General features: G+C 41.1%; 1 protein-coding gene and 1 non-coding gene across 2 annotated transcripts; both read right to left on the bottom strand.

Moving 5' to 3' along the window:
- Positions 1 to 27,726: 27,726 nt before the first annotated feature.
- On the bottom strand, positions 27,727 to 27,829 carry LOC123824089. Its single transcript, XR_006786651.1, has one exon. It is a non-coding gene; the product is annotated as a U6 spliceosomal RNA (small nuclear RNA).
- Positions 27,830 to 32,100: 4,271 nt separating this feature from the next.
- Positions 32,101 to 51,304, bottom strand: LOC123824053 (myosin regulatory light chain interacting protein). The gene is made up of 7 exons (XM_045847173.1): positions 50,991 to 51,304; positions 49,663 to 49,853; positions 38,568 to 38,753; positions 37,104 to 37,301; positions 36,460 to 36,624; positions 35,205 to 35,625; positions 32,101 to 33,601 (listed from the first exon to the last, which is right to left on the bottom strand). The coding sequence occupies exons 1-7, from the start codon at positions 51,075 to 51,077 to the stop codon at positions 33,512 to 33,514; spliced, it is 1,338 nt and encodes a 445-aa protein (XP_045703129.1). The 5' UTR covers positions 51,078 to 51,304; the 3' UTR covers positions 32,101 to 33,511.
- Between the last annotated feature and the right edge of the window lie 20,785 nt (positions 51,305 to 72,089).

Genomic DNA, 72,089 nt, shown 5'->3' with positions numbered 1-72,089 from the left:
CCAATTTTATTATTAAAAACAAACGCTATAGTCAAACATACATGTGACAAGCTGTAACTGCCAGTAAGATGGCCACGTTGAATAAGTCATTCCACAGATATTTTCTGAGAGTCCACCATGTGCAAAGCACTCTGCTGGGATTTGCTGGCCAGGCTGCTGCGTTCTGCCTGTAGATGTAACAACCCCTCTGGATTTTATATCTTGCTTTCAGACAATCTTTTGCCTCCATAATTTCAATTTTCTAACTACATCTACTTGCTGTTTAGGGGGCTTATAACACTTGTTTCCCACTTAATGTAGACCTATAAGATTCAGTTTACTTTTCCATTTGGCCTTTAGTCCCAAATCCTGTGTGTTCAATTTATTGTTTGTGCATTTGTGTGTGAGTGTGTGTGTGTGTGTCAGAAAATGCCTTGCTCCTCTCTAACTCTGTACCCTTGCAGGGAGACACTTAGAACCTCTGAACCTTAAACTTTAGCAGAGACCAGGCATGAATCTAATGAGCTGCATTACAAGTTTTGAAGAAGAAAAGGGATAATTTAGGGAAACTAACATTTACTGAATGCTTGTTAAGCACTTTCTCCCATGTTGTTCCTTTGTTGTCAAAGCATCACAATAAAAAGAGCATGGACTTTGGAACTGGTAGGCTAGAGTTGGACTCCTGGTTAGGCTGCCTACTTACCTATTGACCTTGGACAAGTTACTTAATTATGGACATAAGATTCCTCAGCTAAAACATGGAATCCTTACAAAAGTCCAATTTTATATTGTTGTGTGAAGAATCAAGTACTTAAGAGGCATTCAATTTTGTTGTTATTTCATTTTTCTGATGCAGAAAACTAGACAACATTTTATAAACTCAAGATGTATTTTTTAAAGAATTTATTTATTTATTTATTTTTATACAGAGGGAAGGGAGAGAAGCATCAACGTGTGGTTGCCCCTCACATGCCCTCCACTGGGGACCTGCCCCACAACCCAGGCATGTGTCCTGATTGGGAATCGAACTGGCAACTCCCTACTTCTCAGGCTAGCACTCAGTCTGCAGAGCCATACCAGCCAGGGCTCTGTATGTATTTTTTTATAAAACCTATCCACAGTGCTAATGATATGACAAAAACAAAATTGTACATTTCAACCATTTCAGTAACTGGATTCTAATATATTTCTACTTTCTTGGAAATAAATGTAGGTTAATTCCTTTTTCTTGTGTTCGCTCGAGGGGTGCAACTTTATACATGCTCAAGATGAAATCACACTTTCAAAGATGTTTATCTGGGTCCCTTGGAAGAGATAACTCATTTTTCCTAGAGAAAATCAGGTATAGATATTCCAGTATAACCTATAAGATTCTGATGTTGCCATTTGTTTTATAAAAGGCTCATCAGCTTAGAAAAATTTGTTGAAGCTTTTCAAATTTCTATCTTAAATTGTCTTGAAAATGGTAATGATATATCAACCAGAGTTATTTTTTCTTTCTCTCTCATGTGTAATCTTGATTATCTACAAAAAGGTAAGCATGAGGTATGAAACCAGAACCGGCATAGGGCAAAATGGCCAACACTGCAGACACTTACCTTTGGGGGTTCACCAATCTTACCTTCCATTCCTTTCTCTGTGCTCTTACATAGTCCAGTCCTTTCTTGTCACCCTCTCGTTTTAAAATCCATGTCAACCTAGGGAATGCCTATCCTGAAGTTTTGTCTTTCCAACATTATCCCTTGACAAAGTCTATGAATTACTTTATTTCAGCTCTGCTTTACTTGGAAAAACTAAGACAGGCTAATTCATCTTATTCATTCAGGAAACAGTTTACTCTATTACCCCTTGGGAGAAGAGAAGGAAGGGAAGTTTGAAATCTAATATAATTGATATAGGCAGGATATGCTATCTGACAACAATCATATAGGGTATATATTTTAATTTCCTTATTTACAGATGAGAAACTTGATACTTTGAGAAGTAAAGTTGCCCAAAGTAGAAAAGGTCATAAATAATAGAGGTAGAATTTGATTCTAGGTTTTTAAGATTCCAGGGCATGTACAGTTCACTTCTGCACTGAGGGGTTTGCATTTCCCCTCAACTTCTTGATCAATTTCTTGGTAACAAAGGTCATGGAACCCTCAGCAGGACAGGAATTGCCCTCTTCAGAAGCCCACTCCCCTGAGCTAGCCAGGTCCTAGTAGAAGCCCCTTTCTTTCCCTTTATCTCCCATTCTAGTTCAAAAGATGCCCACCCACCCATTTTTTAAGAAGTAACACAATGAGGAAAGAATCTTTGGCCTGCTATTGTTTTCCTTTCACCCAAAATTTTTATCCTTGTGCAACCTACTTCAGAGAGAGAGTGGAGACCCTGGGTGTTGAGGAAGATGATGAGGAAGAGCAAAGTCTCCTGTGGGGCAGCATGGAAGCCTCCAGGCTAGAACCCTTGGAGAGAACTTAGTTAAGCCTGCTTCGAAGTGGGCAAAGCAAAAGGCTCTGCAAAGTACCCTGGAAAAATCTCCTTTTTACCTGATTCTTTAGGTTTTCAAGGCCAGACCTTGATTAAAGAGGAAGAAAAATAAACTCCTTACAGTTTAGAGAATTGAACTGATAATAGGTCTGTAATGAAATAGGAAACCTAGGGTATTTATACAACAGTCCTATTTTTTAAAAAACTGAATGAAACATCCTAATTTGTCCAGGCAAGTGTTCTGTCAGGTGATTGTCAGAGACTATGGACCAGGGATCTGAACCAAATCCCCAACGGGGAAACAACTCAGCATTTTTTCCCCAACAAGCTAGTCTATTGCATTTTAATGAAACCATTCGGAGATTGTGGGGCTAGGTGCCACAGGAAGGGGAAACAATAGAGGGGCATGGAGTTTTGAAGGAGCTTGTTGTGCCATTTTAGAATCAACATTGTGTGTTATTTGTGCTAAGATGTTGTGGAGTGACTGAAATGGACTCATAGAACAACATACTAAATATTTAAACTTTTCTTCTTCCTTTTTTTTTTTTGGTCCTTGTGGCTGAACTTATGACAAACAGGGTGGGGTGGAGTAAGTAAAATGGGTTATTTAAAAAAAATGCTGTTGTAAAAAAGAGTATACTTTGTACAGACAAATGCTGGTTGTTGTGAAACTCAAAGCTGGGTGTTTATAGTTAACACTCTGGAAAGTAAATAGGCAGTTTTGCTTGTGTTCTGGAATTTACTGCTACCCCTTCAACCCTCCAAACAAATTAGGGAGTGCTCTGCTAGACTGCCAGGCTATGTAGGAAGAAAGTTAAACACCCCCAGCACCACGGACGGTCACCTTTGGAAAGGAGATCACATTCCCTTTGATATGTGGTCCATGAGGGCTGGCTCAAGATCTTGACTTCCTCTCATTCACATTAAAAAAAGGAAAAAAGTGGTTGTGGTGACAGAGGCTGGTTACGGAGTAAAATGTTAAACAATATCAAGAAGACATAGACAACAACATCTAGACTGTAGAAAAATTCCAGATTGTCCAGACTGTGAGGAAATGGACCGGGTTTCTTTAAGAAAAATAAGTTGGCACCTGCCAGAGAGACAGAAAGAGAGACCTTTAAAAAGTAAAGAGACTTAAGAAACATGTGAACCAATACAATGTATGGATCTTATTTTGATCCAGATAAAAACAGAGTAAAAAAAAATAAATGAGTAAATAATACAAAGAAAAATATTTATGAGGCAATGGGAAAATTCGAACACTGACTGAATATTTGAACATAATGAAGGAATTACTATTGATCTATTAGATGCAATAACAGAATAGTAGTTATGTTTTTATAAGGAGTCCTAATCTTTTAGAGATATATATAAAATATTTTGAAGTGAAAAAAAATACTTCTAGGTGAGGTTAAAGTCTTGATTTGTTTCAGAATAATAAGGTGTTGGCATTCAGGGCGTGGATGCAAGTGTGTGTCCTGTGAGATTGGCCTTAAGGAGATAATGATTGAGGCTGAGGGTTCATTACACTGCTCTCTCTACTCTTGTATACATTTGAAATAGTCCATAATAAAGTGTTAAAGGGAAAAACCCACTGGATCATGCTGTGATCTGTGGAACGCCAGAGCTACCTACCCTCTCTGCAGGTCTGACAGCATTGGCAAGCACACATCCCCAAGATGAGAGAACCTACCCCTTTAAAAATCATTTTTGTGCAATTCAAACAAACTTACCATCTTCCACCAAAATCAAACTACAAATGGTCTTTTTTTTTTCATTTAATGCGTAGAAAATATGGTAGGAAGGAACTGAATGGAATCTGAATGCATATAAAAGGGAACTAAACCATGCAAGGACTTTCTATAGCTAAGGTTAAGATTCCAAGTGAACTGAGAGAGCAGCCAGCCTGGGGCAGCCTGTTACACCCCAGGGCCCACAGCCGTCTCAACAATGGCCACTGTTTATGACATCCAGACCCTGGTGATGTTTGTGTCTTTTGACTTGTGCACCTTGTCATGTCACAAAGCGCAGGATAGTTTTGCTTCCTGGTTGAAGTAATTAATTCCTTTGCCATGGATTTTGTTGCAGATTTCTTAAACAAGCTCTACATCCTTAAATGGCTTTCTAGAACAAAACAAAAATGCCCTTCATGTCTTTGAAATGTATCTGAGGAACTGATCTTGTAAAGAGGAAGAGTCGGGAAATGCCCACAATGAAAAGCTGAGACAGAGGTAACCTTCCAAAAGTAACCTATTATGATGCCTGTATATTAAAACAATGTAGTACTGCACATGAACAGACAGACAGACCAATGCGAGAGAACAGAAAATACTGAAGTAGGTCTAATTGCATGTGTAAATGCAGGATGCAATAAAGGTAGCATCTCAAATCAGAGAGGAAGAGCTGGGTTTTTATTAGTGGCGCTTAGATAATTCATTACCTGCATGGAAAAAGTTATATCTTTTTCACACTGCATACCTAGATATTGTTCAAATGAAACAATGATCTAAAGGTAAAAAAGGAAACTATGCAGGTACTAGAAGTAAATATGAATTAATTTCTTCATAGCTGAGGAGTGGGAAAAATTTCCTTTATAGTGATCCAGAATCCAGAGCAACTAAAAATATAAATTTGCATAGTAGAAACATACCTTTAGTAAAGTAAAATGGAAAAGGACAAGCTGGGGGGGATATAGCAGCTTAAATCAAAAAGCATTATCAATGTCCTCTAGCCAAAGACCACCAAGCACACAGCAGCAGCGGAACAAAATAGCATTAAAGGGACTTTCAGCAAAGGAGACTACTCACCATGGGGTGCCATAGTGGGTCAGGAAGAGGCTGTCGAAAAGGACTTATAGAGGTTGGGGTTTGGTTAGGCAACTCTGGGCAGGGTTCAAGGGGCTTTACTCTGGATTGGATGCTGTCAGGAAAAAAGGAGCAAATCTATTACTGAATATCTTAACAAACCTTAAGAGAGAAATGAATCCAGACCAAAGCCTAATTGGTAAAGGAGCAGCAGGATAGAAGGAGATATGATATTTTTGTGGCGTTACAAGTGAGATGTATGGAAAAGCCCACATTGTGGGAAATTCTATAGGAAAAGTAACCTAGTTTCCTCAGCAAATAAATTATAAAAGGCAGGGATTAGAGGAGAGAATAGAGAAAGAGGACAATTTTAAAGATTAAAAAATATGTAGAAAGTGTATCAAATCAATAGCAATGTGTAGACCTTATATGAATCCTGATTAAAACTGTAAAAAATTATTTTGATAAGATGTTTGGAAATTTAAACACTGCATATTGGCTAGCATTAGTAAATGATCAATATATTTAAGTATGATAATGGTATTGCAGCAATGTTTTTTAAAGTTCTCATCTTAAGAAGATACATACTGAAATACTGATGGACAAATAATACAATGGGGGTACAGAAGCTATACCATCTACAACTATGTCATAGACAAAACAAGATGGGCCTTGAGCTGATCACTGTTGAAGCTGGTTGGTAAATACAAAAGCTTACTATACTATTATTCTTCCTGCATTTGTATATATCTGAAATTTTCCTCAATAAAAAGTTAGAATAAGATTTAAGGCAAAATAAACAATCTTTATCGTGGGTATATAAATATTCATTGCATTATTTTGTTTTTCATAAATTGTTTGTAATTTTTAAAAAAGCATTTGTAAAAGAAACCACAATGAAAATAACTGTGGGGATACTTACATTGAGGAAGGGCTCTAGAGCTATAAAATCTTATTTTTTAAAAAAAAGACAGAAGACTACAGGTGAATAAGCAAGACATTAGAATCTGCACTCGGTGGTGGGCATATGGGTATCTGCTTATTATTTTCTGTACTTTTTGTTTGTTAAAATTATCCATAATTTAAATAACAGCTATGCATTTGTTTATTTATTGTAAAGTGTCTGTGTAGTGCCAGGTCAAACTTACCCTCTGAAGAAGCTGCTTGTGGCCAGTCACAGAGGCCGCAAATAGACCTTGTACCTGGAGATTTTGCATCAGTGAGAAGAGGGCAGAAAGGGCAAGGACATGGCTAAGAGAAGAGGGCACTTTCACATATCAGTTCTGCCACATGCTTTCCCATAATCTGCAGCTTCTCCCAGAATGCTAAGGCTTCCAAGTTGTCAATAAATGAAGAAACGTGTCAAAGAGATACCTCAGGGTCAAGTATTTTCTTTACTCCCACAGTGGGTGCCTAAGGCACTCCCCTCGGCCACATTCTCTGATGGTCAACACCCATGACCTTGACCTAGAAACTACACTCTCAGAGCTGGCCCCGCTCCTCTGGGTCAAGCAAGTTCCAGCACTGTGAGGTTCATTCAACTCTTGATTGGCTAAAGTTCTTAAACAGTTTACTTAAACTTTTCCAATTTGTTTGACTAACTCCAGAAATTACCTTAAATTTAGATCTAGGAAACTGCAGAAGAGTGTATTTTGAGGAAATACAAAGAATATAGTTAAAATTTTTTGCTCCAAGTGGTAAGACCAACCATACTTCCCATTTTGATAAACAAAATTTGAGATAAGACTTTGGGATTGCTGATTGGTGGGGACAGGTGAGAATTAGGATAATTCACCCTGGAAACTGGAAGGGTAAACTGTTAATGTGGGGTGGGGGATGGGGGCAAGACAGCTGGGGAAGCCTAGACCCATACCAGGATCTAGGTTCTCGTTACAGATCAAGATAGGATTTGAGAGCACGACAGGAAGATTTAGCAAAGCACAGTGAATTTAAGTGATAGACACGCTAGAGAAGTGAGTGTGGGGACCTCAGAAAATGAGATGCCCCAATGGGATCTGGATGGAAGGTTTTTTATTAAGCATGGATGGGGGTGGGCGGGGTGACAGAGTAGTCCTCAGCTTCTGACACTGGTGAGGAGACTGACTACAGGGGTCGTTGTCCCTCCTCTCCAAATCATGATTTCATTTTTTGCCCCCACCAGCCATCATGGCAATTCCAAAATGCAAATTTTTAATAAAGATAATATAATGGCCCTGTTGGTCACTTTTAGATCAGTATGGCTGCTGAATCTTGTTGAAACCGGTTCTGTTTGTCTTAGTTACAGGATATTGGAGAGGGCGAAGTGGCAACAGGTGGTCAGTGAAGATCACATCTGTGATGTTCTGGCCAAAATGGAAACGGTGGGGTAGAGCTTGAGGTCTTTGTTCCCTATTCTCACTTGTCTGCTTCACTGTGACATCAGGCTTTGCCAAACAAGGCTAGACTCGGTAGGAAAGATTCTGCATGGACACTGGCGTGTGCACCCTGAGGCCATTAAAATTGTGGCATTGCTCTGAATCCGGCAGATTGCAGGGAGGACTCATCAGATACTTTCATCTCATCTGGCTTTGTTGAGTCTCTGGAGAGCCATACATAATGAATTTGTTTGGAAAAGAGGGGCAGGGTTAAAAACGATACATTGTTGACCACTTTCTGTTGTAAATACTCTTTAGTACTAATATACTTTTGAAATAAACATTTCTAAAAAAGACCAATTAACAGGCTGAATTTCTAAGTGTAAAAAAAATTGTCTTAGAATAAGACCAAGTATACTTAATAAGCACTCATTTATTTATTCATTCATTCATTCATCTATTGGGTTAGCCAAAAAATCCATTTAGTTTTTTCTGTAAAATAAAAGGCATATTTTTCATTTTCACCAGTAACTTTATTGATTTGGATATTTTGAGTATGTCAACTATCTCCTGCTATTGGCTTCTGGTAGTTAGAGGCCGGGGTGCTGCTAAACATCTTCCAATGCATAAGACAGCCCCCCAGCAAAGAATTATTTGGCTAAAATTTCAATCGTACCAAGAAAATTCAAAAACTATTTTTGACACATTTGATCAGTCACAGCACCTTCTTCATACACTGCAGAAATCTTTCATGGTGTTTCAGTTGCGTTTTTACCTTTTCTTGAAATAATAAAGCATGGTATGCCAAAAATGTTGCACATTTTCTTCCATCTTCAATATTAAAATGGCTGCACAAAAATTCACCAATTTTGATGTATTTTTAAATGCATAGTTGTCACAATACAATCTAATAAAACTGTTTCTAATGAAGTTAAAGACAACTAAGCACTCTGAGAGCCATCGTCCAGAAAAAACATAAAGGACTTTTTGGCCAACCCAAGATTAAATATGTTGTAGCACTTACTATGTTCCTAATAGTACCATCAGGCTCTGAGGTTACCCAGAGGACACAATGGTCACCTACATGGAAAGACACTGGGTAACAATGTGCTAAATTTTACTTCAATTAAGTTAAATTAAAAACCAGTTGTAATTTAAGCATTTATATGATTACAGGCAGTCACTTATCTGGGTTGTTTTCCAAAGGCCAAATCTGACTCAGTGAGCCTTTGATTACTGAGACAAGACGGAGGCAGCAGCAACATGAAACATGTCTTCAAAACAAAGCTCACCAAAGAAACTATTACACAGGAGGTTTAGCTCAGGAAAAAGCAACAGAGAAATAGCTCAGGGTACAAAGCTCTTTATCTCAGTATCCAAAGTGCAGTGGTTTAACATTTTAAAAGGCTGTTCCAGGGAACATTTCTCCCTGAAAGTTTCTTTCATATGTTTATAGTCAGGAAGTGTAATAAAGCCACGAATATCTTTCACTCTTGAGAGGATTTTTTCTGCCTTTACTTAGGGTATTACATTAAAATAGCATTTTACTGATCATCGAGCCTGAAGACAGGATTACATGTGAGTATGGGTCTTCTATTTGAAAATGTGAGTTGTTAACCAGAAGATGAGACTTTTAACCAGGCAGCCGCCACTGTTGTGAGAACTGCAACTTTTGACCATCAAGTTCCCCAAGGTAAGTGAGCACCAGAGGAGAGTAAATGTCAGGACCGTGGCCTTCTTCCCTGGCACTGACATTTTAGTGGTGGTGTGAATCCAGAGCTTGACTCTTTCTGCTTTAACAGAAGAATGAGCAGTTAGTAAAATCTGATAAGGTCCCACCCACTAAGGTTCAAGTTGGTCATCAGGATGTTTCTTTTTCCAGGACTTTAAAAGTACCCATTCTCCAAGGTCAAATTGTTATACCAGGATATCTGTGGGGCACTTCAAGTTGAAAGTAAACTTATGAATAGCAGTTAAAGTTAATCCCAAGGATTGTGCATGCCTCACAGTGTCTAATTCTTTAATCTTTAGGTTATCGACATTTCTAAGATTTTATATAAAGCATCAGAAGGGACTCCTATATCATTTATCATTAAGGACTTAATTGAATCCTGCTTCTGGGGACTACTCACATCTGAAGCAAAGCAATAGGCAATAACTTATTCCACTTCAGATTAGTCTCTTGGCAAAGCTGAGCAATGGTCTTCTTTAAGGTGTGGTTGATCTCCATTTTTTCCAGTAGACTGTGGTCTCCAGGAAGTGTGAAGCTTCCTCTGCGTTCCTAAGAGCTGGGAAACTTCCTTGGTCACCTTGGCAATAAAGGCACTGCCTTTGTCACTTTGAGTAGAGGAAGGCCATCCAAGCCTGGGAGTCATTTCTTTTAATAAGGCTTTTATAACTGCTGAAGTCTTCTCTGACCTGCAAGGGAATGCTTTGACCTACCCTCTTAGAGTACCCACAGAGACTAGCAGGCATCAGTAACCTCCAGTTGTTTTCGTCATCACAGTGAAATCAATTTGCCAACCTTCTCCAGGCCTAATCCTTGGCTCTGGACCCTCCTGTCTCTGGGTGAGGTCCTGTTTTAGGGTTATTTCTGGCATAGATAAAGCATTTTTTAACTAACTTTTGAACACTTCTTTGACTATCTGGCCCAGTTGTATATTTCTGCATCCATTGTATTGTCGCATCCCATCCATAATGGGTGCTCTGGTGGATAAAAGCTGACTATTTCCTCCATCAGCTGTTTTGGGATCAGTATGATCCCATCTGTTGCTAATCCATCTGTATTTTTGGTCAGTAGAATACCCCCATTCTTCTACTCTTTCTAAATCTTCTAAGGAATATTCATGCTGGGCTACCTTTAAGTCAATGTCGGGAATAAGGGCTGTTACCAGGGATACTGGAATTTTAGTTCAGACCACCAGTTTGACAGCTTGATCTGCTTCATGATTTCCTGGGAGATTAAGCCATTGGTCATCTGATGACCTGGGCAGTGTATCACGATGGCAACCTCCTTAGGTTCCATAGCTGCCTTTCAGGGACCTGATGCCTCCTGAGAACATTTAATTTCTTTTCCTCCTGATGTAAAAAGTCTTCTTTTTCTCCAAATAGCTCCATGTACTACTGTAAATGCATATTTGGAATCTGTGTAGCTGTTGACTCTCTTACCTTTTCCCAAACATAAGACTTGGGGCAAGGCCAATAATTTGACCTTCTGGACTGAAGTACATGTCGGTAGGGCCTCAGCTTTCGAGGTTTCCTGAAGAGTGACCACGGCATATCCTGCTTTTTCCAATTTCCCGTGTCCATGAAGCTGCTTCCATCGGCGGACATCTGGAGATCAGGATTCTTTGGCAGCAAGTCAATCGGGTCTGTTTGGCTAGAAGACACTTGTTCAGTTATTTGGATACAATCATGTTTCGGTCCCTCTGCCTCAGAGGGAAGCAAGGAGGCTGGATTTAGAGTTAAAATATTCTTGAAAATGACATTAAGACTGTCTGAAAGGAGAGCCTGGTATTTTCCCAGCTGACCAGAGGTCAGCCAGTATCCTCCCTTTTGCTCTGGTGAGGGCAACGCAGTGCAGAGTACGTACGGTGGTGGGCACTCCCAGGGGCAATTCTCAGCCTCATGCTGTGGTCCTCAGACAAACTGGCCTTCCCTGAGCCACCATGACCAGCTATGGTGAGGAGTTGTCCACTGGCCTTTTACTATTTCCTAGATTCTGGGTCAAGAGCCATTCCTTGTCCTTCATGTACAAACACATCAGACAGTCAAGCAGCTTTCTTAAGTCTGGGAGGCTTAGGGCTGGGGCTGTCAGTAATTTTTCCTTAATAGCCCAGAAGGCCTTTTGGCATTCCCCAGTCCAGATCAAAGGCTCTTGATCTGCTCCATTTAGTTTTTCAATTAAACTAAAGTTTGGAATCCAGATCCTACAAAATCCAGCCTTTCCAAGAAATGCCTTTAGCTGTGGACGGGTGGTGGGCGTTGCTGCCCTCTCTAGAGCTTCTCTCCTGCCTGGGAGCAAGTTCCTTTGTCCTTGAGATGAGTCAAATTCCCAATATTTCTCAGAGGGCTTGGATATTTGGGCTTTCTTTTGGGAAGCTTTACAGCCTCATTCAGCCAGGAAGTTCAAGGTTAGAATGGTATTTTTGACGGAAGCCTCTTTGCTGAGCCTGGCGATGAGAATGTCATCAACATACTGGACCATTGTCCCATTATCTAGCCACAGTTCCCTTAAATCTCTGGTTAAAGTCTCTCCACACAGGGTGGCGGGTGTTTGAGTCCCTGGGGGAGAACAGGTCGTAGTATTGTTGTTGAACTTTAGAGACTGGGTCCTCTCATTCAAATGCAAACAGTTCCTGAGACTCAGGACTGAGAAGAATGCAAAAGGAGGCATCTTTTAAATTCAGCACGGTAATCCAACAGAATTTTTTCCTTAACAAGGTGGTCAGCAAGGTTCAGGGATTAGGGAACACAGGTGGACGTCTTTTACTCTCTGGCCAATGGCCCCCATGTCCCGGGCAAACAGTGTTCATTAGTGCCTGGTTTCTGCACCAGTCCGATGGGAGTATTGCATGGTGAATGTCAAGGCCCAGTAAACTGGTGCTCTGTGAAAGCTGCCAGCAATGGTTGCACTTCCCTCTTAGCTTGTTCTTTTAAAGGATACTGTTTTAGATGGGGGGTGGTTGCTCCTGCTGGAAATTGTTATTTGGGTCGCGGTGGCCACTTTTGCCTTTCCAGGTCTGCCCTTGGCCCATATTTCTGGAGTTACTTTTAGAATGCTGATGGCACAAGCTTCATCCACAGGCACCTCACTGTTCAAACAGCCAGGGGCAAAGGTTATTTTAGCATTCAGTTCAGTTAATAAGCCTATCTTAAAAGTGGCACCAGATATTCAGGCGTATTATTCTTCCAATTTAAAAGGTCCAACATGATACAAGAAGTAAACATCCAGACCATCCCTGCTGGTTGTCCATGGACATGAGGTCTTCCTATTGGCACTTGTCTAAATGGGAATTTCCCTGCCTGGATTGGAGGAAACTCCTGACCAAATCTAGTACCCCTCGGAGTGTGGGAGGAGGGGGACATCCCCAGGTCTGGTAGAGGCCCCCTCTCCCACTGGAGGTTGTGGGGGATGAGCTGTGGCAGCATCCCCACCAAGGTGGTGGGTGGGAGGCAGCCGCAGGGGCATTACACTGGAGTGAGAATAAATCATCCTCATTCTCAGGAGACTCTGGCAGAACTAGCCTAACTGGCTATTCTGTTTGTATCATAATTTTACATTTCCTTTTAGCAAACCTACTCTGATAAGTTACAGGTTGGTAGTGTAATCTAAGGACCCATTTCCTGGACAATGCTTGCCTGATCCTCAATTATGTTGCAGCCATGCCATCTGGCAAGGGAAGAGCATTTTCTTTCTCTTCATCGGTTCATAGCTGAACATGCCCAGTTTTGTCAGATGTACCCAGGCGGCTGCCTTGAGGGACTGAGTTGGACATAAGATTTCCCATGACAATATCTTTTCTCACAATTACTTTCCACAGACCTTCTACCACTTCCTTAGTCTTTCTTAACTTTCTCCCTTGTTATCCATTCTGAGTTTACCAACTCTGTTTTAGAATCCTTGATTCTTTCAAAACCTGTATTTTCAAAACATATCCTTCCAAAGTCTGGCCCACAACAAGTCAGACACACAGACAAAACAATAGGGTTGTGTAGCCTAAACTTCCTGCTGTGCCTCGGACCCTGAGGACTATCCCCTCAAGGACCTGGGGGGACAAACAGGTCTGTTCAGTGTGGTTAAGATGAGGTGAACAGCGACTGTGAGTTAGGCTGAGTCGAGCTTCCGTTGCCCCCTCCTTCAAGGTCTGCTGAAATGTGGTTGGCATCGGCTCCCCTTCCCATGAGATGAGACACAAACTGAACAACAGACAGTTTTATTAATCAACCCTAGCTGCTAATGGTAACCTTTCAGTGTCCTTCCCTAATACAACCAATTGGGGAAGTACCAAACCAAGTTAAATGAGTCCTTCAAGGAACCAAAAGTAATAGGGGTCCCTGGGGTCGTCACTCATGAGGTTACTCACCAATAGACATCTCCTGAACCAAGTACTCAGTTTCTTTCACTGAAAGCGCAGTAGGTCAGCTACACCTGGTCAGCAGTAAGCATTGCAGGTCTATTGCTAGAACAATCCATCCAGGCATCTGCTTGGACAGAACCTGGAGAGACTGCCGTGGGCCTGCTCAACTGTGGGCAGAAAGCCCTCTCACAGCTGAGTGCCTTCGTAGCCACCAATTTTCTTATAGAACAGAAGGAGTTCATCCAACCCTCCTAGCAAAGCCAAACACTAAATACCGAGAAATGAAATGGGGAAATACTGGTCTATTTTTTTATGAATGGCACCACCCACGAGATTGGGAAGCAAATGCTCTAAAGCCCAGACTTTTTGATGGCATGTAAATCACAGATTATATAGGGCAAAATCACAAGACACTGTGGATTAGGAGTTCAGAGATGTGCTGGGAGCTGATTGGTTGGAGGTGTATGGGGAATGAATCATGTCTTCAGGTCTTGACAACTTTAATGTCTTTCTGGCATCCCTCTATCTGGTCTCATGGAAAAGTAGCCAGGGGGTGGGGAGTTGTTCCACCTTAGGACTCAGTAACTGAAGCGCAACTTAGGTCAAGGTATTGACTTGCCAGAGGTCTGAACCATTATCAGGTCTGTTCAGGTCCAGGTTACTGTCTTCTGCTGCCTCAGAGGATGCTGGTTACCCAGGGGAAAGAAGAGAGAAAGGTGGTTTGTAGAGATAGAATTTTAAACTAAATTTAATCAAAGTCCTAAGGACCCTCGGTTTTATCTGGTTTAATTTATTGACAATCCAAACCCAATCCAAGTTATGTTCCCAGTTATTGTCTGTCTGGTCAACAGGTCTGAGTCATGCTCCCTACTTTAATGGAAATGCTAGGATTGCATCAACTTCTCCTTAAAGAACTTACAAAGCAAAACAATTTGATAGACAAACTCATTAAAAAAGAGTACTTACCACTTAGATTTCTTATATTAAAAAAAGATATTAATGGTTGGAAAGTGAAATAGTAGCTAGAGGAATTCTTACATGTGTTTTCTAGAACACAGATTCTAGTAATAGCATTTTCTAATGTTATCATCATTAAACATTGTAAAGTTCTAATAATATTTTATTATATAATTAATATCATTAATTATAATACAGTAATATTATAAAGCTCTAATAAACAAAGTATTTTAATTTCAGGTCTATAAAGGATCTCAATGATTATCCAGCGTTCAGATTTTGCTCTCATGAAAAGTGAGCACCAGAGAAGTAAAGAGACTTTCCCAATATCACATCACTAGACTCCAGATTTTCTATTCCTTGCTGTAAGATACTTCTGTTAGAAAACTAAAGAAGGGAATATCTAAAGAATATCTAGAAATAAGAAGTCTTCTTTTAAAATAAAGTCTTATTTCTAATGGCACCTCTTCAATGAAGCCATCTCTCAGCAGTTTCTTAGTCTTATTTATCTAAAAAAATTGAGCTCTTCTTGAGTTTATGAATTTATTACATTCTAATGTTTTGGGTTTTTTTTTACTAGAATGTAAGTTCCAGAAGGGCAGGAGTTGTCTCTGTTTTGTTCACTGATAAATCGTGAGCACCCAGAATAGTGCTTGCCCCCGGGGGATAGTAAGTACGTAACTGTTGGATGAGTAAATAAATGAATGAGCGACTGAATGAGAGGCAATCTGGTTGCTACCAGAGGTGAGAACTGAGAACTAATGATAGAAAAAAAAGTTAGATAGTAAAAGGGTCTATGTTATCATACTACAATAAAAAATAATAATAAACTGTGTGTATCCTCATACAAATTTCCTCCTCTCCCCTGTTCCACAAAGGTTAAGAAAATCCTGGATGTTTCAATCTCCTTAAAATACCCAGACCTTTATTTATTAGGTTCAAACTCCTGGCATTTAACTAATTAATTAATTTATACATGCTGTATATTTTATGATAACATTTTAGATATGAGAGTGAAAAATGTCAGAGGTGTCAGCAGGCAAAAGAAGAATTAATGGACTAGAATCAAATCATCCACGCCATACATAAATATTCAGCTCTTGACTGTTCTGGGATGCTTAAACATAGTTATTAGAATCTCAAGATGCTGCCAGCATTAATGTTCTTTCCCATGTGTTTTAAAACAGCCAAATTCATGCATGTTGCCAGTCATCTAGTAGTGACTATACAAATTCAATTTGATTTAATTCAAAACAATTTAAGTTATTAAGCATCTACTTGATAAATTATTACATGAGGCATTTTAGGGACAAATATATGAAAAAGGTCGAATTCTGATAAATGTTGGCTGCTTGATGTATTGCTTATTTGACACATTGCCTGAAAGATGCCAGTGCAGATAATTTTTATCTTACAATTGTGGGGCTGGAAAGACAGGGGAGGAGCCCTTTCTGTTGGATTAGTAAGGAGATAATCAAACCTGAGTTAATAAAGGACAAAGATATTGAATCTGAAAAAAAGTTCAAAAGGAATAAAGAGATTTCCAGTGACCTGGATGATAAGCAATTCAATAAAGAGAAAAATATGAGAAATGGAAACAAAATATGAAGGGGTGTTGAAAAAGTTTTTAAAAAGATACAGAGATTTTTTTAAACATTGTTTCTTAAACATACTTCTCAGTGGACAACCTTGATTTTATGTAAGATCAAGAGATGAGGGAAAGAAAGAGTATGGAGTTTTTAGATGATGATAAATGGCAAAAAAAAAAGATGAAGCTTTAGACAGAGGAAGACAACCAAAGTCATCAGCAGGCCCCACTGAGAGCAGAATCAGTAAGAGACTTCACATATGAGGAGCTGAGAATGAAGTGTTCAGCATCCAGTGGGACAGAACCTAGGAAGAGGGGAGAAAAAGGAAATGTATCATAAAATCAGAACAATAAGACAGAAAACAAGACAAACTTCAACAACTTTAAAGGCATCATCGGCTTAAGTTTCTAGCATTTTTTTATTGCTTGAATTAGGTACAAGTGGCTTCATAGGTAGTCCACCTATAATCAAGAGACAATTTCTGCAACTAAAAACCACACAAGGTATCTCAACTTTGGTATAACAGACACCTGCTGTGTGTTAGTTCTTGGCCCTCAGAAGGATGCCTGACCCATTTCTAACAGCATAGGACTGGTGTCCTGTGCTCATGGGCCTATGCTCAAGATAACAGAAGTATCTTACTCATGATGCTTTTGGCTGTAGGTAATGGGAAAACCAAATAGACCTATTCCAACAATTAAAAAAAAGTATTACCTCCCATAGCGGAGAGTCAGAAGGTGGTAGGGGTGGACCCGGTCTCCAGGATCTGTGAGCTCAGCTGTCAATACTGGCAGTGTGATCTACATTCTTTTTGCCTGTGTGAGTGGCTGTCCTCTGCAGGTGTGCTAGCTCCCGTTACCCACAAGATCGCTGTACCAGCTCCAGGCATTGCATCCTCACACAATACCAAAAGCCAGAAAAGAAGAGGGTACAAGGATGTCCTAAGGCCTCTTTTTAAAGAGAAAACAAAACCTGAGCTGAAGCTTCCAGACCCTCACTTCTTTGATTGGCAAGAATCCCATCAAGTGCCATTCTTAAATCAATCAATGATGAGAGGAATCAGGTTATCAATTGACTTAGCTTAATCAAGATGTACTCCGAGATGTCCAGCACTCCCCTAAGCCAGACAGATGCCTGAATAGAATCGGAGTTTTATTAGTAAGGAAGTGGGTTTCAGAGAAAGGGTGTTGAGTAGGCAACAGTGGTGTCCGCTATAACCTCTCATTTTTAATTTATACACAATAATATTCACTTTTTGTGGTGTGTAGGTCTATGAGTTTTGACAAATGCATGGAGTTGTAAAACACAAGATAGAGAAGAGTGTATTATGAAGGGGGTGGATGGATTTGTGATCAACCAGCATGGATTTACCATTGTGGTATAAACAAGCAAGAGAGAGTGAGTCATGGTTCTCATACCTTGTACCCTTGGCCCTTTTCACACTCCCAGGAGGACAGTCCTCCAATGTCCAAGTCCAATAGGGGGAGGCAGAAACAGCACGCTATGGGGGTTGAAGAAGGAAGAAACTCCCACTCTGGAGCTATGACCAATCTTGTCCTGGTGACTGTCTATGATTCCCAGGGAGCTGTGCAGAAGACCACCTCTGGTTGCTGCCCATAGTTGACCTGATTGTTTCCTTTTGCTCCCCAGGACTCACTACCTTTTGCTTCCTTTTGCCAAAGCTGTTTGTCATCTCTCAGCTAGCTGGCTGAGGTACTGCAGGTCCTGAGTTCAGATTCAGGACCTGTTTTCAGCCTAAAGAGGGAGGCTGGGTCTGCAGAGGGCCTTAATCCAGGGAGGACCAGAATGCTTCTAGATTGCATGCTGCTAACCTGGGTTTGCCTTTTGATTTGTATTATGGCAGATACCTGATGCTGCCAGACTAGTGTAGGAGACAGGTGTGGCCTCTGGAACGAGGTTAAACACAACAAATAATATAGTGAAATAAAACAATGACTCTAATAAGAACAACAAACACAGTAGCTAACATTTACAGACCTAAAGACTGTCCCGTGAGAGCAGCTTTTCAGCCCCGTTCAACAATACTTACAGTGTTCAGAGCCCCGTGAATGAGCCCAACTGTGGCTGAAACCAGTCATCTAACTGGGGTTGCTTTCTTCCAGGGAGCTGGCGCCACTGCTTGTCTTTAATTGCCCAGGGCCAGCACTTGCCCGTAGAGTGCCTTTGTGCAAAGTAGAAAAAGTCTCCTCTTTCTCCTGATCCTTATTTCCATCTATTAGGAAATCATTGTTATGCAGGAAGATTGTAATAGTCAACATACAGCTCCATGGGTCATGAACTTTGAACAGTGCCTTTTGGGTTGCAGCCAGCTCTGCTGTAAACGGTAGTCTCAGGACCCAGTTGTCTGAGGGATGAGAACAGTGCTGTTGTCTCAGAAACATAGCAGGTCAGGACCAGCAGTGTGAAGGTGTCTGACAGGATATTAATTTAATTGTTTGGCAATAAGGAAGTGTTTACTATGTCGTAGGTGTACTGCTAAGTGCTGTACAAGCATTATGCCATTTGACGTCCACAAAATAACTGTGAACAGGTACTACTTTTACCCCTATTTGACAGATGAGCAAGTGAAAGTTAAGAGAGTCTGCATCGCTTGCCCTAATTCACATGGTTAGTAAGCGACAGAGCTCACCTAGAATCTGGTTCAGGCTGACACTGATGTTACCACTCTGCCTCTGAACACATGTGTGCACGTATGCGCATGTATATGATTTGTTTTTTTATGTCTAATAATTCTGTCGGAATTTATCTTGGTATTTCCAATAGATATTCATATGATCGTATTTCTTTATTTTCTATGTTTTTGTTGGGTTTCTCAGAAAAAGGGAAGCAAGCCCTGTGATACTTATGGTGCTACAAAAGATGATGATGTAAACACATTAAAAACTGAAAATATTTGGGGCAAAATCTCTTTTTAAACGAAACAACTGAAGACAACACAAGTAACTGCTTTTCCAATAGAGGTGATTGAACAGTGCTTCCGAGGCGGTTGCCCCAGTGGGGGACAGGTGTGCTTTTGCTCAATTAGGAGGATTAGTCCTCCAAATTGGAAGCATGTTGGCAGAGATTCAAGCCTGAGAGGCTGGTCTTTAGCAGCGATAATCCTTACAATCTCATGAGAGACAACGTGGCGGCTTCCTCTCAAACATATGCCAAAGAGGAACTTAGTGGCCGAAAACCAGGTTTTTCTTTCTTTTTGGTTTCCACAGTCACGGGAGCACAGCTCCTGGCCCAACAAAATTCTTGCTAAGTCCTGCTCTCTTGCTGCCTTCCCCAAGGAAGCTGATTGAAGTGAGTGAGGAACGAAAAATTTTACCCAACAGCTTCTTAGTTGGTTTTCTTGCATGAAGGAGTCTTAATTGAACTGATTTCCTCTTCCTAACTAGATTTAGCAATTAGAGTTGCCTGTAAGTTTAACCTAGCATTTTCCAATGAAAGTCTCACCCTCCACAGTGTCTGCCATCCTCACAACACCACAGCTGTATAATTGCAGTGAAATTCGCATCTTTTCAAAGCAGAGGAGATACACTCAGCCAGCTCCAGGTGGCTGGCTCTTCACTCCGGCTGGATTCAAGAAGTACGTGCAAAGCACTTTGCCAGCTCCTCTCTGGTGTGGAAAGATGAGTAGGACAGTCTGGGTGGGACCTCTGGACTCCCATGAGTCATTCAACAAATATTTATTGAGTACCTACTCTTTGCTAGGCACCGTTCTAGGCGTGGGAGATGCAGCAATAAACAAAACAAAATCCCTGCACATTCTGGTAGGGGAGACAGACAACAAAGAAATAAAGAAGTCAATGTATAGTGTAATAGGTAATGATAAGTGCTATGCAGCAATTATTGTAATCTAAGAATATGTATTAAAAAGAAAGAAAGAAACAAATACCCTCTGATGCTATGTGTTGCTGTAAAGTACTCTAGGATTATAATGTGTTGGGAACCGCCCTGACTGGTATCAGAAGCTGAAACCCCCGCCTAGGCTAAGGCTAAGGGAACGCCCTTGGAACCATAAGCCAGCAAGGAGACAAAAGCTTATCTCCCTGGCAGGGATGCTGCTTTTGCTGCTTCATTCATAACTGAACCCCAAAGCTTGGTCGGTTAGCCAAAGACGGGTAAGATTCCCCAAGGGGGAATGACCTAAGACAGGCACGATCACGTGGGAGGCCCCCCAAAAGAAGGACTTTGGGGGCTGCAGCAAAAGGGGGTGATGGACCCTCGCTCCTCGGCTTTGACATAGCCTGAGTTCTCATTGTCTGTGAGAAAATCTCCTTATCTCTTGGTTGCCTTACTTCCCTTGCTCCACCTAAGCCTGAAACAATGACAGGGTGGTGCAGCTCTGTGCTGAAAAGGGCGGATTCCCCAGGCGATCAGGCCTAAGAAAGAACATGTAAATTACTGTGAAACCTTCTTTGTTTGGAATGCTCTCAGTAGAATGAGAAGGGTTCAAGGAGAAAGTTAGTTTGTTCCTCAAAGTCTTACAGCTCTTTGATCCTGACTCAAAGTAGACCCTCAGACTTCCTTGTTTTCTATGTTTCCTTACTTCCTCGTAATGAGTACTGTACTTGAATTATTATGCAAAACAAGCCCAATAAAAGCAGGTATGGACGGTAAATCGGCACGCTCCCCACTAGAAGGGGTGGCCATTTCGTTCCCACTTCTCCACAGAAACTAGTCTGTCTCTGTGCGTGTTTTTTCTCGCGTGTTTTCGACGAGCCATCCACAGCGTTCCGTGATCACTGCTGGCCGGTGACCCACACATCAATAATGGAGGAAGAAATTCATTTCAACAGAGGAGCAGAGATTTGTGGAAGAATTTGTACAAGTGGTGAGACTTAAACTGGACCCTAAAGAAAGATTGGGCCAGATGAATACAGCCACAGTGTAAGGAGGGAAGGCAAAAAGTCTCCCCACTGTAGACCATTTCAGCAAAGGCCCAGGAGTGATGAGAGCAGGAAAAAGCACATTCAGAGGTGGTGACTAGCCTACTCCAGCCTCAACAGTGGGTGGGATTGTAACAGGGTGCAGCTAAGAGGGGGGACCCCAAATAGGGATTTGGAATGGGGTCCAGAACTCAGGGTGTCCAGGAAATATTAAGATGTCCTCACTCTTTCCCCACATGTGTGAACTGGGGGAAGGGACAAATGGAGCAGGGCCATTGAGAGCTGTTCTACATAGCAACAGCTTGGCAGCTAACCTCTGGCATGGTCATTTAACATATCTATAACCTTTGACTGGTTACATAGATATGTTAAATAGTTGCAGCCATACTCTGAGCCAGGGGAATGGAAGTAACTTCCCTCCAAGACGTAACTGGGGGGCAGGTCCCCTGAGTTACAGTGCCTGCGTGGGAGCTTGAAGAAGACTGGCTCCATGACATGGGGCCACGCCTGCCCAGACTCACGATGGCAGCCCAGTAAAGCTGGAAGGATATGAGAGTGCTGGCAAGTGTAGCCAATTGTGGGAGGAGTCGGAAATAGGGCTGCAGAGGAAGATTGGTGCAGGCATTTAAACCCAGATGTGGCTGGGGCAGATGAGGGAGAGAACAACATGGTTTTGGCTGAGTGGAGACTCCCGTAGCCATTGTGCCACGTGGCTATGGCAGTGCAGAGAGGACCACAGCCAGTGCAGGGGAGAACCACTTGGTCTTTAACAGAGTGGGGACTCCTGCGGCCATTGTGCAGAGAGGACCATTCGGCTGGGGCAGTGGAGAAAGAACCTTGAGGCTTTGCCAGAGTGGGGACCCCCGCAGCTTTAGAAGGGGGAATGTCGCCGGCTTTAGCAGAGATCCCGGTGACACAGCTGATGGTGCTGGGAACCGAGGGAGGCCTACCAGTCGAGATGGATTACTGGGAAGAACTGGGGGCTGCCTGAGCCACGGACTTCTATTTCTTTTCCTGAGATATGGTACCCCAGAATGGGCAAAAGGGGAAGGAAGGACTGTGCATGTTTGTGGGTGTTTTAAGGGACTTTGGGATTTTGATGAAGACATTAGGTCACTACTTTAAGTTTGTATAGCATTAAATAAACATTTCCGTTACTTTTCATGAATCTCTGGCATTGAGAGACATCTTTCCTTTGGCAGAGGACATAATGAACCTGAGGGGTTCCTTTCTGGTAATAGTATATTGCCAAGGCCCCCTCTTATTGTTCTGTAACAGGATGGCAATGGCACAGGAACCTGGTCTGGAAATGTATGGAGAGAGAGGCCAAGTGATGAAGAATTTTCACTGAGCTCTGCAGGCGGGGAAAGTTATTGCATGTTTGGTGTGGAAAGTGCTCTAAGCAGATGTGTTTGTGGATGGCCGTGTGTCAGCTGGATGCGTTGTCCAGGTGCAGGGAGATACTTGGGGTGGCACTAGAGCTGGTGGCTGGCACCTAGTGGGATTGGGACAAGAAGAGACTTAGGTTTCCCTTAAAATACAGAGGGCTTTGTGCTATTACTCAGGTGTTTTCAGGTAACAAAAAATGTGATCTTTTCCAAGCCACTGACATTGAAGTTCAAAGGCAGTAAATTGAGGCTCTGAGAGGTTCACAGCTTCATCCTTTTATAGCTGTAGAGGAGCAACTCGGGACCTGGAAAGCTTAAGATTTATCAATAATGCTTAATGATTTCTTGCACCAAACCTCAGTGAAGGTTTTCTACAGGCATACCTCGGAGAGACTGTGAGTTTGGTTCCTGATCACTGCAATAAAGTGAGGATCACAATAAAGCAAGTCGTAATCTTTTTCTTAATGGAGTGCCTTGTCCTCAATTTGTTTTTTTAAAAAAGGCAACATCTGTGAAGTGCATTGAAGTGAAGCACAACAAAATGAAGTGTGCCTGTATAAAGAGGTGTGGCTTGTGTCTTCTCTTGACAAAGTGCATAAGGGTGATCAGACAAGTTTTGGGAAGAAATGAATTCCACCACCTTCACTCTCCTGGTATTGCAGTTTACACTCATGATTCATAAGTATTACAGAGCCCTAATGAGAAGAAAAGAAGCAAATACTTCAATTTCACAAGTTTATTTCTCTATCATTCCCCAGCTGACTCCCCTTTGCTAACTCAGCTAACAAAGATATTTGGTTCCCTTGAATTTAAAGAAGAAAAGAAAAACAATTTCCATTCCCTTGTCCTTTCTCTTCTTTCACACTTTCCTTCCCTATATTTATGGGCTCATTTCCATCTTCTCTGTTTGTTGGTGTTTAATGGAGTTGCTTACATGGGGGTTTTTAGATATTTTTGCCAAATACTGTGTATAATGTGACTCTCTCCCCATTTTCCCTCAAAGTCTTGAGTGAAGTGTCCATTTCTCAGAAATGCTGTGTGGAGGTAGAATTTTGGGCTACTTCCCGGTGGGTGTGGACTTGGCACAGGGCTGACCTTGGGGTGTCCACTGTACTGGCTACAGAAGGAGGATTCAATGCATATGCACCCCCCTCCCCCACCATTGGAAGGCCTAACCAGCCCAGCCAGGCTTTTTCTCCCCCCAGGGGTTGGTAATGGAAAGTCTAGGAGGACTGGGAAAGAAATGGGTATTAACACTGATACTTTGAAAGTACAAAGTCTTGCCAAGACTTAAGTCCCTCAGTTGTATTCGAAATCATCATTTCAGTCAGTCAAACAGTGATGGAAATTCCAGAATCCTAATCCCATTTGGCTGAACCGGTATACCTTCTCATTGTTTGCTTAAGGTTTTTTCCTCTCTGAAAGACACATGGTAGTTAAAAAAGGTACTGTTTTAAAATTGCTTCATGGGGTGGAATTGGGCTGCTTCAAAAGGGAACTGTAAGAGCCATAAATAGTGGGGATCATTGCAGTCAACGGTTGTGCCCTCCAATTCAAGGGCCCTAGTAGAGAGAATTTGAGTTATTAGTCACACTTGTTAAGAAAACAAACAAAAGAGTTTTTTTGCTGTTCTGTCTCTTCAGATGCTCTGCATGAAACCATCTGAAGACAACGTGTGATTTTGAAGCAGCATTTGGTGGGGCTTAAGAGCTCCACTGGCCTGCTTTTGTAAATTAGTTCTGGCACCACTTCCAACGTGGGTGCGGGTGGCGGGGGCATGGCGGGGGCGCTTTCCAAACAACCACCAAGCAATTCTCAGACACCATCTACCCAGAGAGAGCATCAGATCCCACAGATTAAGGGGTCACTGCTACAAGGCTGTCCCTCTCCCCACCCCCAACTTCAGATGCCAGTCCAAGCCCAGGCTGTTACCTATGCTTTGACCGACTGGCTATAAACCGAAAGTTCCCATAACCCCTTCATCGGGTTCAATTAATTTGCTAGAGTGGCTCACAGAACTCTGAGGAACGTTTTACCTACTAGATTTCTGGTACATTATAAAAGGATCTAACTCAAAGACAGCCAGGTGGAAGAGATGCCTAGAGCAAGACACAGGGGTAGGGCACGGAGGCCCCATGTTCTCTCAGGGTGCCACTCTCCCATCACCTCCATGTGTCGAACCCCCTCCCTGTAGGGATTCATGGGAGCTTCATTGCATAGACATGATTGATGAACTATTAATTCAACCTTCAGCCCCTCTGTTCTCCCTGGAGGTTGGGGGTGGAGCTGAAAGTTTCAACCATCTAATCACGTGGTTGGTTCTCCAGGCACCAGCCCCCATCCTTGGGTTCTGTCCACAGTCGCTCATTAACGTAACAAAAGATGCCTTTACTACTCTCATCACTTAGACAATTCCAAGGGTTTTAGGAGCTCTGCGACAAAAACAGGACAAAGACCAAATACATAGGTCTTATTATAAATCACAATGTCACAGTTGGACCCCTAGCTCTCCCTCTTTCTAGCTCTGAGATTTTGAGAAGTCACGTCATTTTTCTGTGCTTGAGGTCCTCATCTATAAACACAGCCACTAAGAGCACCTTAGTCCTGGGCCCTGGTGAGCGTCAGCATCAACTCGAGAAACACTCAGACCTGGAGAGAGCGTTTGTGAGTTTATTTGGGTCAAACTGGCAACAATTGCTGGGAAGCAAAATCTCAAAAGATTGAGAAATGGTCTGGAAAATGGCAGTTTTGCCCTCTACTTTACACATTACAGTCAAAGGAGAAGGCGTAAGGGGGCTACGTGAAGTCCACTGGTGACAGATTAGGGAGGCAGGGAAAAGCGAAGCAGGGAAACCTCTGGAATTAGAAAAGAGGTAAAATGATAGACACACTTCTTTTACACAGCGGGTCCAGGATAGTGAACAGTCAACAGTGAATATGATAACAATAACAATGAGGGCATTCAAGGTCTCTGCTCTGGTGCAGTGACTGTGCTTTGAGGTGCCTGGGCAAAAGTAAATTCCTTTATTATGGCAAAGATATGTTTATCAGGTATGTTGTGCCAGATGCAAAAAGACAACAGGCAGGCTCAGTTAAGGTGAAGACTGACTTTTCTTAGAGAAAAATACTCCCATAGGACATGACTACAGGCCATGAATTCTTTTTAGTTAAAGCTTTAATTTCAGACCATCCTTTGTGGTTACTTTAGGTCTCTGAGTTTGTAAGGATGCCATGCAGGCCTCCCCTGAGCTTGTCAGGTTACTATGTGGCCCCTTTTCTTCCACGTGAGGATAAAATGAGTTAATTCCTGTAAAGCCATTAGAACAGCCCAGTAGCTAGTGTTGGACCTTTATTAACACTGGTGCTAAGGGACCCTAACAAAGATCCCTATGTACTGTTATAAAACAAAATGCAACTGAGTAATTTTGAACATTTAATTGGCTTTATTCAGTGATTCATGAATTGGGCAGCATTCCATCTAGCAAACAGGAAGGAGCTCAGAGGAGCTGTACAAAATGGAAAATTTTATAGGCAGAAGGGGAGGAAAGAAGAGAGTTTCTAGAGAGGAGTGGATTATTTCAGGCAAGACCATCTTCCTTCAAGAACGGGTGGGGTCTGTCAGGCAGAGTGCCTTACTAGTGCTGACCAGGTTCAGTCCAGATTGACTCAGTGAAGGCGACATTCCTGGTGGAGGCTGCAACTGCTGTTAAGTCTTCATTAGTTAGTTTATTAATGTGGGGCTTAGCACAAATGACATCACTTTGGGCCTGTAGTTACTTTTCTAACAGTGCTGTGTGTGAACTCAAGTTAAATACCAGAGGGGAAAGGGGAAGCATGGCTTCTTCTCAAAAGGAAAAAGAACTTTCAAACAGCGGTGATATGAAGAGGGAAGAAGCTTTCTAGAACCAATTTCTGAAGTGGGCGTGAGGCTCATGGCTCCCACAGACTAGAGTGTGGGGCATACCTTCCTACACTTTTTCCTTTCCCACGATAATTGGTTCATTTGTGTAAGTGGTAGTTGCTGTTATAGAGCTTATGGAGTACCGCAGACTCGGGAGAGTCGTGGCTGTACATTGCAGGGACTTGGGCTTGCGTGCCATTTCAGAAGGCACTGATGACTCTAGGGGTGTCGCACACAGCCCCCACCTATGGGCATTGAGCCGAATGTGTGAAGCTTCGGAGAAGCTTCGATACGGTAGCTTGTCTCCCCCCTCTACCCCTCACTCTCTCCTGGCCCGTAGCAGCAGCAGCCTCTGGTTTTGAACTCAAGGACATTTGTTGCATGCAATCATTTTATAAAGCTGGCTTATTTCCATTATAAGTAATCATGAAATTGGTGGTGAAGGAGAAATGTAACCACATTTTAAGCTACAAAAAGGCAGTGATTCATTTTTTGTCCCTTTAAGAAGCCTAGTCTCAGTCAGATAGTTTGTAGCAAAGTTGTATGCTGGGGCGTTTCCCCGGTCATGTTAAATTCATGGGGGAAAGTCCTCCTAGGGTTTAGAACTGAAAAACAGACAGCTTTAACTACAGAAATGCTGATGTAAAGAGCAGGGAAGGGCGGCATGTTCTAACCATTTAGGGGAAAAAGCGTATAAAATGTTACTAATAAGCTCTGCTATATATTTCTTGCCATTTTCCTCATCTAAAGAAATACTGAGATGAGATTTTAAATTCTGAATGATTATCTGACAACTCTCATCTCTAGAATAAATTATTAGCAAGGGTTTTATTTTGCTGTTAACTTTACTAGAAACTCAAAGGACACAGGATTACCAGAGCCCAGAGGAAGAAATAAAATCTACACACAAGCAGACCATGAACAGCCGTTTCTAGAGTCCCTTTCATCACCTGTGTGGACATTGGCCTTCTTTTTCAGTGGGGCTGCGCTGGAGATGGCAGGGCCCTTAGCGCCTCCTTGATGTGGCCCCCCTGGGCCCGTCTTCGTCTCTCACCATTGCTCCTCGACTCACCTCACTGCCTACCCTGTATTCCACTGTGCCAAACTGCCCACTGGTCCCCAGTACTCGACATTTTGAGCCCCTTTCTTTCACCCACTTTTCCTATCTAGGTAAGCATTGACTCATCTTTTTCTATTTTTTCCCCATATTATTATTTTCTTTTTAAAAATGCAGCATTAAAGCCATCCACATACAGTTAGCCCTATGGCTTCTTACCCATCTTATTCTATCTAAACTTAGGTACAAAACTATGGAACGCTTCATGAATTTGCATGTCCTCCTCGCACAGGGCCCTGAGAATCTTTGCATCATTCCAATTTTAGTATAGGTGCTGCCGAAACGAGCCCGACTCAGCTTTCAGCAGTTAGTACCAATGAGACTTTATTCCAGAATTTTTTCCAGCCCCAAGCAAAGTTAATGGCATCTTTTCTGCCCTTCCATTGTAGCCAGGACCAACTTCGTTGTGTGATCCACTGCAATATGAGTTCACAGTGTCACCCTTCCTAGTCATATAGGGAAGGCAGGGACTTACTCTTGCAAAACTGCACCCGCTAGTCCAGGACTTCCCAAGAGCAGTGCATTGACATTGCAGGCTGGAGAATATCATTGCAGTTAGGCCTGCCTTGTGCGTTGTAGGATGCTCAACATCATCCCAAGCCTCCACCCTCAGTGCGATAGGTCAAAACAGTGTTCAGGCACTGCCCATGCCTCTGGGGGACAAAATTGCCCCTGCTTGAGAACCACTACTACAGCCCTAATACAGGGCCTGATACACAGTTGGCACTTAATAAACATTTGCTGGTTAATAAACCATGAATAATGAATAAAATTAAATAATGAATAATATGGAAAAATAGAAATAAATCATAATTAATGAATTAAAAACTGAGGGAATTAACATGAAAAAAGACCTTACTATAGCTTTACATACTCATCAAATCAAACTCAAAACCTTTATGGCAGCAGTCAGGTCTCTATGAACCAGCTCTACTTTCTTTCCCTACTTTCTCTTGTGTACTTTGCTCACCTGTAGGCTCTTCCACATGACCACACTTTGTTTTCTTCTCGCCAGTCCAAACTCTGTACTTACTTCAAGACGGAGAACAACTTGTCTACTTCCAGAAGCCTGCCCGAATTCACGTAATCCAGTGATCTCCTTACCTCACATTCTCTAAATACTTATGAACAGGGTCTATGACAGAAAATTATAAGGATACATATATACATACATATTATATATGTATCATCTGTAATGTATATGTAATACACGTCTGTATTCACATTCGTATACACATATGCGTATATTCTTTTTGGTCTCAGAACTAGTTATATTTTTGTTTCAAACTTCTCAACTAGAAGAATCGCTCCTTGATGGAAAGCTTACTCACGCCTTTGAGTTCTTTCTTCCTCTTAGCACCAGCACAAGCTCTATGAATAACAGATGTCAAGCTTTTTGCTTGAAGTGAATATTTTCTTTAAGCAACTAGCAGGTATGTTAAATCTGTGTAATTTGTGTGGTCCTGACATAGTTTTGTTTTTAAAAGGTGTAGGGCTAACTCCTTAATATCTTGTTCTGAACAAACTCATTTCAATAAGATTCTGCAAATATGAATAGAATTTGCAATGTTTTAGGATTTCTGTGAGAAGGCGCTAAATGTGGTACACAATGAGAAAGACTAAAATGGCTGCAGTTTGTCTTAACTTCTGACTGTGCTCCAACTCCATCTAGGCCTCTTTTTTCATTGCTTGGTGAAACTATATTGAAAACTTAGGCCTGCATGGTTGACGCTGTGCTCTCTCCGCACCCAGCAGCCTTTGCAGCCCTCCTTCCTCAGGCAGACTTGCAGCGACCTGTGCACGCATTTCCCCCCATGCCTGTCTTTGGAAATTTGCCCACTTCTGTTCTCAGGGTATTTCTCTCATGTTTTTCTTGGAAAAGTTCATGTTTTACACAAGAGTGGTCACCCGTGGGGCTTCTGATCCACAGTGTTTAACGGGAGAGGGAAGGGATGACCCTGGACTTTGGCAGCATTGCATCTGAGCTCCCATTTGTGACAGAGTAAATACAGAATAGACCTGCTGGGATGGGGTAGGGTGGGGGAAAACATTCCTAGCGTCAGCACTGATTTTTACAGCCCTTAATAAAAAGATGAAAGAATGCCTTTAGCACCATAAATTGTGCCTTTTGGCAGGATAGCCTCTTGAGGCTTCAGTCTCTCCAGAGTTCCAAAGGTTCAGATTCTCCCCTTATTCCTCTCTGCTGTACTTTCTGACTCACCCTCTCCATGGCCTTCTCCTCTACACCCACCCACACCCTCAAAATACGAAACCAAAACACTTCTCTTGACCCTGCCTCCTCCTATAGTACAGTCTTGATTTATTCCACCTCCTCACCAAACCCATGCTGCCCCCCATTCATCACTTCCACAACCTTGTCTCACTTTTGTACTCAGTTCACTGCAATCCCCTCACTTCTCATAATGTACCCACTCTTTCTTAGAACCTAGGACACCCTAATATTGCCACATCTGTGGCCCTTCCTCGGTACTCCAGCTCTTTGGCTCTGCTGCAGTCTTTGGCACAGCTGACCTGCCCATTGGAAGCTGTCTCCTGGGGTAGCTTCCAGTCTCTTGGTTTTTCTTATCCTTTATTCCTTTTCAGACTCCTTGATCATTTTACTGTCCACTTTACATGTAGGTCACTTCAGGTTTCCAGCATCAGCTTTTATTCTCCCACTTTAATGCTCTCCTACAGATGACTTATTCTGTCATGTCTTCAAATATCAATTAAATGTAAAAGCCACCAAATGCTTCTCTTTACATTTATCATCCTCTGGAGGTTCCATCCCATGTTTTCAACTGTCTCCAGGTTTGCCGGTTACCAAGCATTCAAACGCATCATGGCCAAAACCAAATTCAATTTCCTTCTTACTCCCACAGCTTGCTCCTCTCTGTTCATCCTTCTATCAAAGACTATCTATTCCAAGCTAGAAAGAGACTTTTTATATAACTCGTTTATCTCAGTAAATACTGATGGCACCTCCGAAGTCTTTTCATCTGTCTCATTCTTTTCATGTCCATCAGTGACCAAGATTGAGTGCTCTCTGTTCTCTTCCTGCTTTTGTATATCATTTCCTCTGTGGTAAGAATTCTTTGAGCAACAACCAGATCTGATTGCTACTCTCCCGTCCCAGTTCCTTGTTCTGCAGACAGCGGAGGACCAAGTCCAAATTAAACCTGAAATTCAAAGCCCTCCATGACTCTAACTCTAACCATGTTCTTCAGTCTAATATCTTACCACTTCATTGACAGCAGAAACTGCATTCTAATGCTGCCTGTACCATACACTTTCTTTTTCCACCTGATAAAATCCAACTGCAGTGTCAGGGCTCAGCTCAGATCAGAGCTCCTTTGTGAAGCACCCTATAAGCAGAACTAATCACTGTCTTCTGTGCCTCCATGGCACTTCCTTATTGTTCTATTACACTGCTTTGTAATGTGATTGTTTTCATGTTAGCCACTGAGCTTAAGGTGTCCGTGGTCTAGTGCAGTGCGCAATGTGTTATCTTACCCATTTGTTGGCTAGCCATCAACCTGGCTAGCATTTTGAAACTTACACACTACTCTGGATCTCCCCAGTGCTACTGTTCTATGATTTTGAATATTATTTAATTTCTCCATATAGAGAAAACAGTGTATGTCACAGGCTGAGCACATGATACCGGCATCATGTACTATTCATATCATTCATGTCTTGACGATTGTTCAATATCTAGCACTCAATAATAACAGTAGGTGCTCAATACATGCATTGAATAAACATTATGAATTAATTCCTAGAAACAAATGAATTAATTCCAAATGAGGGAGGATTGACTTAGGTATAGGAAAAGTAGAGAATAAATCCCTGTCTTTCAATTTTTTTAAATTATTTTCTTGAAATAATTGTACTAACCTAAACTTCTGTAGCAATTGAAATTTGCTTCCTTCAACTGCGACAGATAATTATCAGTTACCTATATTATACATAATGTTCTCTACTCCACAAAGCATTTCCTGAACAATACAAATGAGCACACACTGGCATGCTTAGAGCAGTTAGGTCCTAGCAGCAGCAAGCTAGTCGTCCTACAGAACATAGTCCCACAGCCTATATAGAACAGATTCTGTAGTAGCCTGAGACCACTACTGCTAGGACCTGGACAAGCACTTACCTTTCCTGACCAGGCAACTAACTAGCAGAATCACCTGGGTTTAAATTGTTAAACTTCCAACTTCATCACTTCCTTCCTTCTCCAATACTTCCCAGTCATTTCCCTAATTTTATTTTTCATCTTTTTATATATATTACCTTGTTTTCACTTACACTCCAATCCTATAACCAGAAAAATATAGAAGAGTGAATAACTGGATGGCTATTCTCCTCAATTAGGGCCAATACCTTAAATACTTTTAAATTTCCCATGTAGGATCAAATTAAACACCAACTATGCTATTATCAATGCTTTTTTTCTTTTATATAAATTAAACGGGCTTAAATGACAATAAGTGTGATGATAAGAACACCTGCATTTGCTTTAAAGTCTTTATTCTCCTGAATATAAAAGACAGAAGTCCTCTTAGGATATAACAGAGTTCTTTATGTGGAAACATTATTTTTTACAAGTGAAAAAATAAATACCTTTTGGAATAAAGGCTTATATGCTAATATGTGCCATAAAAAAGTAGAGTTTTAATATCTGACAAAATGTCTGTGCAAAGAAACAAATGCATAAACACATTACTGCTACATTAAGGCAATATGAAAAGTATACTCAGAAATCTCAGTAAAGTGACAGTGTAGCTTTCTAGCTTTTAGTTAGCTAGTATTGCACCCAATACAGTCATCTAGGTTTCCCGAAGTCCTAGAAAACCCACAAGCTGACCAATATCCAAAATGCCCAAGTGGGAGTGGAAAACATGATTAAGAATATAGAAACAAAAAACCTGAAACCCCTCTTAAGACATAGAGAGGGTACGACCAAAAGTTAATATTTAAGCATTTACCAAAAAAAGCATACAATATCTAGGTACCTATAATAAGGCTGTACAAGGCTTGATGGCTCAAGCAAAAGCGACCCCACTGGGTGCAGCTGGGGCCAAGTGTTGCGGGGACTGAAGCGCCGCCCTTGGTTGCATACCATGGAGCTTCCTCAGTGAGCATCACTCTCCCTTCCCAAGGAACATGCTCCCTTTTCAATCTTAAAATAAAACATTCCACCAACTCAAGAGGCCCAAGGAGTGCTGATTACTCCACCAAAATCTTTTAACCAAATTAGTAGCTTTTTACAGTTGAAAGGCTTGGGGTAAGGAAAGGGTGGGAAAGGAACAGGAAGTCACTGCACGGAGTTACTTGTTTTCCACCACCCAGACCAGTTTAAATCAGACAACTTTGTCAAAGTGTCTAAAAGTCACAGAATTGATTTTGAAATCTGTTTGCCTTCCAATCATTCTTGAACAAGTTATAAAAACAGAAATGTCATTAAAATGTCCCTTTAAGAAAAATTTTCCTATTAAAAATGTTCAGAGCTCCGTGACCGTACCAAAACAAAAACAAAAACAAAAACAAAACCAAAAATAAACCAAGAAAATTCTTCAAACCAATTCTTCCACAACTGGCTGCAGGTAGGAAGCTTACCTTAGACTACATTATGGAGACTTACAACATCACTTCCTAAAAGGTACCCACTTTTTGGCTATGGCACCACCTAATGACATCAGACATCTTACTTATTCCTTTACTTATCATAAGAAGAATGAACGTCCAAGGAATGTGTCAGTGTCCCGAGCTCACCCTGGTCCCCACCACTGGCAGTGCTGATGGCATGTTTTGGTGGTGAGGAGTGTTGTATTCTTTCTCTTCTTCCTTCTTTTAAAATGTTGCATGGTAGATGGGTGTTGGAGTACTTATTTTCTCCACAATCTATCATTTCACAGTTTATAATAGTGTAGTTCATGGAAACACAGCCTGTCCAATAAGTGCACAGCAGATCAGATGATGGTCAGGTTGAGAAGACTGGTGTGAGTTGGAAGATAGACGTGCTGAACGTGTTCCACCCGCGACCTGCACACGGGACACGACTGCAAGAGAGAAGCCAACAGTGCCTGTGAGGACACCTTCAACTGTCTCACCAGTGTTCACCTGTGGTACCTATTACACTCTGCATTCCGTTTTCTAAGTAAGTCGTGGTCATGGTTATTTCTGGCTTTCAATTGGTAGAGATCTTTGCTTCCTAACCTGTTTGAAAGTTCACACTTTACAAGGGATTAAAAGCAAATATTATAAAAAAGGATAAACTGAAGGAAATGAATTAGGTTTTTTGTCAAATGCTAAACAAGGCATAATGAGTGTCCTGAAGATGTCTTGCCATGCAATGAGGCTGTGGTCCCCACATGGGCAGGTTACAGCCCTGTGGCAGTGATGCGAGATGTTCTTCCAGAGACTGTGTGTGCTGATCAGGGGATGACCCAGGCCACCATTACTGGCCTGACACCACGTGGCCAGCGAGTGTGGGTCTGCTCCTAGTCACGGGCTGCTCGGTAAGCATGGCCCCTCCTTAGCCACAAGGGCAGAAAAAGACAAACCCATGACCACCTGTGGGGAAGTAACATGTCATAGCAGCGTGATCTACTCTGAGGGAGGACACAGGCATTCTGTTGGCTCATTATGTAGCTCTAAAACCAGCTGAAACTAGCACTTTCTGAAGGACTAGATGTTATTTAGGGCTAGTTTTATATAAAACCATAGTGAAACTTAGCAAACAGTTCTGGGAAATGAAGATGAATTGAAGAAGTTATTCAATTATTAAGAGGAAATGTAAGTACAAGAAAGGAAAAAAATACTATATATGATGTGATATATTTTCACATTATTTTCACAGTATATTTTTTGGGTAATAATATTAAAATGAGTTTGACTTGCTAACTAAGAGCTACTCCAAGGGGACTGTAGAGGCAAATGTATTAATAAAAATAAATTAATTACAAATAATCACAGAGTAAATAAGCTATCCATGGATAATTGAGAATTAACTAAACTCTAAATATTCTTTCTCAAGTACAGGGTCCAGTATAAATAATGCCCCTTTTTTATTACAAAATCTTTTATTACAAAATCATTAAGTATATAATTCTGTAGCCTAACAATATCACACTCAAGCACACCGTATGACATTTTAGGTGAAATATTCAAATTAAAACTATAAATTAATACACCCATACTATTACCCTACCAACCACACACAAGAGGCCTTACTTCTGCTGGATGGGACCCTGTACTTTATGTAAAGACCATCCTCTCAAGTGTCAGCAAACAGGAAGCAAAATGAGATGGAAGAGGAAGTCTTAGACCAGCCCTCAGGAGGCTGGGATTATATCCTCGGCTCAGCTGCTAACTAGATGCATTAACCTGGTGAATCTAAGCCTTACTTCCAGCACTTGAAAGAAGTTTAGGGTTTAGGGTTTAGAGCAATTATATTGTGAAAAATAGAACACTAGTCTAAAATGTTTCAAAAGGGCCATACCTTTCAAGTCACCAAATACAAATACAAAGACCCACCCAGGTGCAGGTGGACATCCTTGGTTTGTGCATTAGCAAGCCAGCACCTGGCAGGGAGCAGGAGCTCCCTATGAAGGGAGTGGGTAGGTAAGGCTTCCAGGGAAAGAGCCAGCAGACACCCCTCACCTGGAGCTGGGCAGCACAACTCTCACAGCACACCGTGTGCCCGCAGGGGCAGAAGGCCGAGTTGATCTCCTCTCCGCAGCATAGCATGCACAGCATGGCCTCCTTCAGCTTGCGCAGCTTCTCCTGCAGCACACGGGTCTGCTGGCAGCTCAGGCCCTGGCAGCTCCTGCAGTTCATGCCGCCCTCAGAGGACTTCAGCGGCGAGTTGGGAAGGCTATGGTCGCTTCTCGAGACGAGGTCCACGACGCCGGCATTGTACAGAGCCCTCCTGGCATGGTCATACACCTCCTTCGCAGTTCTCTTAATATCGAAGACATACTTCTTACCCAGGTTAATGTTTTCATTCAGAAACAGAGATGCCAAGTGGCCCTTCAAGTCTCGACTGTACTGCATCATGACGGCACTGGTCACTGTGTCACACCTACAGGGAGGGGTTGAACAGCCACCTTAGTACAGACAAGCCCACCTATTCCTGAGATTCAGTCCTTCCAACACTGCTGTGAATGAGAATATTTGTGTCAGCAGACATTTGATACTCTTATTTGCATGCTTGAAAGTAAATATATTCTTCCAGGTTTATGTGTGTTAAAAATTTCAATGATTCTCTGATAAAGCAGCAATAAACTTCAGAGACAGGGAATGTGCCCCTTGGGCTGCAGCAACATGAGCCACAGTCCAAAGCGGCTTGTGGCAAGAAAAATAAATTTTTCTTTGAAGTCTTGGTTTTATGTTAAATATTTCTACAAACTTTCCATTCTGCTCCACAATTTGAGTGTCTATTTTAGCATAAAAAAGGTTAAGGCTGTCTGCCAATGAAATTTCTTAGCTTTAATTTTCCAAATATTTACACAAAACCACAGCTCTACTTTAAATCACCTTCTGAAAGGAGAGCATCAAAACCATTATTAAAAAATCCTTAGGATGTAGTGAGATTCAGGATAGCAGCCCTCCCAGGAGCTGGGCGAGGGCAGGAGGTGCCATCTTTGGGAGAGGAGGTGTTGTGCGGAGGTAGGGAGAGGTCAGCGGGGAGGGTGCCTGCAGCTCGGCCCACGCACTTCCTGTGGGGTAAGCAGGACAAAGCTGTTAGGGACTCCACAGCTACAGTAGAAATGAAGTGTTTCCAAAGCAGCCAATTTCTTAAATTCGGTACAGGATTTACTGACACAACAATGCCAGAAACTAACTGTAGGAGCCCCTTTGTCACCTAAAAACCTTAGAGCTGTGGACGGACGCTAAGGTTACCAGCAACACGTGCCTGTAGAAAGCGTGCGTCTCCGTGATCGCTCGGTAGAGCCCGCTGGCTGCCCTGGTGCTGATCATCTTAAACAGGAGCACGATGCTGTTCCCAGACTCCTTGGTGATGGTCAAGTACACATTCTTTCCTGACTGGGTGGCCATCTGCACTACAGGGTAAGCTATCCTGAAAGGCAGGAAGAGAAAGGTCAGTAAGCCCAGAGGAGAGGTTTGTCATCCTGTGTGCACCTGTACTGGATTCTCACGTGCTCGGGACTGGCAATGAAGCCAGATGCTCCCTGAAGCACTGTGCTGTCTGGTGATGAAGGCACACTGAAGAGCAATCGTGGGTCAGTGGATGGAAGTGTGGGAGCAAATTTTCAGGGGTATGTGCATGTGTGTACAGGTGAGAATGAGATTCTCATGGCAGTGAACTACTTCTCTGAAAAAATAGTAAGGCTGCCATAGCAAAACTTTTTAGTTAGTATTTTTTAAAAATTAAATGGTTATGGAAGCCTGAATAAAATGAGCATATGTAATCCTTACTGAAACTGCATCCCTAAACGACGACTGTTCAGTAAATCCTGTTCCATTTCCTATTTTCATGATCAGAGTTATGAAAGTATACACATATGTAGATCTAAAAAAATGTAAGACTTGGGTTACCTGTTAATTGGGCTGAAGTCATCTTTACAAATTGAGATTCCTTCGGGTCCCACTCCTATAAGGAGTCTCTGCCCTTCGCTGTCCCTCACGGAATGCCACTCTATGCCGTAGTTTTCCATCGCTGACATAATCTGTAGGACCTGGTATTCAGCGGAAGCCTGGCTGGTCCCCTCCAACTCCTTATGCTTCGCAATGATGCTGTAGGACACCATAGAGGCAGAGGTGGACAGAGAGACTGGCTTATGCAGCCTTTACAAATACATCTCCATCATTTTCACTAGTGAATTTTACCGACACTGTCATTTATGAATCACAATAACTGAAAGCTACATATTACTGAAGTTTCATTCATTTAGAAAACTTACAGTAAAATACTGCTAAGACATACGGAAGGGCATGACTATTAAATATTCAGTAGAAAAACTACTGGGGATACTGGATGAGGGCAAATTGAAAGAATTATGAAAATCTCTAAGAATACATGTAAGAAATTTATATGTACAAACTTCTCACCTATTTGTCTACATTTACTTTATAAGTTTCATTAAAACACAGCATTATAAGGGATTGATTAGATCATTTGCAACTGAAAAAAAATGATTTATTTATCTGTTGTGGTGGATACCCTCTAATCTAGTCCTTAAAGGCCCCCACCTCCCGGTGCTCTCCCCCTTGGAAATGTCCCTCATTTGAGTGCGGACTGGATTAATGACTTGCTTCTAATGAACAGAAAACGGCAGAATGATGGGGTGTCACTTGCTTCTGAAATTAAGTCATGGAAGGATTCTGACTTCCATCTTGGTGTTCTCTCTTGCTCTGACTTGTGCTGGGGAAAGCCAGCCACCACGTAATGACAAAGCTCCAAGGAGAGGCCCACGTGGCGAGGGAACGAGGCCTGCCAACAAGGCGCAGGTGTCAGCCTGGATGTGGGTCTCAGGTGAGCCTTCGGTCGAGACTGAGCTCCACCAACAGCTTGACAGCAGCCTCAGGAAAGGTCCTGAGCCTGAGAACCCAGCAAGCCTGACTCCTGACCCACAGAACTGTGAGAGGACGTTTGCTGTTTTAAGCCACTAAGTTTCGAGGTAATTCGTTACTGAGGAACAGATAACTAAGACACCTGTGTTAGGTTTCTTGGTTTAATCCTCGCTGGGATGAAGAACATTCCAGTATACATGGTAGACTTTTTGATGTCAGGAGACTTGCACTCGTAAAAGGTCACAGATTCTTATAATTCCCATTATATAGCATTCTGTATAATGGCATTTATTTGTGTGGATTATATGCTGTGTTTAGAGGTTCTTAAAAAAAAGGCTAAGAATCTTTCAAAAGTTGGTTAAAGTGGGCAATGGCCTAGTCTTAACCTCATGAATTATCTATATGTATCATAGGTTCACTTCCTCCTGGAAATTCATATCAATTTGCTAGATCTATGGGTGTAAACATTAGCCTTAACTGCGGGTTCACCTGTTCAAAGCTGCAGTGGAGAGCTCCTTTGCACATAGCTCCTCATAGCTGTACTTGGCAGTGTTCTGATTGTAGTCTCCGAACTTGGTCTGGGCCAGGAGGGCGCTGAGTTCCACCGCCTGCTCTGGGGAGCACTGGAGGTGGCCGGCCAGGAGGGCCTCCTTGATATGCAAGAAAAAGATGTGCCTGCAAAGCAATGCAAAAATGAGGTTATGCTAGGAGCTAACTTGATATCAAACTCAACCCACTTAGCATTTTCACAATTCCTTTTAAGTAAGGAAATTTTAGGGGCCACTCTCAAAATGCTTCAAGAACCTTTTCTATAATGAGTATGCTGGCAAAGGAAGGCTAAGCACTCAGTTTCTCTGGAATAAAAAGTGTGACCCAAACAAAAACAGATCTAAGTTCAGTAACATTTAAGTTACAAAATGTGAAATCATTACACCCAAATTTCTGCATTATAATTTTTAAAAGAAATAATTATAATCAGAAAAAACTTTATCTTGACATGGAATTAATATCTTAACACCCTCAGCTTTATTCAAATGACCCCCAAATCTCTTTTAGCCCAAACTTCTCTCCTAGGAACTGGATTCAAATGTCCAACTGCCTGTCGAGTTCTGCACTGGGATAGATGTTTTCCAGTGTCCCAATTTTAGTTCACCCACAACCAAACTCCCTGTCTTCCCAACCTGCTCTATCTCCCCATGGAAATCGCAGTCTGGTTTGCTGTTTTTCCCAATAAACTCACTTTTGACTATTATTCTTATCTCTACCTACTTTCTATTTCTGAAAACTCTTGAATTCCTCCAGCTCTATTCCTCCCACTTTAACCTCCTCTGCCCTACTTGCATCTCTAAACTGTCACAGAATTCACATTATCCTCTGTGTCTACGCCAACCTCTCTTCTGGACTCTGTGCTGATCCACTTTCTAAGCTTCTGGGATGTACTTGCCTTTTCTTTGCCTAAAATCCTTCAAGGGATCCATCCCACTGTTTCCGAGAAAGCACGCTGTCAGCAGGAACCAGGCTTCTCCACCCTCTGGCCCCATACCCCCTGCCATTCCCTCCAACCACCATGCCCGGGAAAAGGAACAATTCCCTGATCCTTCTGTCCTGAAGGCCATTCTTTCTGTCTCCTCATTTGGCTGCCATTCCATCTATATCACATGCAAACTACTTATTCTTCTATTATGGTATTTGACACATTCTACCATGTACCTCTTAAGAGCATCTAACATCAGAGAGCTCTGTAAGTGTAAGTAAAACTGCAAAGTGTCTGTTTACACTCAGTCTCACCTTAGTTTCAGTCAATTTGACTGTCCTGATTGTATACAATAATAGTATATTCCACATTTACTAAATGGTCTCAAGAGAGCATATAAATATCCATAAGCAGACTGGCCTAGGATATAAGATTTGTCTCTAGCAAATGTATAAAGCTAACCTTCCTCTGATGACTGGGAATAGCCTCTCAAGCGTGCTCAAATGCCACAATACTCCTTCCATTGACTGATGAGTTACGACCACTGGTAAAGCTCTGAACACTGTTCTGAACAGTGCACATAAAGATCTGCTCCCCACTTCCACTGGACACCCACCTCCAGCCCTCGACACTGCCTTTACTCATAGACCAGTCTGTGTTTGCCGTTGCAGGTAGGGGGCAGCACGAGAAAGGTACGAAAAGAAGAAGAAAGTGAGACTGGAAGCACAGGGAAGGGCTCTGTTGAGAGTTGTCAGGCTGACAAGAGCCATTAATCTCCTTTTAAGAACTGCTTAAATGTAATGTTTCCTGCCTTCTGTAATGATAGAGAAATGTTTAAAATGATCAAACTCTGCCAAATACTACAGTTTTTTTCCTTTATTCAAAGTCCCTATGAAGAAAGCACAATAAGAATGCATAATAGCAATGAAAGAAGATAAGCGTGGTTTTTATTAACCCAAACATCTGCTAGTCTTTAAAGTATTTCTGACATACTGCTAAACTGAGAAGGGGGTCCCTACTGGGGCAAAGAAATAACCACAAAATAACTTGTTTTAAAATAGCTATCTGAGGACTGAGACCCAGCAGTCCCACACCATGTTGGGACAGCAGCCCCGCCTCAGCCCGTGCAGTGCACTTCACCTTGGTTAAGGTGTCTCTGTCTCTGTGTTCATCAGGGGAGATATCAGTAGAAATGAAACCTGAATATATGCTTACATTAAAGAAGAAATTATGTGCTGAAAGGCTGTAAGGGTATCACCACAGGCTAACTCTTATCAACTTAATTACTGCTTATGTGAATGTGTCTTTTAAGCTTTTTACATGTAGCAAGTTAGAGGCTAGTTTCTGCTCTATTGAAGAGTAAGTATAGTTTGCCAGAGTTTCAAAATCTATCCAATTTCTTTTTCTAAGCTATCCATGCCTACTTCTGAAGAGACAGCTGCCAAAAGCAAAGGCAAAGCAGTAGTAACTAAATGTTAACAGGTGTCAGCGGCCCGAGAGTGATGCAGATCCTCTTCTGGCATGTGGGTCAGAATTAAATAGGGGGTGGGGACAACCAGCCCTTTCTACATACTCCACATTCTAGGCTGGACAGCAATCATTACCCTGTGATCAGAACTCTCCTCCTTACTGTTGACATAAACTTTCCCGCATTTTTTAGTTTCAAGGGCTACAAAGCAACCCTTTCATTTCAAGTCAACAAATATTTCGTGTGCACTCCCTCTGAGCCAAGCCCCACGCTGGGGTTACAGGGCCAGCAAGTCTGATCATTCCTTTTCAGATGAAACTTACAGCCTTTTGGTGTGAAGTAACAAATCCTATCAAAATAATTCCTGCCACGAACTGCCTTTGGGGTGACCACTTTATGCTCTGCAGGAGGACAGCACAATGGAACAGTGATAGCAAAGGTCACCAGCTGTGACGAGCCATCAGCAGACTCTATTTAATGTTCTCTTTCCAAGAGGGAGGAGGGCAGAGGACAGAGACACATTTCCAACAAAGCATCCAGCCATGGCTCAATAGTTAGGGATGGCTTTGAATCAAGTCTTTTCTCCTATTAGTTTTCTCTCGAACCATCTGGTCTGTAACTATCTGGCTCATGGATTTCCCTCCTTCCTTTTTTTTGTAAAGTGGATAAAAAGTTACCAATAATATCAATAACAAGTAGATGTGGTTAAAGAAGTCATGTTTGCAGTGAATTGTTTTTATTTTATTTTTATTAAACATTAAAAGTGGTTGACATTTCTAATTCAATATTAGACTCCATGCTAGAATCACAAAGACAATGAAAGTCTTTGAAAAAAACTGTTTTCTTTGTCTGAAGCAAATGTCTATGAATGTGTCCTACACATACAAGTTCAAAGGGCATTTCCTAAACATTCTCCTGGTTACATCTTATAATTCATGATTCTTCAAATTTTACCCAGTTACCAAGAAAGTGGATATTTTATATATATGGTTCACATTTTGGAGGCCAAAGTGAAACATTCTGGCTAACTTACATCTTTGCATCATGGGTGCAAATGAATTCATACTTGCTATAGCATTATGTAAGATTAAAAAATAAAGTGGATATAAGAATATGCCAAATTTTAATTAAAAAAAGAATCACATATTCTTAATACATTTCTGTGTCAAAGTACTTCAAATTTCCTCTATTCTAAAAATTAATTTCTTTTCATAGCTTTAAGGAATTGAGTCATTTATCTTTTATGAATTATAATCAGAGAACTTTCCTCTAAACACTGGCTTGACTCATAAAGAAACCATCTAAAAACCAAAGTAGAACTTTCTACAAACCAATCGGGAGTGGTTTCTCTGCTTCTCATGGATGGTTACTCTCAATTACTGCCCTCCAGGTATCTCTGCAGTCACATTATTTTAAAGAGCTTTTGTGACACAAATGTAAAACAACTATATCCACCTTATCTACCTACACCATCCAACTCAAAATTTAAGTAACTAACCTAAAACATCTTTAAAATGGCTAAATAGCTATTTTTAGAAACTCTCTAGTCTCAATAATTGAATTGTATTTCTCCCCCAAAAGACAGGACCAAACCAGGCAATCCCTTAATAATAGTGACTGGTTTGCCCCTCACCTAGTGAGACCCCCACCGAGACCAAGAGTATGCCTGCCTCAGTCCAGTGAGTCATTTACCACATCAGCTGACTTTAAACCCAAGCCTGCCAAGTTATACTTTAACGCCATCAAGTCAAAACAGAACTGCTGTGAGAGTTTTTTGTTCTGTATCTTAAGTTCCAGGGAAACAAAAATCATTTCAAGATGGATTATAGCTGGAATCACAGTGCTTTTAAAGTGAAACAGAGGAGAGTATCTTCATGGCATGGGGGAGGCAAAGGTTTCTCAGGACACAGTCAGCAAAAACTGTACAAGAAAAAATGGACAAATTAGACTTTATCAAAATTAAAAAATTCTACTCATCGAAAGGCATCAAGAAAACAGGTAAGCTACTGGAGAAAATACAGTATTACAAAACACGTATCTGACAAATAACTGGTGCATGCAAAGAATTTGTAAAGCTCAAAAATAAATGCAACCACTCAATGAAAATGACTTGTAGCTATCAATGATACTTCACAAAAGATGATGTACAAAAGCCAGTAACACATGAAAAAGTGTTCACACTTTTTTTAAAATCCTCGCCTGAAGATATGTTTATAGATTTGAGAGAAACATCAATGTGAAAGAGAAACATCAATCAGTTGCCTCCGGTATGTGCCCCAATGGGGATCGAATCCACAACGTAGGTATGTGCTCTGACTGGGAATCAAACCTGAAAACTTCTAGTGTATGGGACGACCCTCCAATCAGCTGAGCCAGAGCAAGGTTTTATATTATTAGTCAAGAGAGACATACAAATTAAAACTGGAGGCTGGCAGGGGTGTGGAGGAACTGAACTCTCAGATGTTCTTGGTGGAAGTACAGGGTGGTAAAAGGGCTTTGGGAAAAGGTCTGGAGTTACTGATACAACTAAGCGGTTGCCTCCTCTATGACCCAGCTATTCCAGCCTTAAGTATGCATGCAAGAGAAATAAAAACACATGTCTACCAAAAAGACTTGTGCTTCAATGTTCATAGCAGTTTTACTCATAATAGCTGGAAAACAGGTCTTCATCAGTGGGCGCATGGATGAACAAATAAAAGTATGTTCACATCATAGAATACTGTTGGGGACCGCCCTGCCTGGTCTCAGGAAGCTGAAACCACCCATGACTTAGGCTGAGTGAAAGACCTCCGGACCAGGAGCCACTGAAGGAGTCAAAACTTATTTCCCTGGCATGATCGGCAGTCAATGATGGGTAACAATTCTCTAAGAGAGAGAATGAACGTAAGACAGATGCGATCACGTGGGAATGCCCTGAGAGAAGGGGCTGTGGAAATGAAGGGGTGATCGACATCAACCCCTGCTCCCTTTGGCTTTGTCAAAGCCCGAGTCTTTGCTCTTGGATGTGAGAAATCCAAGTCTCCTGGCTGCCTCTGTCTTCTCAGGGCTGCAGGGGCCAAACAGCCCAGACTAGAGACAGTGGACCCTCAGGGTAATCAGGCCTGGGACATAGAATATGCAAGATCCTGTGTGATCTGTTTGCTGGAGGATGTTATCTTGGAATTTAAAAGCACAGGCAGGAAACTTTTGGAACCTGTACCTCTTTCATATGTTAAAGACCACAAACCTTGCTCAGATTCACAGCAGGAGTTCTGTCTGCACCTTTGTAAGTCACCTACATCTTTTGATCTTGTCTGCCAGACTGTGAATCCACAAACTAAGCCTGTTTTCTCAATAAAAATCTGCTTGAGTATTCCCCATGAGAGGGAGTGGCCATGGCACCCCCCAGGAGAGAGGGTGGCCAAAGGCACTCCCCATGTGAGGAGTGGCCCTTCTGTTCCTATTCCCCCACAGGACCTGGTTGTCTCTGTGTATGTTTTTAGCACGTTTCGACGAGCATCCACAGCTGAGATGGATACTGCTGGACGGTATCCACGACAGAATACTACCCAGCAATAAACAGGAACAAGCCACTGATATATACACAATGTGACGTCTCAAAAAATTTACGATGAACAAAAGACGGCAGACACAAAAGTATGCACAGCATGAGTCTATCTACATAAAGGACAACAGGCATAACTAATCTATGCTGGAAAAGCATATAACCCTGGTTGTGCAGTGGGGTGGGTGAGGGTGGGGAAGGAGGGCAGGGGCTGACCACAGAAGGGCACGAGGAAACTTTCTGGAGAGATGGTAAGGTTCTAAATCTTGATAAGGGTTTTGTTTAAATGGGCACACCCATTTGTCAAGAACCCATTAAATGGTATAATTAGAATGTGTGCATTTCATCATGTGTAAATTTTATATCAAAAGAAAAAAAGAACTGTAGGCAAATATTGAGTTCTAGTTAATGACATCCACACAGAAGTACTGAAGTATTTAGGGGAAAGAGTACCTACACCCAATTTATTTTAACCAAATAGAAAGCACCAAAAGACTCATAGACAGAGGGATCAAAAATGGATAAAAATGTGGTAAGACAAGTACAGTAAACTGTTGATAATTACTAACGAATTTACTCCTCCTCAGGTTCCGAGAAGTTAAATGATCTGGAGGTGGAGAAAAGCAGGAATGGGAAGGACATCCCCAACTTCAAAAGTGATTACAACCTACACCAGAAGGGTACTATTACTTGGAAGCATAACATCTGCACTTCTAAAGAATATGATTACTCATCATAGGTACCTGTTCTTGCAAACAACAATCCGGGGACTCCTATGGTTTAAAAGTGTTAGCTACAATCTCTTTCTTAACCATCTAAATTAGTGGGGAGTGCTACCAGGTCCAGGACAAGTCTGACATCCGGCTGCAGTAGAACACAAGTAAAGAATAAACACACCTGGTCCCACGGGGGCTAGGCACCCTGGTCACCCTGAGTCTGATGCTAACTGCCATCTAAGTCTTCACATTGTATTTAAAAATTATATGGTCAAGGTTCGAAGTTTATTTTCGTTACATAAAAATCAATTCCTCAGCGGTCTTTGGAGATTTCACATGAATACTAAATATCAGAAATTCATAGAGACTGAAGGCACCCAGATGGGAGATCAGTGCCCAAAATAAATATATATCAATAATAACACAAACATCCTGTATTCTAAGCAAAAATAAAAATAGAGAAATTAGAATTCAGAAAATATTGAGTATTTTCTTTGGCAAAATTATACATCTTTTTTACCATATTTACTTTTCTGGAGCCTATTCTGTGTTTGGGAACAAACAAAACAAAACAATAAACAAATGCTCCAGAGGTGGTGTGGAAAGAGTGAAAGCAGCAAATGAATGCTAAGCACTGAGCAATTTCTTAACAGAGAATAGTCACTACAAAATATGTTTCAATGGTGAGATTTCTTTTCCATAGCTTCAAACTTTTCAGTTTATAGAAGCAAACTGGCAAAACATTTCAATTTCTGTAAGACAACGCACATCATCTGTATCAGTTAACCTGTTTTATGTATTTCCAAGTCCTTGGCTCATGGATTCAATGACCGTTTATGTACCAGGCACTTGCTAGACTCTGGGGATACAATGTGGATCTGCTCCCTGTTTCATGCAATTTAGATGATTCGAGTGGCTGACAGTAAACACATTGTCAGATCAGCAAATGCAGTATACGCTCATTAAATTCTACAAAAGAATGTTACGCCTGTCTTGGGAGAGTTTAGTCTCCTAAGCAGGCCTAGCAATGGCTTTCCTGAGGAGAGGTGGCTGAGCTGAGGTCTGAAGGATGACAGAATTTAAACAGGGACAAGTCCCTCGTCACTGCTCACATCACTGAAATCTTGATGAAATTCAATGTTCAGGAGTACAGCATTTCCATAAATATTTATTCAGTCCTAGCCAAGTCCTTGTGTTGGGGTTGTTTTTTGGGAAAGAGAATTCTGGCACTGGCCATAAACAGGATTCTGGCAAAGCAGGAGTGCCCCTAGCAAAGACAGCAGAGCTGGTCTAAAATGTGGTACACTCAGAAGAAATACATTTTATTGACAGTGAATGGTATAATTACCATCTCTGAAGATGAAGCATATAATTCCCTAATCTCTGGTTTTGAAAATGTTGACAAAATCTGGTCTGAATTGCTGTGAATACCTGAGAATTTTTGAAACACAAGAATTCAAAGATCGTTATTTCAGACCTACTTCCAGAGTACATTAGTTTCACTTTTGGAATCCATATTATGGTAAACATCTGCTGGAAATACCTGCTGCTTCCATGTCTGAAATGTGCCAGCTGAGTCTAAAAACCAGACTCTCTGGTTACTTTTCAGACCTCCATTCAAGAGCAAACATAATAATCTGAGTAAAGAACCCAATCTAAAATTAGACCAAATCAGAGACCAATTAACTCTACATACTAATCTAAGAAGACACTTGATACATTTTTTTCTGTCTGCAGAGAAATGTATTAAGGAAAATCTTATAGAGAGGAAGCAGAAGCAAAGGAAAAAAAAATCTACTGATAGAAGAGATTCTAGAGACAATTGTGTCCCAGGGTTTCAGTTGAGATAAAGGGCTGGTTCAGTCTTCGAACTCTGCATACACTGGTACTGGGTGGCAGAGCTGGACCTAGAATGCTGGGCTTCTGCCTCAATCCCAGTACCCTCCTGTTACAAACAGGCTTTCCTGCCTTGCATTCTCATAGCAGCCTCCCTAGTCTGATGCAAAGTAATATTGATATATTAATTGGCCCCTGGTTAGGCCAGCTCTGCTGTGAGCAGGCTACTTTAATTGTCCACGGAGGACAACTCAGCCAGGATATTTCAGCACCACTTAATAAACAGTCCAGACACCGTTGGTACACCAAATGTGCCCTTATGACTGGACTTAAAGAGAGTAAACAATCACCTCCCATTACTGGACTGGTAAAGCTGAGTTTACTCACTACATAAACACATGTATTTTACTTCTGTGCCATTTTACATAAATGGTTTTAATGAATAATTAAACATCAGTAAGTTTATCAACCAGTTTTATCTTGCTAACATAACTTTAGGGGAAATAAGTATTTTATTCTTACAGTATTAAGCACATAAAAACAATGCTGATTGTATAACTAAACTGGATGCAATATAACCTTTGATCCTAATTAAAATGTACAAATGTTAATTACAAATAATTTTATATAATTAAGGCAGAATGCTATATAAAATGTAGGTGGCATTTTCTTAAAATTCTGTGTTTCAGACAACACCAAAAAAACAACTAAAATTCACCAGTATTTTAAAAGTTAGTCAAGAGCTTAGATCATACTAATTTTTCAATAAGATTTCAAAAGGATCTAAAATCAATTAAAATTACCTCGTCTAACTAGGTATGTGCATTCTCTGAGTGCCATTAGGCAAGAATCTCAAGAGTCAAGTCAATTGAATCAATAAAGTAGAAAATTTGATTCTAATTCTAATTCACAAAATGTCTCTATTTCTTGCATGACTAAAATAGATTTGATAATAGTTATTAACTCAATTATAAGAAAGCTCAGGTAAAGACCATCTTATAGTACACTTTAAAGCCTGTAAGCATTCATTATACAAATGTATTATACTATTATAACCAGTCATTGTTTGAATGATGAATTCGCTCCTCCAGACTTCTGCAGATTTAAAAATAAATCTGTGTCATCAAAATAGATTTGCATCTGGAGGCCTTGAAATCATGATTATAAAATCATGATAAAAGTATACAATGAAAATAGCAATCTATTGTTTTTTACATACACTTTTTCTCTTACTTGACTGACAGTTGTTATCACACTGAAGTGAAAAGTGGAAGTTTTCACAAATCAGCTTTAAGTAAAAACAACAACAGAACCCCCAAATCATGCAATCACTTGGTTATTTTGCAAGATGTTTTTAGGAGCACTAAGAATTCAATATACCAGTTACTTCAGAAACAAAATTGAACATTTCTCTCACTCTAAAGCTCTCTAACAAGGTAAAGCAGAGATTCGGAATTCAAATGAGCAGTATTTCAAAATATGTTTCTATCAGTCCTTGGGTAAATAAACAAAAAAGTGACATGTTAAATACCCTTGAAGTATACTGTTCAATCATCATTACTCAGAATTTTCACACTCACATTTTTCATGAGCATTGCAAACTTCCAAGCCAAAGGGTTAAAGGGTTATGAAAAACATTAGAACTTAGACCTGAAGTTTGCTGCGTTTAGAATTAGTTGTGGTTTTTTCCCCCTCCCTCCCTCCCCTCCTTCTTTCCTTCCTTCCTTCCTTCCTCCCCCCTCCTCTCTCCTTTCTTTTTGACATGGCACTGTACAATTTAGGTCTCTTGCATTTCAGCAATAAATATTAAACACTGGTTTCCTAGTGTGGCTCATCCTTCAGAAAAGTATTACCATCAGTCCAAAGGAGAAACCATTTTCAGTTTGAAAGAGGAAACCACATGCTCTGGGTATTTACCACTATTGTTGGTTTTCTAGAAGGCAACAATCTAAACTCAAGACTCCTGTGTAACATACCAGTGGGTTGGAGTTCAGTTATACTGGCCTTAAAAGAATTGCCTTACTAAGTTTTCCAGATATTTAAAAACTTTTAAAACTTGGCATTAAATCGCACTGTAATCTGACACTAGGTTGAAGAAATTGACCAAATTTAAGTAATCCAAGAGGAACTGCTTCCTGCTTTCTGTCAGAACAGTCTACAATGACCTATAGTAACACCGCTGAGGCAGAGGTTAATCTCGGGCATTAGATGCTGCTATCTGGAAGTCTCCTGAGTTTGTTCTCTCTCTCTCTGTCTCTCCCTCTCCCTCTCTCTGATGTGGCACTAATCTCAAGTGTTTGTAAGAATTCAACCCTGCTCTCTCATTGGGTATAAAGAAAAGAAAAAACACAAGAAGAGTTGCAAAATGTACCTCATGCCAACTATATAGCTCCCTCTTCATCTCAATAAAAGGACCATGACATGGAAAACTTCTAAGTTATGAACCAATTCTGTATCAGACAAATTTGCCTGTGAATGAACATCTCTGGGAAAGTGCAATGGAACCAAGTTTTATTTGACATTGGTTTATTTTAGCATCACTTTACCTAGTCTGCTCCTGTAAGATGAGATGAGGCTCCACGAAGAACTTGACTCTCAGTTTAAGCCGGTAAGGGGCTAGCCCATCCATCTGCTGGGAGATCCGGTTTCTCAGATTTAGCCATAAACTCTCACCTTTGCTACCCGTAAACTGCAGTCCAAAATAATCAACTTCTATAATTCCCAATCGCCTGCACACCTAAAAAAAAAAAAAAGCAGCCTGGATGAGCAAAATGGTCCATGTAGTCAAAGCAAATCTGATGACTCCATGTGAGCCTAAGATTCCTGCCTAGTTTTTACCAAGTTCATCAGTGTTACAATTACTGTTGTAAACTGGAAGAACAAAGTTCTAAGGCTCCAGTGATGCTAAACCACTAGGTGAAGTATAGAAGCTTGTCCTTGCTTTAATACCTATGACATTAAATGTCTACAGCCAATGGCAGTTAAGAACAAGGAGTCCTCAAAAGTACCCTTCCGGAAAAGCTGAGAAGGGTAATCTCAGGGTATTTTCCTTCTTATTCCAATCACCAGGATTCCCTCCACCAGCATAATCAACACAGCTGATTTGGCATCTTAGTGTCTGGACAATTTTAAACATCTGGACTAAAAAAAAAAAAAAAATGAGGAAACATGCCACAAGTGTCAGCCAAGCTTTGTTAAGAGATTTTCCAAACATTTCAGGTCCAAGGGGTTTAGGGGCACAGCGTTTCACTTGAGATCAAATCTGCTGTCTGCCATACCACTGTTCCACTGTTCGGAACCATCCCTCACTCTTAAGGAAACGCTGCATGCTTAAAGACAACAGGAGTAGATGGCCAAAACCCTCTGATCCTCCTCAAATTCGGAGATTCAGGTGAATGGTCCATCTGAGAAGCAGCCAGAGACAAGGGCTCGGCTTGTCTGCCGAGCAACCCAGGACAAGAAGCCGCTTCCAGACACCTCATCCTGAGACGCAGTTGTCATTGTCAGGCCCCGCGGTGACAAGACTGGGATCTTGCACACACCTGCAGCAGGTGTGCTGGACCGCCTTCTTCCGGGAAAAGTGCGGGGCTGGGTGGCTGGGTGGCCAGCCAGCCGCCGCTGCACTCGTCCCCCGCACCCCCACCCCCACGCATTCCGGGAGCGCCGGCACAGAGGCCGCGCACCCCATGCCCGCGTGGAGGAGGGTGCGCCCGCCGGGTGCCTGGGGCGAGCTGCCCGGGGCCGCGCTCCCCTCGGCTGCCACCGCAGCTCCTCCTAGTCCCTGCCAAGTGGCGCGCCCTAGCGCCTGACATTGCCACGAGGCCCCTCCGCCCTGGGGGATCGACCGGGTCCCCGCTTGGCCCCTCATCCTCACCTGGTTGAGACAGTCCTCGCCGTTGGCTTTCGCTTCCACCTCCACCTCCATCAGCACCGCGTCCGGCCTCGTCACATAGCACAGCATGGCTGGGGCCGCTGGGGCCGCTACAGCCGCCTCCTCTTTGGTGTGCGCGGGGCTGTTGCCTTGCCACCAATCAGACCCAGTTCCGGGCTCGGCGAGGCTGGCACCCAGGAGGCTGCTGCCCTGCAGACCCCTGTCCTACAACTGGGCGGGCGCCGCGCCCTCCCGCCACCCCCTTCCCGGCCAGCCCGCCTGCAGAATTTCTCACTCTCCGCGACGGCGCCGCACTCCACCAGCCCGACTGCCAGAGCCGCGACAGAGACTCCACAGATATAGCGGCCCCTCCCCCTCCGGTTGGGGTCCCCGCCAATCAAGGAGGCTCTGCACCGCCTCCGCCGCCCTGCCAGCCAATAGTGGTACCCACTCAACCTCGGCCCCACCTCCCAGCGCCCTCCGAGTCCCTTGGGCCGCCGAAGGAGGTGGCAGCTTGCGGCCGCTGGAGTACTGCGGCAGGAGGGAGGCCCCTAACACACCCGTTGCTTCAGCCCTCTGGGCGACACTACACGGAGCTAGCGAGCGACCGCCCAGGACTCTGAGGCGGGGAAGCCTTTCTTTTGGGCTTGAATTTACAATGATTGAACACCTCCAGGCTGCTGCCGTTCTTCAGAAACCTTGTGTCTCTCCAAAAAATGCGTTTGGGGAGGTGAAAGGTGAAAGCAAAAAAGGGAAGGGAGCAACCCTAAAGCCTAAGGAAAACTACTTTCTTCTGGGATTTGCTACAGCAGGTTGTAGGAAGGTGGAATGATTGTTCCTCATTTCAGACTTCGTCGATGAAAAAACAATCTAAGCATAAAAGTTTTTGCAGTTGATCAGTGAGTCATGGAGCTTGGTCTAGTGCTTCTGTGTGAATCCTCTCTAGTGTCTTCTGTTTATGTATCCTGTTGAAATCAAAACACCTTGTAGGGCACTAAGGCCCTCTCTCAGGTTGCTCATTCTATCTCATGTCTTATCTTATTCAGTCATTAAATATTAATTGAGCACCTGCTGTGCTGCCTTCCAGTGTTGTAGACAAACACGTGCCCTCTCACCTTTCTTTGTGCCTGATGGATATACCTCGTGATATTGTGCTGCTGAAATAGCCCCGTCTTGTAGCTCCTATTCTCCTTTCCTTTAATTCCGGTTTACCGACCTGGGAAATTTACCTGGGAGATCACATATGGACGACTGTTACCTACTTCAGGGCTCCCCAATGGACTAGTAACAGTGTCCTGTTAGGAACCAGGACACACAGAAGGAGGTGAACGAGTGGGAGCAAGCTTCACCTGTATTTACAGCCGCTCCCCATCACTCACATTACTGCTTGAGCTCTGCCTCCCATCAGATCAGCGTCAGCATTGATTCTCATAGAAGCATGAACCCTACTGTGAACTGTGCATGGCAGGGATCTAGGTTGTGAGCTCCTTATGAGAATCTAATGCCTGATGACCTGAGGTGGAGCTGAGGCAGTGAATGCAATGCTGGGGAGTGCCTGCAAATACAGATTATCATTAGCAGAGAGGTTTGACTGCATAGAGACCATAATACATCAACTGCTTTCAAACTCATATCAAAACCCTATCGGTAAGTGGCAAGTGACAACTGAGCTGCATCTGGTGGCAGGCTTTATACTAGCAAGTGAATTGATGTACTTCAATTGTACAGCCGCATCTGGTGGCAGGCTTCATCTCAGAATCCAACACTTATTTTAGTCCACACATGGCCCACCCATAAATTTACTTACTGCTTCCATCCGTGCCTCTTTCCTGCACTGCACACTTGTCTCAGTCACAGTTTTGATAAGCCCACAAGGTAAGTCTAGCCAAAATGAGTAAAATCAAATGTTACTGGAGACTTCTTTGAACAGGGGGAAAGACCCAATGATGAAACACCAGAAGATGCTAAGACTGCCAACAAAAGGAAAGCTGCACTTAAAAGAAAATACCAAGAGTCCTACTTAAATTATGGGTTCATTGCAACAGGTGATTCATATTCTCCAAGCCCACTTTGTATAATAAGTGGTGAACAGCTATCCAACAAACTCATGAAACCTTCAAAACTTCAAAACCTTCAAAACTCTTTGCTACGTGAAGACTAAGCACACTGCATCAAAAGACAAGACTTTGGAGTTTTTCAAAAGAAAAAAAACATGAACACAAAAAACGGAAGCAATTATTGAAGGCCACCACTTCATAAAATATGTCTGCACTGAAGCATCATTCTTAGTGGTTGACCACATTGCTAAAGCTAAGGAGCCCTTTACTACTGTGAAGAGTTGATCCTGCCTGCTGCTAAAGACATTGGTCATGAACTTTTGGTAGAGGCTGCAGTTTAATAGGTGGATGTGTTCTTTCTGCTAGCACCATAACTAGATGAAATAGCAGGGGGTATTGAGGCACAATTGTTAGAGAGGATTAATAGGTCACTGTGGTACACAATGCAGGCTGATGAGTCTATTAATGTTGACAACAAGGCAACAAAATGCTTGTTTTTGTGCAATATATTTTTCAGGAGGATGTGTTATGTGCACTTTTGTTGCTAACTAACACCACAGCTGCAGAACTATTCAAGTTTTTGAATGATTACATATCAGGAAAATTGAACTGGTCATTTTGTGTCAGTATATTCATGGAGCAGCTGCTGTGATTGGATGGCTTTCTGGTTTCACTACTTGTGTCAAAGAGGTTGCTTCAGAATGTGAGTCTACACACTGTGTCATCAATAGAGAAATGCTGGCTAGCTGAAAAATGTCACTAGAACTTAACATCATTTTGCAGGATGTCATTTACATTATCAGCCACATTAATGTACATGCCCTTAACTCACATCTGCTTGCACAGTTCTGTGAGGAGATGGACACAGAGCACACATGTCTCCTCTTACACACAGAAGTGAGATGGCTTTCTAAAGGTGGATCACCAGCCAGAGTTTTTGAGTTATGAGGGCCACTTCAGAGATTTCTTTCAGAAAAACAGCCACCACTGGCAGCACATTTCAGTGACACAGAATGGGTCGCAAAGCTTGCTTATTTGCATGACATAATCAACCTGTTCAATGAACTCAATCTGTCACTTCAGGGGAGAACAACAACTGTGTTCAAGTTGGCCAGTAAAGTAGCTGCATTCAAAGCCAAACTGGAATTATGGGGGCAATGAGTGAACATTGGGATTTTTGTTATGTTTCAAACATTAGCAGAAATTCTTAAAGAGACTGAGCCAGGGCCTTCTTTCTCCCAGCTGGTGCATGGTCACCTATCTCAGCTTTCAGAAGAGTGTGAGCATTACTTCCCAACCACAAAAGACCCCTGAACTGGGGAGGAATGGATCTGTGACCTACTTGTGAATAAGCCAGGTAAATCAACTTTGTCCATGCTGGAAGAGGATCAACTGCTTAAGATTGTAAATGATTGTGGCCTTAAAAGTACATTCAAGACAACTTCAAACCTCCATACATTCTGGATTAAAGCCCATTAAAGGTGGAATAATCTGAAATTGCCACAAAACACTGAAAAGCCTACTTCCATTTCCAACATCCTATCTTTGTGAAGAGGGTTTTCTGCAGTGACAGCAACCAAAATGAGATTATGGAGTAGACTGGACATAAGTGATACACTTCGAGTGTCACTATTTCCCATCATCCCCAGATGGGACCATTTAGTTGCAGGAAAACAAGCTCACGGCTCCCACTGATTCTGCATTATGGTGAGATGCATAATTATTTCATTATACATTACAATGTAATAATAATAGAAATAAAATACACAATAAATGTAGTGTTTTGAATCATCCTGAAACCATCCCCATCCTCTGGTCCTTGGAAAAATTGTCTACCACAAAACTGGTCCCTGGTGCCAAAAAAGTTGGGGACCACTGATCTAATCTATGCTTAATCACTAGAAAGTTTAGAATAGGGAGAAGAGGTGAGGCAAGGTGCATTGGTTAATATTTTTGTTTATTGAGAGACTAAGCTGGCTAAACCAAAGTCAGCTAACCAAAAGCTAGCTAGCTTAGGCAAAAAGGAGTTTAGTGTACAAGTTTGGGGAGGTCACAGAATCAGTGGGGACTAGTTACAGAAATAAGTAAAAGAGAGAATTATTGGTTGGCCAAGAACAAAAACAAACAAAAAACAAAAAACAAAAATGAAACAATCAATAAGCAAGTAGACTTCCAGCCAAAATGGAGGCATAGGTAGATATGTTTCACTTCTTTGCACAACCAAAAGAAGGATAACAACAAATTTAAAAACAAAAAACAACCAGAACAACCAGAAAATAGAATTGTATGGAAGTCTAACAACCAAGTACTTAAAGAAGAAACATTCATCTAGACTGGTAGGAATGGCAGAGACCAGCAGCTGGGGTGGAGAAGATGCATGGCAAGGTGGCAGCTGGTGGACCAGGTTGTCCCACATTCGCATGCAAATAAACTGGGAGGAACAACCAGGGAATGAGATAGACAACACAACCCAGAGTTCCAGCACAGGGAAATAGAGCCATAAAACCTTTGGCTGTAAAAACCTGTGGCAGTGGTGGCAGCTGGTGAAACTCCCATTCTCACACGAGAGTCCACTGGAAGGGTCCATGGAGTCCTAGAATGTGCACAAGCCCACCCATCTGGGAATCAGCACCAGAAAGGCACTTATAGGAAGTGGGGGAAGAGACTAAAAGTGGGCCAAAAACTGAGCAAGCAACATTATTCCCTCTCTGACCCCTCCCCCGCATATGGCACCACAAAGCAGCCAAGTGGGTTGCCCTGCCCTTAGATATTTCTAAGACTCCACCCCTTTACAATCTCATAACAAGTGCCCAAGACAAAGAAATATGGCACAAATGAAATAACAGATCAAAACTAGACAGAAAGAACTAAGTGATGAGGAGCTACCCAACCTATCAGATGCAGAGTTCAAAATACTGATAATCAGGATGCTCACAGAAATGACTGAGTATGGCCACAAAATAAAGAAAGAAGTGAATGCTATACAAACGGAAATAAAGCAAAATATACAGGGAACCAACAATGAAGGAAAGGAAACCAGGACTCAAATCAAGGATTTGGAATAGGAAGAAGAAATAAACATTCAACCAGGACAGAATTAAGAAACAAGAATTTAAAAAAAAATAAGGAGAGGCTTAAGAACCTCTGGGACAACTTTAAACATTCCAATATCTGAATCATAGGGGTGCCAGAAGGAGAAGAGGAAGAGCAAGAAATTAAAAACTTAGTTGAAAAAATAATGAAGGAAAACTTCCCCAATCTGGTGAAGGAAATAGACATGCAAATCCAGGAACCCCAGAGAGTCCCAAAGGAGACTGTAGGAAGCACACACTAAGGCACATCATAATTACATTACCCAAGATTAAAGATAAGGACAGAATCTTGAAAGCAGCAAGAGAAAAGGAGACAGTTACCTGCAAAGGAGTTCCCATAAAACTATCAGCTGATTTCTCAGAAGAAACCTTACAGGCAAGAAGGGGCTAGAAAGAAGTATTCCAAGTCATGAAAGGCAATGACCTACATCCAAGATGACTCTATCCAGCAAAGCTCTCATTTAGAATGGAAGGGCAAATAAAGTGCTTCTCAGATAAGGTCAAGTTAAAGGAGTTCATTATCACCAAGCCTTTATTATATGAATTGTTAAAGGGGTTTATCTAATAAAAAGAAGATCAAAACTATGAAGAGTAAAATGACAACAAACCCACAGCTATCAACAACTGAACCTGAAAAAAACAAAATGAAAAAAGAACTAAGCAAACAACTGGAACAGGAACAGGAACAGAATCACAGAAATGGAGATCACATGGAGGGTTATCAGCAGAGGGGGTGGTGGCGGAGGGGCGGGGAGAGAATGGGGGGAAGGTACAGGGAATAAGAGGCATAATTGGTAGGCACAATATAGTCAGGGGGAAGTCAAGGATAGTATAGGAAATGGAGAAGCTAAAGAACATATATGTATGACCCATGGACATAAACTAAGAGGTAGAGGAATGCTGGAGGGAGGTGGGTTGCAGGGTGGAGGGGGGTCAAGGGGAGAAAAAAATGGGACAACTGTAATAGCATAATCAAGAAAATATACTTAAAAATAAAACAATAAAAAACCAAAGCCCAATATCCATTTTGTGAAGAAAATACTTGAAAAATAAATTATATTTTTGGATTTGGAAGCCATATTTCTAATCCAAGCCCAGATTATGCTCCTGCTATAGGATTGTTGGTAAAGATACCAATTGTTTTTGAAATTAAGAATTATTAGATAAGATCGAGGAGTAGGATTTCTTAAAACAAAACAAAGAAAAATTAAAAAAAGAAAAATGGCTTTCAGGGATGGGGGCAAAATCCTAATAATGGGAAAAAGGGATACTGGCTTCTACTAGCATATATGGGAAGTAGGGGACCAATCTCTCTCCCACCAACCCTCTCTCTCTCTCCCCCCCAAAGAGAGAGGGAGAAACTGGTTTGTTAAGGAATGAGAAGGCTGAGTTTGCTGGTGACTGGCTGAGAAAGCATAGTGAGCTGAAAGACCTGGCTAGGAACTAGAAAACACCTGATAGAATTATGTCCTAGAGTATCTCACCATGTGGTAATGCTATGACACTCCTGGAGCCAGTTTCAAGGCCCAGCTAGGCCGAACTCCAAAGCAAGAGACTCTGAAGACATCAGCCTGAGGGTGGTAACTGTATTGCACCCAGATGTGACACTGCTGCAGTTCTGAATCAGTCAGAGAGGTGCTACATTTAATTGTGTCTGCTTTCTTTTGTTCTCAATTAGCTATCACCTTATAAAGATAACATCACAATTAACCAGCAAAGTACAAAGTTCAGATGTATGAAGGTAGGTTTTTAAAAATAGAAATCCTAACTTAGTGGTAAAGTCAACTGAGCCAGTGGAATACTGGCCATTCAAATACACCCAAGCACCACAGTTAGAATGGTAGGGCTAAAGACTGAGCACAGGATATTTGTAGAAGGTGATGAGATAGTTGTCTGGCTGAGAAGTTTTTCTTCTGGTTGACCATACTAGGTCTGATGTGAGTGGCTGGACACATCTCCTTGCTCTTTCCTCTTTGAACAGTGCACATAGTACCACAGACACCCTGCACTGGGTCAAAGGAAAGGCCCTTCTCACCTACCTCTCAGTGTTCATGTGCAATACAAGAGCATGGAGGGAAGAACACTTAGTGACTACCCAAAATACTGTTCATGGTCACACACAATTCAAGCTAGTTATTCACACAAGCAATGTTTCATTTTACACAAGTGTGTTAGAACATACTCAAGTGAGCTGAAACCTTTCATTTGAAATATTGGACATGTGAAATTCAGAAGTAGTTTAATTTGACCCTGGCCTACCATCAAAGCAGAATGTCTCATTTTCAAAACTGGCTATTTGAAGGGTGAAAGAAGGGATAGAGAAAGGATAGGCAATGCTCGCCTGTATTACAAACTTAGAAACATATAAAATGTCATTGTCTTCATTAGCAGACATTTTAAATGATTTTTTTTTTCTGTCTGTGAGGGTAGTTCATGTTCACGGTAGGCTACTTGGAAAAGACTGAAAAATGCAAGGAAAAATATACCTGTAATTTTGGCAGGCACTTCTAGTTCATATTGATATTTTACTTTTGTACTTTGCATGCAGTGTGTTCTAAATTTTTATAGTGATATAAACAAATACAGCATATGAACTTCTGGAGACATACAAAGACAGCAAGAGATTCCTGGGGCTGGAAGCTCCAAATCTATATCTAGTGTTATGAGTATTAGGAAAATTATAAACAGAAAGAACAATCACCTCAAAAAGCCAAGTAGTGCTGTTTCTCAGCTGTCTTTTTTTTCCCCCTGAAATACTACCATTTCCTCTGTTTTTCTTCTCACTACCCATATGCCTTGAAAAGTCAGATTTTGTGACATGCTCACTTCTTCAACACTTCATTTAGTTGAGAGAAGCTCAGAGCTGGGAAATCATTTCCAACTTGGCACATTTTGTTTAACAACAAAAATATTTTGTTTAATATCTTGATGCCTGTCTGTTACTTAGAGAGATGATCAATAACTAAACCTATGTTGTCTCTAGTCTGCTGACATATTGGTGCTGATCCTCCCACAATGTTGTTTGCTCTCATCCTGATCTTGATTGAGCAGCTGCTAGGGATGCAAGTGGAAACCGTGGGATGGAGGACAGACCCAGTCTGCCCTAGGCTCAAACTCACAAACCTGTCCTAACCGGTAGGTGTTCTAACCATCGGGTATATAATGATACCTCTCCCCTGCTCCTCACCCTGTCTGAGCATGCCTTCAGGGAGGTGGGGACAACCAAAAGTGTTGCGTGGACAAGTGTGACACAGAGCTTGGTGAGGGTTAACATTTCTCAAGTCAGTGGAGCATTAGGGACCACCAACTTTTCAAGGAGAAAGCAAACAACTATTATAAATGTTATAGAAATACCAAAAGTACATGAAATCAGCTACATATGTTAGAAAAACCACAGGCTTTTGATAAACATGATAGGACAAGATGAAACTATGAGTGCTTTGGAATGAGACAACTTCTCACTAAATTTCACTTACATAGTCTCTGCCCAGCTCATTTGTTTTTGCTGACATTTGTGGAGTCTGTACCATTTGATTTGAAAACCTTACCCCCCTTCAGTTATTTCACATCCTGTCCTTGCTGTGTTCTTGGAGACTGATTATGCAACCAGAAAAGTCAGCATTTGTGCTTGCAGTCACTATCAGAACCAATAACTAGAGACAAGGATTGAATCTTTATAAGTGCTTTATTCAGATGCCAGTGATCTGAGAAGGCAGAGGGTTATGTACCTTAAAAACTCTCTTAACATCTCATCTCAAACTGACCTTTTTAAAAGGAGAAGAAATGAGTAGGTGAGGGTTTTGGAAAAAAAAAAAAGGTTAATCAGATAAGAATTTGCTATCTGGTGGTGTTTTTACTAGTATTTTTTTTTTAATCTGCTGATCAACAATTCTTTTTTTGGACATTTAAAAAAATATATTCTATTGCTTATGCTGTTACAGTTATCCTATTTCCCTCTCTTCACTCTTTTCCACCCTGCATACCCCCTCCCACTCACATTCTCCCCCTTTAGTTCATGTCCATGGGTCACAATTACAAGTTCTTTAGCTTCTACATTTCCCATACTATTCTTACCCTCCCCCTGTCTATTTTCTACCTACCATCTATGCTACTTATTCTCTGTATCTTTTCCCCCTCTCTCCTCCTCCCACTCCCCTGTTGATAACCCTCCATGTGATCTCCATTTCTGTGGTTCTGTTCCTGTTCTAGTTGTTTGCTTCATTTGTTTTTGCTTTTGTTTTAGGTGTGGTTGTTAATTATTGTGAGTTTGCTGTCATTTTACTGTACATATTTTTGATCTTCTTTTTCTTAGATAAGTCCCTTTAACAATTCATATAATAAGGGCTTGGTGATGATGAACTCCTTTAACTTGACCTTATCTGAGAAGCACTTTATCTGCCCTTCCATTCCAAATGAAAGCTTTGCTGGATAGAGCAATCTGGGGTGCAGGTTCTTGCCTTTCAAGACTTGGAATACTTCTTTCCAGCCCCTTCTTGCCTGTAAGGTCTCTTTTGAGAAATCAGCTGACAGCCTGAACTACTTTGTAGGTAACTGCCTCCTTATCTCTTGCTGCTTCTAGGATTCTTTCCTTCATTTTCCTCTTGGGTAATGTAATTATGATGTGCCTAGGTGTGTTCCTCCTTGGGTCCAACTTCTTTGGGACTCTGTGAGTTTCCTAGACTTCCTGGAAGTCTATTTCCTTTGTCAGGTTGGGGAAGTTCTCCTTTATTATTTGTTCAGATAACTTTTCCACTTGTTGCTTTTCCTCTTCTCCTTCTGGTATCCCTATAATTGGATGTTGGAATGTTTAAAGATGTCCCGGAGGTTCCTAAGCTTCTCCTCATTTTTTTTTTTGAATTCTTGTTTCTTCATTCTTTTCTGATTAGATGTTTCTTTCTTCCTTCTGGTCCACTCCATTGATTTGAGTCCCAGTTTCCTTCCCATCACTATTGATTCCCTGTACATTTGCCTTCATTTCCTTAGCATAGCCTTCATTTTTTCATCTAATTTGTGACTAAATTCAACCAACTCTGTAAGCATTCTGATTACCAGTGTTTTGAACTGTGCATCTGATAGGTTGGCACTCTCTTCATAGCTTAGTTGTATTTTTTCTGGAGCTTTGATCTTTTCTTTCATTTGGGCCATTTTTTTTTGTCTTGATGCACCTGTTACATAGTGAGGGGCAGAGCCTTAGGTGTTCACCCTGTCGGGATAACCCAGTCACTGGGTTGTGATGTTATATGTGGGAGAGGTGTCTGAGAGGGAACAATGGCACTTGCTCCACTCTCTGCCAGATTTCAATCACTTTCCCCATTTTTCACAAGCAAATTGGGCTCTTCTGGTTCTGATCCCCTTGTGGGTGGGCTTATGTACATTCTGGGACCCTGTGGGTCTCTCCAACAAACTCCCCTATGAGGCTGGGAGTTTCTCCCGGCACTTCAACCCCCATAGGTGTTTTCAGTTTGTGTTTTGAAGCTTTATTTCCCTGTGCTGGGACCCTGGGTTGCACCATCTGTCTCACTCTCCAATTTCACCTGGTTTTTCTGCATACGAATGGGGGACTGCCCAGTTCTGCAAGGCACCTTATGCGCCATGCCCTTCCAGAATCCCCTGCCTCACTGGGTCTGCCTGCTGCCACCTTGTGTGCCTGGAGTCCACGAGCCACCACTTTATCAGGACCTCTCTCCACCCAGCGGCCCAACTCTGCCCCTCCTACCGGTCTGGATGAATGTGTCTGCTTTAACTCCTTGGTTGTCAGACTTCTATACAGTTCAATTTTCTGTCAGTACTGGTTGTTTTTTGTTTCTAAATTGTCATTGTCCTTATTTTGGTTGTGCAAGAAGGCACAGTGTGTCTACCTATGCCTCCATCTTGGCTGGAAGTCCCAATCAACAATTCTTTATCCTCGTCCTGGAAGTTCCCTCCCTGGAATACTAAGATTCAGATACCATCTCCATTGCTGTTGCTTGCAGACCCCCTGAGGCACAAAGTTTGAATTGCTCCTGGGGTCAGGTAGGTCATATATTTCAGTTCCTGGAATAACTGCTTTCTACATGCATTAATCACTTTATTCATTAAGCTTATCACCTATTACTACAGCTAAACTTTTACCTCTTGAATTCCCCTATCAATTAGTGACTTGATAGTCTCCTATCAATCAAATGACTTTACCACGAAAGTCTATTTTCTTCCTAGAAATCTCTCTGTCTATAAGTACTCAGTGCTCTATCAATTGCTTTCTTCTCTCTCTTCTCTCCCCTGGTTCAGAATTCACTGGAGAGGTTGGGAAGCCATCTGCACCCCAGTGTGAAGGCGTTGTCTTTCCCTACTTGCTGTGATGGATCTGGACCTTAGACCCTAGTGATACAGAGAGATCTGATCAGGTCATGGGAAAGCAGTAGGAAGGAGCCATAGGAGGAGTTTGCAAATGCAACAGTAAACAGCCTGGGATGGGGATTGGCTGAGAAGCTGATGTTGATTCCAGAGTGCATGGAATAATGGAAAAGAAGATTTGAAATAAAAGAAGGGCTCTGAGGTGGCTGGGTGGGGTCCTCTGGCTCCTGGACTGGCTCTCTCTGGCTCTTGGGCTTCTTCCTTGAGGATGCCTGGATGATTGTGCTACAGCTGCCTGCATTTCTCCATGGACTGTATTTTGGACATGAAAGAACTCCCCACACAGCCTAGAATCTGGCTGGCCTGACAGAGGTGTCAGGGTTATTCTTCTTTGGGTGTTCTAGAGGGGATGACCTCTGAGGCAGAAACCTGCCATTCTTCCAAAATTGTGTAGCTTTTGTATATTATGTTGTTTTAGTTTATAAACTACTTCTATAGAAATAACATAAAAACTAACAGGGGGAATGATAGCAGAACTCAGGTGTTAAAGAGTTTAGCCTCAGCTGATAGGTTTGAGTGATTAATGCATGTGGAAAACTGCTATTCCAAAATTGTGAGGCTTTTGAATAAAGACTCCTTTCCTTTATCACTAAATCTTTGCCCCTGGAATTTTGCTTGGAGGGTGATGATGTGCAGCAGGACCCCATTTGCTATTTGGCAACAATTAGGTGGAGGTTGAGGAAATTTCCCAGATTGGCACAAGTAGCAGATCCTGCTCTCCCTTGGGTCCAGACTTCCAGAGGAGTCTGAGCATGTGGTCCTGAGTGGGTGGTGAAGCTGGTGTCCACCAAGAGTTAAGCTTGCCTGGGCACTATGAAGCCAGAGAGCAAAACAGGTCTTGCACTGACCTATCTAGTGTTTGCATATTTGCCCTTGGTTACCCCTTAATCATTTGCAAACACTTGCCCAAACAGCCCAGCCCTGTCTTAGCTTTGTATGGATTTTTGTGGGAATAACCTTAAGACTTCACTTGGATCTGAGTTTAGAGTAAATAGCACTACCCTGCCCCCAGCCTTGGAGTCAGTATACAGACTATAATAGTAATTACAAGAAGTAATTCTGGGGAATGGTGAGGTGTTTAGCTGCCTGCACTGCAGTGAATGTTTACTTCTTATTTCTCTTCTTGGAATACCTGGGTTTTAATTTTATTCTGTGTCTTAGGCCACTGAAGCTGCAACAACAAAATACCATACACTGAGTGACTTAAATGACAGTAATTTATTCTCCCACAGCTCTGGAGACTGGCAAGACCAAGAGCAAGGTGTCAGCATGGTCAGTTTCTGGTGAGATCTCTCTTCCTGGCTTGCAGGTGGCCACCTTCTTCCTATGTTCTTACAGGGTAAGAGAGAGAAGAGAAGCAAGCTCTCTGGTGTCTCTTCTTATAAGGGCACTAATTCCATCATAAGGGTTCCACCCTCATGAACTAATCTAAACCTAATTGCTCCCAGAGGTGCCACCTCCAAATACCACCACATTGAATTTGGGGGGACACAATTTAGTCCACAGTGTTCAGGAAGGCAGCTGTTTCATACACTCAAACTCACATTTTACATCTTAATATATTTTCTATATACTGGATAAGTTCAAATGTATATCTATTATTATTGACCTGGGGAAGGAACTATTAATAACTCATGAATTAAGGCTTAGTTCATATTTTCCCTGAGCAACATGATAACTTATTAGCCAAAGTCAAACTATTCGTGGCTTACAGGATATGTAAGTACTGACACAGGTGAGGGTCTGCTTTGGAATTCAGTATTGTGAATTTTTTTCTCTTTCATTTTTTAAGATTCCACATATAAGCATAACCATCTGGTACTGTCTTACTTTTCTGACTTACTTAACTTAGCATTATACTCTCCACATCCATCCATGTTGTCACAATGACAGGATTTTATGCTTTTTAATGGCTGAGTAATATTCCATTTCATATGTATAGCACATTTTCTCTATCTGTTTATTCATCAATGGACACCTAGGTTTATTCCATCTCTTGGCTATTTTAAATAATTTCGCAATCAACACAGGGATGTGTGTATCTTTTAAAATTAGTATTTTGGTATTCTTGGGATAAATACCCAAAAGTGAAATAGCTGGATCATAACATCATTGTATTTTAAATTTTGGGATTAATCTCCCTATTGTTTTCCATAGTGCCATTCATCATTGTAAAATTCTAACATAATCTTTTATCATCCATACTAAAAGAAGTAAACATAAACAAACAAGAGAACAAAATACTCATAACTAATTGCTTTGGTAGTGCACAGTTCAGTTTGCCATTGCTATTATTATCATTATTATTTTTCATTACTATGAGCCTTTACTTGGTCTTTAACATTTAATTATTCACCTATTCAACAAATGAATGACATTCCAGGCAAGTATTTGGCATGATGATAGAGCAAAGAACAAAACTGCTTCATGAAATTTATACTTCAGGAAGGGAAGCTGACCACAAATAAGGTAAGCAAGTAAACTGTAAATGCTAAGCAAAATACATACATACGTACATACATCAGGGAAGGGGTTACAGGAAGTATGGGAATTAGGGTTAGGTATACTTTGCAATTTTGGATAATTGGCTATAGAAGCCTCAGGGCAAAGTTACAGAAGCAAGATACAGATCAAGGGCATGCTGTGAATGAGTATCTGTGGGGATAGTGTTCTTGGAAAAGGAAATTGCCAGTACAAAAGCCTTTGAAGGTGCTCTGTGGCTGCTTCATGGGGCAGAGGAAATGAGCTTCAAGCTAAGGGAGAAGTTAGGCAGAGGAGTGACGTTGGAACCTGAATTTTGCCCATTGTTAAAAATTATTGTTTTTATTTTCCACAGGTTTTTGTAGATAAGGTTCAGTATAATTAAACATATGAGTAATTGACAAATTGTCTCCTCAGTGTTAACTAGAGTTCAAGAACCAAGAAAGAAATGTTACTAGAATGTAAAATACACACCAAATCTATGCATGAAAATATCTGGAAGAGAATATACCAAAATGTTGGCTGTGATTTTTTTGGTGGGCAGGAAATAGTAAAAGAAATATTTAAAAAAAGACACTAATTTTCTTTATTTCAGAACTTTATTTTAATGAGTTACCACTACTTTTATTATCTCAGAATAATACTCAAAATAGTCAAGTGTTATAGTTCCTTAAAATATTAATGAGGAATTTTAAACTAACCAAAGAAATAAGACTTTGATATGAACCTCCATTATAAATAGACTGAAACTCTAGTAGTTGCACTTCAAAGGATAAATGTTAATATTATTCTACCCACTCTGTCAATTCTAAGTACTGATTAACCATTCAGGTTATTTTTCCAAATAATATTTAGCAGGTATTTACACTTAAGATAAATAGGTTACTGGAAAAGTAGTTGGGAGTTCTGGAAGTCTTTAAATTCTATAAAACCCATTTTTCTTATTTTTAAAAAACACTATGCAGTTGAATTACCTGTAGATCCTTTGAACCTGATTAATATAGTCAGAACAAATGAAAGGAATATCAACATGTAGTTTCAGAAACAAAGAAGGGAACAAATTAAACTTCAGAAACAAGCTGTAATTAAATCTCACACCAAAGAGATTTTCATATAGATGTGTCTTCATACATATACACAGAGTATATATTTCAACATGACAACATCTGAAGTATTTCCAGAGAGAAATAAAATGTTGCTTTCTCTAAAATTTATGAGACTAGTTAAAGACTTGTTACCAGCCTCCATTATTTCCTATTCCTTGCCTCTAAGATCATTCTGCTATAAGTTCTCATTCAAAGTCTTTTATGCAACATCCACACAGGCAGAATGGAAATCCGGTCACTGAAGGTCACTAACCTTCAGCTTGATGGACTAGAGCAGTGCATTTATGTACATTTTAATGATGACTTTGAAAATCATATTAAAGTTACAATCCAAGGCTCAATTTTCAAAGCTGTAAAATGGAGTAACACCTGTTCTTGGTACACAGTGGGTTGCTTGGTACACACCTGTTCTTGGTACACCTGTTCTTGGTACACAGTGGGTCATTTAAGACTTAAATGAGATAAATTAAACCATTATCAAAATATAAAGCAGATGTATTTTCCTTATTGTACAATGGGAATACAAGCTCTCTCCAGAAAAAGTCCAACCATTGTTAATAAAACAAGAAAAATTTGTGCACCATCGATGTAATGTGAATGTCAATGACAACTTCACTGTACTAGTCAGTGGGGGTGGTAAACACCATTGACTAAGCGCGTGTGCTGTGTGGCTGTCACATTCAAAATAACTGAGTGAGTAGAGCAATGAATCTGCATCAAAATTTGCATTAAGCTTGAACATTCCTTCATGGAAACTACTTGGATGATTCAGAAGGCCGCAGCTAAGGGTAACGAGTGATTGCCCTCATCACAACATCGTGTCCACTTATGCATCACGTCTTGTGCAGAGTTTTTGGTGAAACATCAAATAACCCAGGTGACTCAGGCCCCCTAAGCCCAGATTTGGTGCCCCGCAACTTCTGGCTTTTCCTAAAATTAAAATCACCTTTCAAAGGGAAGAGATTACAGATCACTGATGAGATTCAGGAAAATACAACAGGGCAGCTGATGGTGATTGAGAGAACTGTGTGAGGTCCCGAGGTGCCTGTTTTGAAGGGGATGGAGGTGTCAATGTCCTATGTACAATGTTTCTTGTATCTTCTTCAATAAATGTCTCTATTTTCCATATTACATGGCTGGCTGGATACTATGAGCTACCTATACTAATATTAAGAGTAAATGCAGTTTTGGAGATATAAGATGGTGGAGGTGTTAGTGGAAGCTACATTAACCTCCCAGGACCAGTCTGGAATTACAACTAAATTTAGAGAAAGTCTCTTGAATAACCAATGGAACACTAGCTGGAGAGAAGCCTAATAACCATGACAGACAGAAGAAACCACTTCACAACAACATGACTGGTACAGAGTATGGAGAAGGTGTGAGAGGGCTGGCTGGGCTCCCTTGGGTTGCAGTTGACGATCCAGAGAGATATGTCAGTGGCTGGGTGGTTCCCCTAAAAAGTGTTGGGCCTAAACCCCAAACTGGGCTTTCCAGCCTATAGACCAGAGCCAGAAAGGAAACCAGATAACACCCAGGCATGAAAAGCAGTGGGGTTTCTTTTTGCCATAGAGAGATATCTGGAGATGCCGAGAACCTCTTAAAGGGGAAATACACATGATTTAATTTGTAGCCACTTACCCTGGGCTCTAGCAGAGAGAGAGCAAAGTGGACTGGAAACGCTTGAGGATAGGCTGGGGTTGGTGGCTCTTGGGAGAGAACTGAAGGAACAGCCACCAGGATCCCTGTGCTTTCAGTCCGCATACACAAGCCATCTTTCTCAGGAAGAGCATTCCCCTCCAAGTGGCATCAGTCTGAGGGGAAGCAAGAACCTCACCCACAGGAATTACTCTGCTCCACCCTGTGGAGTTTAAGACAGGCTGCTGATTACATCCTGATTCCTTTAACAACAGATCAGTTTAACAGCTAATTAGTTTAACAACTAAGGCAAAAAATGCAAAGAGGCAGCCAAAATGGAAAGACAAAGTTACAGACCCAAAATGAAATAACACAAGAATTCTCCAGAAGAACTAGATGAAATGGAAGCAATCTATTTATTATTTAGACAGTTTAGAGTAATAATTATAAGGATACTCAACAGCATGAAAAAAGACATAGAAACCATAAAAAAGAGCAATCAGAAATAAAGAATGCAATATCTGAAATAAATAATACACTGGAAGGAATAAACAGTAGGTTAGGTGAAAAAGAAGATCACATCAGTGATTTGGAAGACAAGGTAGAAAAAAACACTCAGACAGAGCAGCCAAAAGAAAAAGAATTAAAAAAAATGAGGAAAGTTTAAGAAACATTTTGGACAACATGAAGCTGAACAACATCCACATAATGGGAATACCAGAAGGAGAAGAGACTGAGCAAAGGATTGAGAACCTATTTGAAGAAATAATGACTGAAAACTTCCTTAATCTGGTGAATGAAAAAGACACACAACTCCAGGAAGCTCAGAAAATCCCAAACAAGATGGACCCAAAGAGACACATCATAATTAAAATGAAGATGCATAAAGACAAGGAGAGAATCCTAAAAGCTGCAAGAGAAATGCAGGCAGTTACTGACAAGGAAGCACCAACTAGACTGCCATCTGATTACTCATTATAAACATTTCAGGCCGGAAAGGAGTGATGTGAAATATTCAAGGTGATGAAAAATAAGGGCCTACAACCAAGGATACTTTACCCAATAAGGCTATCATTTAAAATGGAAGGAGAAATAAGGAGCTTCCCAGACAAGAAAAAGCTAAAGGAATTTGTTAATACCAAACCAGTACTGCAAAAAATGTTAAAGGGCTTGCTGCTATAATAATAATAGTAATAATAATAATAATAATAATAATGCAGAAAAAACAGTCTAACAATAAATTGGCACTGTATACATATCTATCAATAATCATCTTAAATGTAAATGGCTTAAACACTCCAGCCAAAAGAAATCAGGTAGCTGATTGGATAAGAAAATAAGAGCCATATATATGCTGCCTCCCAGAGACTCATCTTAGATAGAAAGATACATCTCATATAGAAAGATACATCTCAGATAGAAAGATATACATCGACTAAAAGTAAAGGGATGGAAAAAGATGTTTCATGCAAATGGAAAAGAAAAAAGTGGGGGTAGCAGTGTTTATTTATGACAATATAGACTTTAAAGCCAAGGTTATAGTAAGAGACAAAGAAGAACACTATATAATGATAAAGGGAACAATCCAACAAGAGGATATAACTCTAATAAACATTTATGCACCCAACATAGGAGCACCTAAATATGTAAAGCAAATCTTGATGGACATAGAAGGAGAGATCAACAGAAATACAGTCATATTTGGGGACTTTAATGTCCTATTGACTTCAGGGATAAACGATCCAGGCAGAAAATTAACAAGGAGACAGCGGCCTTAAATGACACACTTGATCAAATGGATTTAATTGATATCTTCCGAGCATTTCACTCCAAAGGATCAGAATATACATACTTTTCAAGTGTACATGGAATGTTTTCTAGGATAGACTACATGTTAGGACACAAAACAAATCTCAATAAATTTAAGAAGATTGAAATCACATCAAGCATCTTCTCTCACCACAATGCTATGAAACTAGAAATGAATCAAAAGAACACTGAAAAACATGCAAAGACATGGAAGGTAAATAACATGTTATTAAGCAATGAATGGGTCAACAATGAGGTCAAGGAAGGAATCAAAAGATACCTTGAAACAAATAAAAATAAGGACAGAACAATCCACAATCTGTGGGACACTGGGAAAGCAATCCTAAGAGAGAAATTCATAGCATTACAGGCCAATCTAAAACAAATAAACAAAACAAAACAAAATAAAACAAAAATACCCTCAAATAAACAATCTAACTTCACATTGAAAGGAGCTTGAAAAAGAACAAAAAGGCCTAAAGTGAGTAGAAGGAAGGAAATAATAAAGATTAGAGCAGAAATTTAAAAAATGGAGCCTAAAAAAATACAAAAGATCAATGAATCCAAGAGCCAGTTCTTTGAAAAGGTAAACAAGATTGACTCACCTGTAACCAGACTCATCAAGAAAAAAAAGAAAGGACCCAGATAAATAAAATCAGAAATGAAAGAGGAGAAATAACAACTGAAAATATTATGGCAGCACAATTTACAATAGGCAAGTGTTGGAAGTAACCTAAGTGCCCATCAGTAAATAAGTGGATCAAAAAACTATGGTACGTTTACACAATGAAATACTATGCAGCAGAGAGAAAGAAGGAGCTCCTACCCTGTGCAACAGCATAGATGGAACTGGAGAGCATTATGCTAAGTGAACTAAGCCAGGTGGTAAGAGACAAATGCCATATGATCTCACCTTTAAGTGGAACCTAATTAACAAGACAAACAAGCAAGCAAAATATAACCAGAGATACTGAAATTAAGAACAATCTGACAGTAACCATAGGAGAGGTGGTAGGTAGGGATTATGTGGGGGAAGAGGGGAAGGGTTTTCAGAAACAACTACAAAGGACACATTGACAAAAGCAAGGTGGGGGGTGGAATCAGGGGATGGAGGTGGGGATGGCTGGGGTTGGGGGGGAGTTGTGGGGGGTAAATGCAGACAACTGTACTTGAACAACAATAAAATAATTTTTGAAAAAAGAAAAGATTGTAAAAAACTATATGCCAAGAAACTGGACAACCTAGATGAAATGGGTAAATTCCTAGAAACATACAATCTTCAAAAACTGAATCAGGAAGCATCCAAGAATTTGAATAGATAAATTACACCGAGTGAAATTGAAGCAATAATCAAATAACTTCTAACAAACAAAAGCCCTGAACTTGATGGCTTCACAGGGGAATTTTATCAAACATTTCAAGAAGAAATAACAACTCTTCTCAAACAATTTCATAAAATTCAAGAGGAGGGAAGGGTCCCAATCTCATTTTATAAGGCCAGAATTATCCTAATTTTGAAACCAGATAAAGACACTACAAATAAATAAAATTATAGGCCAATATCTCTGATGAACATAGATGCTAAAATCCTCAATAAAATATTAGCAAATCAAACACAGCAACTCATCAAAAAGATCATACACTATGATCAAATGGGATTTATTCCAAGGATGCAAATTTGGTACATTTGCAAATCAGTACATGTGATTCACCACATGAACAAAATTAGGTATAGAAACCACATGATCATATGAACAGATGCAGAAAAAGCATTTGATAAAATCCAGCACTGATTTATGATAAAAACTCTTAGCAAAGTGGAAATAGAGGGATCATATCTAAACATAATAAAGGCCATATATGACAAACACACTGCCCGCATCATACTCAATGGGCAAAAACTACAAGTGTTCCCCTTAAGATTGGGAACAAGACAGGGGTGTCTGCTTTCACCTCTCTTATTCAACATAGAACTGGAAGTCCTAGCCACAGCAATCAAACAAAAAAAGAAAAGGCATCCAAATTGGAAAGGAAGTACTAAAACTCTCTTTATTCACAGATGACATGATTCTGTACACAGAGAACCCCAAAGATTCCACCAAGAAACTATAAAAACTGATAAGTGAATTCAGTAAAGTAGCAGGACACAATATTAATATCCAGAAATCAGTTGCATTTTTATATGCCAGTGATCAACTAACAGAAAGGGAAATTAAGAAAACAAACCCATTCACAATTGCTTCAAAAAAGAATAAAACACCTAGGAATAAACCTAACATAAAATGTAAAAGACCCATACTTGGAAAATTATAAGACACTGAAGAAAGAAATTGAAAAAGATACAAATAAGTGGAAGCACATACCATATTCATGCATAGGAAGAATTAACATCATTAAAATATCAATACTACCCAAAGCATGCTTTAGATTCAGCACAATCTCTAGCAAGATTCGAATGACATGTTTCACAGAACTAGACTAAATATTTTAAAAATTTATATGGAGCCACAAAAGTTCCTGCATAGC

This window comes from Phyllostomus hastatus, unplaced genomic scaffold (assembly GCF_019186645.2).
Source record: "Phyllostomus hastatus isolate PE091 unplaced genomic scaffold, TTU_PhHast_1.1 phas_contig_524, whole genome shotgun sequence".
In the NCBI taxonomy this organism is placed as follows: domain Eukaryota; kingdom Metazoa; phylum Chordata; class Mammalia; order Chiroptera; family Phyllostomidae; genus Phyllostomus; species Phyllostomus hastatus.
The sequence above is the reverse complement of the archived record's forward strand: the minus strand, read 5'-3'. Positions and strand labels throughout refer to the sequence as shown.

Bases quoted from the DNA above. Each gene is read 5' to 3' on its own strand.
- LOC123824053 (XM_045847173.1), bottom strand. From the start codon at position 51,077: ATGCTGTGCTATGTGACGAGGCCGGACGCGGTGCTGATGGAGGTGGAG. The intron at 49,854-50,990 runs GTGAGGATGAGG...TTTTTTTTTTAG, and splicing joins GCGAGGACTGTCTCAACCAG to GTGTGCAGGCGATTGGGAAT. The intron at 33,602-35,204 runs GTGAGGGGTGTC...TCTCTCTTGCAG, and splicing joins GTTGTGCTGCCCAGCTCCAG to TCGTGTCCCGTGTGCAGGTC.